We start from the raw sequence: 72089 nt of genomic DNA, 5'->3' as shown, positions 1-72089 counted from the left end.
TCAGAGATAAGGAATACAGTCTAGGAAATAGAGATTTGAGGTTGGCTCGACCAACCCATGTATCCTCCCAGAACCTAGCTTTGTCCCCAGCCCCTACTTTCCAAACAACTGCGTCCTGAAACCACCCAACTCCACCTTCCTCCCCACATACTTTCCTTAAATCTCTCCACCACCATGATTGATACTTCAGGGGTATTTGTACAGCGTCTTGCTCCGTTCCGTACTTTGAATCTAGGCACTCCTTCCATTTCCCTTTCTCACTTGATATGCACCGCCATTTCCACTTAGCCAGGAGAGCTACATTGAACTTGCGGATGTCTCTTATGCCTAGACCTCTTTCTTCCTTTGGTTTACATAAGTCTTTCCACCTAACCCAAGATATTGGTCTTGTCTCCTTGCCCCAGCCCCACAAAAATCTCCTTTGGACACTGATGATAATATTACATACCGAATCTGGCACTTTAAACAGGGATAGGTAGTAGAGAGGCAGCGTTGATATAACAGATTTTATTAAACATATTCTGCCTGCCATAGACAGGAATCTTCCTTTCCACATACTAAGCTTGGATTTCAGCTTGTTTATGACAGGTTCCCAAAACTTTTTCTTCCTTGGATTGCCCCCCACTTCTATACCCAAGTACAGGAACGGAATACCCATCTGTGCACAATTCAAAGTCTTTGTGTAGCACTCGATATTTCTGCTAAGGACATTAATACCAGCTAACTTTGACTTATTGAAGTTAATCTTCAAACCCGATGCTAGCTCAAAGCCCCCGAGGATAGCCTTCAGAGTAACCACATTGGCATAGGAATCCTCGCACAGGAACAGGGTATCATCGGCAAACTGGAGAAGGCTCACCTCGACCTCCTTCCTTCCTATTTTTAGTCCGCTTAACAGATGGGCTTTCACTGAATGCCTTACAAGCCCTGCCAGACCTTCAGCTACTACTAAAAGAGAAACGGTGCCAGAGGGTCACCCTGCCTTAGTCCCCTAGACGGAATAAACTCATCCGTAGGACTCCCATTAACTAACACTGAGACTGTAGCACTTTCAAGGCATCCTTTGACCCACATAATCCACCTACTATGAAACCCCAGCCTTTGCAACATATAATAGAGGAAATCCCATCTTACAGAATCGTATGCCTTTTCAAAGTCTACTTTTAGGCACAAACCTCTTCTCCCTTCCCTCCTTAGGTCCTCCACCATCTCATTAGCCGTGAGCACACTATCTAAAATACCTCTGCCTCTAAGGAAAGCCGACTGACTTTCATCTATAACAGACAATAACACTTTCTTGATCCTTTCCGCCAACACCTTTGCTATGATTTTGTACATGGCATCCACGAGGGAGATAGGTCTATATTGCTCTAGATATGCCGGATCCCTTACTTTTGGTACCAAGGCTATGAAGGAGGCATTACACCCTTTTGGAATATACCCCGTTTCCTGGAAGAGAAACACTGCTTCCACTATGTCAACCTTAAAGGTTTCCCAACAGCTCTTTAGGAAGTTAAAATTAAAGCCATCAGAACCTGGGCTCTTCGTGCCTTCACACTGCCACACCGCATTCCTTATTTCTTCCTCAGAGAACACAGCAATTAGACTCAAATTTTCTTCATCAGAGAGAGATTTGAATTCCACCCCATCAAGTCTGACTCCAAAATCCCTTGTCGCTTTGAACCTTTTTTCAAAAAGGTTTTTTGCTTCTAACCGAACTGTACCAGGCTCCTCACACCATAGACCCCCAACCTCCACCCCTTTTACTTCGTTCCTCAGCCTTCTCCATCTCAGGGTCGAATGATAAAACTTAGTACATGAATCCCCATTCTTAAGCCATTTAATTCTAGCTTTCTGACACATAAGAGAGTCGAGTTTCTTGTCAATTTCCCGCAGATCACAGATCAACTCATATCTCTTCACCTTATCGCAATCCGAAAGGCTACCAGCACAGTCTTGGTCGTCTAGATCCTTGATAGCCTCCAAAATATTCTTCTTCCTAGTGTGAATGTTACCAAACACATCCCTATTCCAGACTTTTAAATCACTCTTTAGCCTCTTAAGCTTCTCCTTAAGCCTGAAGAAACCACTACCTTCAATAGAATAAGCGAGCCATTTGTCTATCACCATCTCACAGAAGCCCTTCTCCGACAACCAGGCATCAATAGAACGAAAAGGCCTCGGACCCCAGTCTTTGACCACAGATTTCACTACAAGTGCACAATTGTCCGACACCTCCCTTTGTTGCACATATTGTTTACAACAAGGCTACTGAACCAGCCATTCCTCAGAAACAAGAACTCTATCCAGTCTACTCTTCGCCAAACCATTAGAATTAAACCAAGTGAACCTTTTCCCCACAGAAGGGATTTCAATCAACTTATTAGATTCGATGAAATTGTTGAACCCTTCAATCTCTTTTGACTGGTCACCCCGTACCATACTACCCTTCCTTTCACTTGGACTTCTGACAGCATTAAAGTCACCACACAAACACCACACAACATCTTGTGAAGCGGACATAATATTGGACAACTCCTCCCATAGAATCTTCTTCTCTTTCAAATTACATGTTGCATAGACATTCACCACTACACATCTAATATTAGCTTTGGAGTGAGACCCAAAGACGGCGATAAAACCCTTACTCATCAAGTGACTCTGATAAACAAAAGTCTCCTTATTCCACATCGAAAGTAAGCTACCACTACCATTATCACCTTCGTAATGTAACCATCCACTGTTATTATTCCCCCACAACGAGAAGCATTTAGCATCAGAGAACCGTTTAGCCTTTGTTTCTTGAATACACACAAAATCCACTCCTTCCCTCCCTATAAGATGTCTTAAATACCCTGCTTTGGTATTTCCTCCCATACCTCTTATATTGAAGTCAACAATCATCATAACCCACCGTGCTTGCTCCCCTCCTTAGGATTATTTAAAACCTTTGCATCCCTTACTTCCATAGAATCATATTCAAGGATAACCACAGCTTCATCCTTCCGGCACCTCAACCCAGCTTTTTTCCCAATTTCCCACAACGAAGGTGATTCGGCCATGGCAGGAGAGGTACACAACCGGGTGTTACAATTACTAATATCCTTATCAGATAGTGAGACAGGGGGCGTACCTTGTCTACAAGCTAAAGGTACATATGCATCCATCTTGGATAGTCTCGCACTTATCCTTGCAGACCGTCTCGGGTGGGACGAGGACTCCCCTAAATCAGCAAGCATTTTCTTCTTCCTTCTTCGTGGTGGAGAACTAGACACGCTTCTCCCTTTAATGCCTCCATCTTCTAGCCAATGGAAAGATTGCACTCCCTTCCTGGCACCGTGCCCAATCTTCCCCTCTTTCCCCTCCTTCAAGCTCTTTAGAGACGACCCTCTTTCTGCCCCACAACCTCCATAATTCGAGTCTTCGTAACGCAGCTTATGAGAAGAGATAGATTGACTCATTATTGAGCCTTCAGATGGGTTTACATTCGTCTTGCTAGAGGAACCCGTAGTGCCCCTAAGCCCAATCATCTCTTCAACACACCTCCCATTTTGCACCAGATTTAATTGGGCTGGAGTTGATTGGGCCTCCATTACACCGAAGCCCACATCCAAACCGTGCATGTTGTTGACATTTTCAATATCCATCACCAGTTTTGCCATCTCATCTAGAGGAGGTACAATGTGTAAAGCTGTGTCGCTCGCAATGTCAGAGGGGAGCAGGTCAACCCCTTCTGACGCCTTCTGCACTTTCATTTCTTCATTCGTGTTTGCTTCTGTACGTTTCCCTGGCCCGATTAGGTTGTACGAGACGCAACCTTCTTTGGACCATTTTGTCATTTTCAGGGACTGTTGAACTCCTCCCTCAGCCGCTTGATCGGCTATCTCCCCAGTCAACCACCGTTCCTCCCCTTCCCACATTCGGTCCTCCGCCACTCCAATATTATCTGAGAACTTTGTTTCTTCTACATAAGTTTCCGTAGAGGATACACTGCCAAAAGATTCAGAGGAAGCGTAGTTGATCTTGTAGCTTTCATCAATGGACACAGGCACCTCCTCCTCCACGAGTATATTGCATAGCTGCTCATTAACTTGCACACACTTAGCTAATCTGGCACTGTCTAGTTTCAGCATACGAACTTGGAGTCTTGCGTATTCCAAAGTCGCCCACGTTTCCGTCAGGCTATCAATGGACACCAACGCAGCCGACGGTGCCACCAGGCCAACAAGTTTAGAGAAGCACTCTCTATTCCATAATGATATGGGAAGGCCATAACATCTAACCCAGACAAGTCTATGACTGGATACGGTAGTGGCCGACCAAGGCTTCAAACTCGCGAAAACACTGTCGAACCATGCACCGTTTTGCTTGATAACCACCTCCATACTTTCCCCTTCCCTTGGGGTTAGCATTACCGTATTATCCCCCAAAGGTCTGACCCTGGACATGTCCATACCTCCTTTCACGATTTCTTCCTCTAGGCGAGCCTCATCTACATCCTCTCTAAGTTTCCCAATCGCACTACATTCCATCCATGGCATGATAGAGTATTGTGCTTCAATACTGAGACCCTTCCACTGTTCCTGAACTTCCCCTGTAACCACTTCAGCATAGGACCTCTTCCCTTTCTTCTCTACCCACATGTCCTTACAGCTCTGCTCCCTTATGGGCTTATAGTCCTTCTGGTTACGCGTTTTATGTACGGGTTGCTTCTCCATGCTTAACGACCTCTTCCTCCTATGTTTAGGCGCAACGAGCTTGTATTTAGGGACATTCACATACAACTTCCTGCTCCCTATATACATCTGATCCAACTCCCTCTCAAGGCGCCCAGCATTACTCACACCGAAGAAACTCACGAACCCGAACCTCCTCCCCCATTTATTGAGCCTTCGCGAGATAAAAACCTCTTTTACTCTAGCCCATTTCTGAAATATCTTGAGCATGTCCATTTCCCCTACACCACTTGGAAAGTTTGAGAAGAAGAATTTAGTGCAATCTTGTGCCCTATAGTCACCATGACGGGTTGATCTACCTCTACCCGGCCATTCTCTCCGCTCCCTTCCTCTCCTCTCCTCCATTGAGAGGGTTTTTTTTAGGTTGTATTGATGAAGTTTATCTGTGAGCTTCAATATTTTTTCAGTTTTGATTTTTGGCTATCGAAGTATTTCTTAAATATATTTTTTATTTAATTTATTTTTTTATGATAAAAAAATTTAAAATAATTGTTTGCAACTCAAACTTGTAATAACTAGAAGAGTTGTGATAAGAAAAAAACGAAGAAAAGTGACATTCAGGTTTGGATAAGATGAGAGATGATTTTGTAGTTGGTGAATTTTTACCTTCATTTTTTTGGCAACCTATTTTATTTACAGCCAATATCACTAAATATATATAGTAAGTCGTTGATAATTGCAATGTAGCATGAAAAAGGTAAGTTTTAGCCGTCTCTATATGTTCCTACTTTGTTCTTTTTCTGCATCAACTTTATGGCCATACTTGAACTTTCATCATATAAATGAAAGGAAATTCGCGTGTACAGCTTCTTACCTCACATTACTTGTATAAATCCTTTCTTACAACAATCAAGTACACCCAACAAAGTTTACAAAGTTTTCAAAGTTTTACGTAACACTTTGTTACACTAGTAGACAAGTAATAGCACAGTACAATCATGATACATTCATGTGTATGAGAACTTTCTCTTATAATAATTAATGTTCACATGGTTCGTAGTGTCTGTATCACAGCTTTGGAGGTGGGACAACCCACTTTCCTCCATGAATATACGCCATGCTCATGAAGGGCTTTGCTTCTTCATCAGACAGTATCTTCCGAAATTTTACACGTCCAGAGGAAACAGCTCCTGCTCCCGTGCACTTATATTCTCCATAGTAGATTGTGCTATAATAAGTAAAATACCTTTGTCAAAATATATAATTGAGAGAGTTCTTTCGCAAAAAAAATAAAAAATCATATGACTTCATACATGCCTGACTAGAGCTGTGATTTCTACATTCACTTTATAATTTATTATCATAAAATAGGCTTCTAAATTATAGTTATGAGAAGATGGATCTTTAACATGAGTGAAGAATATGTATTTATAGTTGTGATTGATATGGTGTAGGTAAAACGTACTTGTTGGATTTGGGTTGAGAAAGTTGATTGGTGAACCATCCCCGGGCTCTGATGAGGGAAGCCATGTAGGTGTAAGCAAATACCACTCTAGGGCTCTTCCTCCATGCACGTCCAAGGTAAGTGTTCCTGTTACCACTTCCCGTAATGTTGCAGTGCAGGAAAGTGAATCCAGTATCTTCTCCAATGCTTTCCCTACCTTGTGCTGTAATAACACTCAAACCCTTTGCCACCGATTCTATTCTACTTCTCTGTACACATATCATCATCATACACGTCAACCTATATAGTAGACACACTGACACAACATAGATAAATACTAAAAGTACGAAAAATATGTGGAATATCTAAAATGTAGAACATGTATCACCATCTATATATTATATTTTTACTAATTATATAAATTAACAATCAATATTTATATGAACAAGTTGAATTTTTCTTTGGTAGAGAAAAATACTTTTTATAACTAGTTCAAAATGATTTTTTTTTATTTTTTTAATTATAATAAAAAAATATATAATAAATTTAAATTTTTAGAGAATTACTGTTTTATTCTTTTCAAAATTTTATTGGAACCAGGTTAGAATTGTTACAAATCCAAAGATATTTATTAAATTAGATACTTTCACTACAAGAAAATCATGAAATAAAAGTCAATTTTTAGAGATCAAAAGAATTAGTTACAATATTAATAACTAAATTAGAGATCATTTTAGAAACTAAATAAAAAATTGGTTTCTAAATTAGTTTCTATTATTGTTAAATAGTTTCTAAATTGGTATCTAATTAACAAACAAGGTTTTAACTACCAATTATTTAGTTGCTAATTAGATACCAATTTAGAAACTATTTAACAATGATAGAAACTAATTTAGAAACCAAAATTTTTTTTTAGTTTCTAAAATGATCTCTAATTTAGTTACTATTGCAACAAATTATTTTGATCTCTAAAAATTAATTTTTATTTTATGATTTTCTTATAGTGTTTATGGATACATGTCATATTATATCAATGTCCGATATATAATTCGACAGAGATATTTTAGAGATGTCTCCGAATGTGAACTGACTTTCATCATAATGTATAATAAATGGAATTATATAACAGGTTAACATATACGAACCAAGTAGATGGATTTTCCATTTCCAAAGATGAAATCGTAGGAGCCTTGGATGTAACAGTCCTTGAAAAAATGCCTGCCTTTATCATCACATAAAGTGTCCTGAAAGCTCACGAACTTGCAGTTGTAGAATGCAGCCTTGTCCCCAGATATCCTCATGGCTAATGCTTGAGCTCCAACACTATTTTCATCCGGCCTTGGAGACGAGTTCTGCATGTATACGTACATCACACATACATTCATTTGGCAACATGTACAAGAAAATAAATTTAACTTAAACAACATTTAAACGTATAACAATTGTATTAGGCTTAACAGCTATTATTATGTTACTGTAATCATTAAATAGTTTTGGTTATAAAAGTTTTATTTCCTTTAATTGATTATCCGCATAATGAAAATGAAAAAGGAAAAACAGCTAAAAGAAGCAACCTTGCACATGTATTTGAACAAAAGCTAACCAAGGACGCTATGTCCATCACACACAATAATTTGTTGTTAGTAAGTAATGATATAAACTTGTGATATTATTCCGTAAAAGAATATGAATGATGATGAAAATGAAAGGAGGGGGAGAAAAACGCACCACAAAAGCGACGTTGACAGCGACGAAGTAGTCGGAGTCGACAGCGACGGTGGCGCTGTCGACTGTCCCATACTTTAAGGCGGTGGCGTGGTACGTTATGATGGGCATGGTGTGGGAGTCGCTCTCATTCCTCTCTCCATAAAACGTGACGAAAGGTTTGGACCTATCCACGGTCACCTTCTCGCGATACTCGCCCATGCCGATCCACACCACCACTCGCCGCTTGTTCCCTGACGGAATGCTGTTCACGGCCTCCGTCACCGTCCTGAAGTCCCCCGAGCCGTCCCCGCGAACCCTAATGACTTTATCGGCGACGTTTAAAGAAGAGTTGGGAGGAAAACTGGTGGTTGCTGTGACGAGGTGGAGTGCGAGTGTAACTGCAGCAAAAAATGTAGCGCCACTTTCAACGTGACCCATCATCTTATGCTGCGATGCAACCGTAGTAACTTCTATTTAAATATATGTTGAAAAACTAGAGTACGTGGACCTTAATTGGGCTAAATGCTTTAGGGCTATCAACTTTGGAGGCCCATCTCATGCTTCAATAGTTTTGTTCTAACTTAGTAGAGAGCTGGATGGAGAAAATTGGAGTTTGTGGAGGTATTATAAATATTAGTATTGCACAAGTTAATAATTTTTTTCATTATGAATATACTCACATTTATAAAGTACATAAATTCATTAGTTTATAAATATTTTTAAATTTTATATAACATTAGAGTTGGGTATTTGGTTTTGGATAATCTGTATGGATCTCCAACATTTGATTGTGAGTATTTTAGTTCCCTCTATTTAAGTGATAAATTAAAGAAATTGTATCCATTAACTCTCGTGACCTTTTTTTAATATAAGAAATACAATATTAATAAATAAGTGAAATATAAGTTAATATTAAAAAATGAATTTAAGTTTAATTTTTGTCATAAAATCAAATTATACATAAGGTTTGTCTTGCTCACATATATTACAAATTACTCTAATATTTAATTGTTGTGAGATTTCCACCACATTTCTCATCATGACGATATTTGTAAGATTTAACTATCCAATATTGGATAGTATGATAGGTTCAACGATAATACAACATTAGAAAGTGATTTTATGTATAACTCATTGTCACAAAATTGACTTGCAAAGAGAAATATGTCTTACTTATATACTATAAATTGGCCTAATCTATAAGGATATTGTAACATACCAAATATTGTAAAATTATATTTTACAATAAAATATTTAACATTTTATTAGTTGGATGTTTTAATACTTTAAAAATAAGCTAACATATGATAAAATTTATCTGAAGTATTAAGTCTAATTTAGTAAAGTAAACGTTTTATTTGTCAAACCCAAAAAATTAAATAAAATGAAATTTTGTTTGACAAAAAATATGTAAAAAGTCATCATCTAAACTAGGTAAATTATTTTATCTAAGTATCAGTAAGACTATCCAAAGTCTTAATGGATCATTTGAATCACTACAAGAAAAACGCGAATTATATACGGATTATTACATACGGATCAAAATCCGTATGTAAAATCAACATTACATACGGATTTTTGTCCGTATGTAATCCGTATATAAACCTGTTTTACATACGGATTTTGGGCTTTACATACGGATTTTGGCTGTATGTAATTCCAATTTTTCTTGTAGTGAATAAAAGTCAAATATCATCAAACGAATTGAAGAATCATCATATATAGTATAATTCAAAATCTTTTTACGAGACTCACTTATTAAGATAAGAACAAAATTTATTTTTCACTATATGACGATTTTAATGTATAAACTTACAACTCAAATTGGGACCTTATACAAAAACTAAAATTCAAATTGAGATAAGTGTAATAATTACAAATTACATTATAAATAAGAGCATGGTTGGAAGATGGGTACACACACTATTACAAGAATCGACAATATCAAAAGAGAGAATAATACCATAGTGATACATCAATCTTAAAAAATAATCAAGTAAGGAAAGGAGACCATCATTATATGTAACTATTATATTATTCTTGTCAAATGAGGTGTCCTTAACCTCAATACTCTGTTTGTCCCCATCTTTATGATGTTGGTGGATGTATAATTCATCTGGGTGGTAAACTTTCCATTTTTCCTTGAATGTGATACCAAATGAGGTGTTTTTAATCTTATTATTTTATTTGATTAATATTCCTTTAACTTAAAAAGGGTATTATGAGTTTATCTTACATTTGTATCTTGAGTATAAATTTAGATTAAATGTAGTTAGAGGTTGGACCTTGAGAATTTAAATGAATTGGATTTGATAAGTTCATTTATCCTAACTAGTCACTTAAATTCTTGCACAAGAATCAAATAGTGAGTTGGATTGTATATTTCACCTCATGGTTGAGTCTATTTGAGAAAAATGCAAAATATGTGCAATTGAAAGTTGGACTTGAGAGATTGAAATAAGTGGGATTTGATAAACTTGTGTATCCTATCTAGTTACTAAAAATATTTTTAATTAATGCATATGAATCAAATATAGTGACTCTGACTAATCATATGTGAGTTTGATATCATTTTTACTTGTATTAATAAGTCTAATTAATTGTATCTTCTAAGTCTAACTAATTGTTTCCTAACTGATTATATCATTTGAGTGTGACTAATAATATTATATTAGTAATTTTAACTAATTCTATCTTATTTACTTATACCAATGAGTCTCACTAATTGTATATACTTGTTTACAACCATTTCTTATTCTCTTCGTAGACTTATTACATACGGATCTCCTTCTCCTATTAAAAGAATTAAGTTGTCCCCCATATAATTCACAAAAATGAAACCCATACCTGTGAGAAAAACTTCTCCTTCAGTCTAGAGTTTTGTGATTGTGTAGCCTTCCAATATAGCTCTTGTTGTCTTCTTCCTTCACCCATTCCATCCTTCATTTATCTTGACATCACATTTACAAATCTTGACTTGAACACTGCTTGTGCGTACGTTAAACCTTGTTCCTTCCTCCTCCAAATATTGCTTGTTTCATTGCCTTCTAGGATTTTCATTTTTAACCCCAACCTCATCCCTCCTATATTTTGGCAAATTAGCATGAATCTTCATGCTTCCTATCTTGTCATATCATGTTGTTTCTTCATTTCCACTTCGTTTTTCACATCTACATCTAACTAAACCAAAGCGTTGTCACTTCCAATCTAGCTTTTGGGAGATAAAATCCTCTTGTGCCCTTCACATCTTTAAAAAGTTCACCACATATCATATTCTTCTTACTTCACAACAAAATGGGAAAAGAAAAAAGTATGTTTGTTCATCCATGTGTTTTGCCTCCCCTACCTTTGGCGATGATGATCTTCGTTCATCACTTTTACACGCAGCACCTAATAATTGAATAACACACCAAACTGCAACACTAACAATTCACTACAGTCTATTCAAATCTCAGCATAACATTAATTGTGAAAAATCTCTTAAGAACTAAGAATAACAATGACCCAACTGCGATTAACAAAGATCCAAACATAAACAGTAATAATTATAACTGAATATCAACTGTAAAGCTTAAATTTCTCACAATGATGTGTTCAATTAAAATTTTAATTAACCATGTCTCTTAATTTTAATGAAGTTATATTTTTTTTATACCATTGTTAATTGTTAATTCTGATAATTAATTATTTTATTGATGAAAATATATATTATATTTAATATTTAAAAAATAATAATTTACTTATAGAGTAGTAGGGTGACTAGTGGAATCGGCATATTTTGTTATTGTATTTGAAAAATACAAGTTATTATTTTAATTTATATATTATATATTATTATGTGTCAATCATAAAAATTGATAGTATTTATTACAAATTTAAAGAAAAATATAACATCTTTTGTGAAGTATTTTTATGTCACAAATTTTTAAATCGTTTTTTCTAAATATCATCCTAAATAAACCGCTTTTCGAAATAAATTATATATATATATATATATATATATATATATATATATTAAGAAATGATTTATAATGATATGCAAAAAAAGCGAGAAATATAATTTATAATTTTTTTTAAGATAATAGAATATAAAAAATTTATTAAAATTCTAAAATTATTTGTTATGAACACATGTCATGTGGAAAAAAAGTTATGTTTTTTTTATATATAGATTTTAAAGAAAAACTTAATGGTCAAAACCATTTACAAGTCAATTAGTAGGAACGAAACTCAAACACTATTAGTACACATTTACAAGTCAATTAGTAGGGAACTAAACTCAAACACTATTAGTACACATTGTCGGAGTGGAGATGGCGTTTAAGATGGAGAAGAGAAAGGTTTGAGTGGGAAGCATCACTAGAATCTGATCTTAGTTGTCACATTGCCAATGCTTATGTTATTAGGAATGTGAACGATGTGCAGGTTTGGAGAAGTGGCGAGTCAGGGTGCTACACAGTAAGGGCGGCGTATGAGTGCTTAGTGGAGGCGGAAAATACTCCTCAAGTAGAGGTGTTTAAGCTTCTATGGAAGGTAAAGGCACTCCCTAATGTGTTGATCACAGCATGGCGGGTGATTAGGGGCAGAACACCGACAAGATTAACAACCCTGAATGTGTCTTGTGTAAAACTGTGGATGAGTCAAATCAACATCTTTTTATAGAATGTAAACATGTGTGGCGTGTATGGACTTTGTGCTTCAAGTGGGTGGGACTTGAGTTCGTCCAACACAATGATGTTAAGATCCACTTCGAGAGTTTTAATCTGCTCCAAGTAAATCACAAGCAAAATTTAGTTTGGAAAGGGGTGTGGGCAGCCATAGTGTGGAGTTTGTGGGAGCATAGAAATTCTGTTATGTTCCACCAAGGAGTAGTGGACGAGGAAGAAGTGCTACACAAGGCTCAGCTTAAATCGTGGTCGTGGTTGAAACACAAAGGCAATAATTTTTCATACTCGTTAACAGATTGGGTGCTAAATCCAATCCCCTGTCTTACCAACTATAAATAGGAGATGTGTAGTGGCCAGCTGCAGTTGAGTGGGGGGAGATGGAAGGTCTGGCAGGTAGTATTGAAGGAGTTGGTTTAGTGGTGCTTTCTGCAGGTGCAGTACGGTGTAGGGTGGGTAAGGAGGATTTGTTATGGTTGGTTTTGCTGCAGAAGGTTTACTGACGGATAGTTAGAGAAGGATTATTTGGCGTTCTTCCTATGTATGTAGGTTTGAGCCCAAATGGCTTTAGCAAAACCAGGTATTCACTGATGAGTGCAGATTCAAATCCAGCAAGGTTTGTATGAGGCAACTTCCGCCATGTGCTAGGTTGTGTGATTCGCCGAAGTTATACAAAGTTAACATGATCGCCGGTCGATGAAACGGCGATCTCCATGCGGGTGTAGTCGCCGGTCGATGAAACGGCGATCTCCATGCGTGCGTAGTCGGTGGTCGTTGAATCGATGAACCGGCGATCTCCATGTGTGTAGTCGGTGGTCGCCGTAGGTATGCAAAGGTCAACATGATCGCCGGTTGTGTGAAGTCGGAGGTTGCTGAAGTTATACAAGGTCAACATGATCGTCGGTCGATGAACGGCGATCTCCATGTGTGTAGTCGGTGGTCGCCGTAGTCAACATGATCGCCGGTTGTGTGTAGTCGGAGGTTGCTGAAGTTATACAAGTCAAAATGATCGCCGATCGATGAACGGCGATCTCCATGTGGGTAGTCGGTGATCGCCGTAGGTATGCAAAGGTCAACATGATCACCGGTTGATGAAGTGACGTTCTGTCAACATGATCGCCGATCGATGAAACGGCACTCTCCATATGTGTAGTCGGTGGTCGCCGATGTTGGTTATTTTTAGGAAGTCCACTTCTGGTTACTGTTTATGGGTTGGGATACCCCTGAAGTATCCCCTTTAATTTTATTTATTCATTGCTGATAAAAAAAAAAGTACACACACAACTCACCACTGCACTAAAGAAACTTTTTTTATCATCTTATAATATTTATTATTCTTATTATGATATTATTATTATTATTAATATTATCACTTTTTATTATGATATAATTACTATTAATGATGTTAATAATGTTATTAATTTTTTTAATAATCTTAATAATATGAATAATTACAATATTAATTATAATTTTATTAATAATAAATTAATAATATTAATATTAATACTAACTATATTAATATTAACAATATTAATAATAATATTAATTTTAATAATAATAATAATAATAATGTTAATAATAAAAATAATTAATAATTGTATTAATAATTATTTTTTATTAATAATTAATAATATTATTAATAGTAATACTAATTAAATTATTTAATTAATATTTTATTTTAATCTATATTAATATAAAATAAAATAATTATTATCTTCATTATTATCACATCAAATTATTAAATTAATATTTTCATTTAAATATATACTAATATTTTAACAGCGTTTTTAAAAAAAAAAAACCAACAGAACCCTTGCTCCCGTCACGCACCATTCTTTTTCTTTCTTCTTTTTCCCTCCATCTCTCTCTTCTATCTTCTCTCTTAATTCCTCACTCCATACCTCTTCTATTTTAGAATCTGATCATACCACGCTATAGCTGAGGAGTTAAGAAACATTTTTACCTGATCCGAATTTCAAACAGAATAAGTTCATTTTTTCTCTAAAGATCCTTGTTCTCTGTTTTTCCTTAGGATTTAGTCATCAATCTTGGTGGAGTTAGTTGAGAAGATTAATCCTCTCAACTTATTCTACTATATACTGAATTTTTGTTTTGTTTGGATAACTTGCATTAGGCCCTTAAATTTTGAAGCTTATCTAGACTGGGAGGATAAAATTCTAGAGGTTGCTTGGAAAGCAAGCAATTAAGGTAAGGGAAGCTAGATGATCTGGATGTGGAGGGGACGTGGTCCCAATATTCAATCTCTCTTGCAGGGATGTTGTGTGTTTATATATTGGGTTGTTTGTTTATATATTATTTAAATTTGTGGAAATATTAGGTTTTGATGATTTAGTTTTAAAGTGTTTTTTTTTTTATGTCAAATAGACTTTTGAATGTTATGGATCACTTTTTGAATGATATTGTATGATGAAATGGTATGAAATTGAATTTATACATTTGGGATAATGTATGGACTGATGTTTGTTGTGTATTAAGTATTGATGCCTGGTAACAGAGATCTCTGAGCTTCACTGATGATCTAGGTTACATAGACTGGGGAGTTCATGCACATCGTGACATATGAGATGCATGGCTTGGGTTGTATTAAACTTACCCTTATCCTTTTTGTTAGATTTGCTGGTAATCTTTGGATCAGGTGTTAGTATCTGGTAGGACTTACTTAATACGGGTCTTCCGAAATACGTTGTTTATTGAATATTCTTGATGTATAGATCCATGTGAGATTTATGTGATTGTTTTATGTTGGAATTTGAAGAAGATTGAATAATTGAGAAATTGATCATGTAATTTGATTTTCTCTTTTAATTTAATTGCATACATTATAAAATTTTATTTTTACTAGCTTACCCTTGCTTTTTTTTATTGTGTTGTGAATTGCGATGACTGTACTATGTACACGAGCAGATGACCATACAGGTGCAGGAGAGCCTTAAAGGTTTTAGAGTTTTATTTTGAACTATGGATATGTAAATATTTGTATTTCTATAAGTCATAATCTTGTAATAGAAATATTTTGAAAAACTTTAAGTTTGTATAGAAATATGTGTAACATGTATTTAAATAGTTAGATATATTTTTGGGGTGTTACAAATATGAAATAAGATTATTAATATTATTATTATCATAAATTACTATTCGTAATAAGAGAAGGAGGATCACCAACCTCTATTTTCGGTGGTGTAACTCGGTTCAGGACGACACCTGTGACGAAGCCACTACAAAGCACGATATGGAGGTTAGCTTCTTCTTCTCTAAGTTTTCATCAGATCATGACGAAAGGGATATGTGGAAGATTTTTTATAGAAGAGGAGGGTAAAAGATGTGTTCAAAGTAGATTAAATGTAAAAAGGTAGAGGTTGTTGTTAGATTTCAAAAGGTGGTTGAAGAAGATGAGCTAGAAAGAAGGTTAAATCTTATTTGGATTGGGACATGGAAGCTAAGGGAAAATAAACCAAAATACCGGAGAGTTCAGGAGACTTGGAAGGAGTGGAATGAAACTAACAAGGCAACAACAGAAGGAATGGAGGCAGAAGGACCAACGCCAAACATACGCTCAGCTGTTGTGAAGGATAACAAAAGGAAAGTGCAAGGGGTCAAGGAACAAGGATGGGTTCATATTAAGGATTAGGAGGATAACGTAAAATGGCTAAGAAATTGTTTTGTAGGAAGAGAGTGAAGGAGGCGGAGAAGGTCCAGTCTGTGAAGGAGAGTTTCATAATGGAAGGATTCAAGTTTATCAGATTGACGTACTTATGAGGGAATTATGTGCTGTTGTCCGGGAACTAGGAAGGAGTGATTCAAAAATCGTTACTAGAGAATAAGGAATGGTTCACAAAGGCTTTTGAATCAGTATTCCCTTGGGATGAGAAGTTTGTTGTGGAGGACAAGCTTGTTTGGGTCAGATGTAGAAGAATACCTCTTAAGTTCTAAAACAATCAATGTTCCGAACAAGTAGCTGCTCTGGTAGGATCTTTGGTAGAAGTCGATGTGGCAACATTAGAACAAGAGGTCCTTGAGTATGCATGGATGCAGGTGAGGTTTCAGTTTTCGGAGAGGCACGCACGGTGAAGAACGTCAACTTTAATGAAACATCGTGTAAGGTTGTTATAGATGTTGAACCAAGTGGTGTTCAAGCTTTGAAAAATGCAAACCCTTTGAAGGATGTTGAAGCCTTGGCTGTGCTTGTTGTTGCTGTGCTGGTTTAGTCTAGTTCTGGGGTAGTTTGAGTGTTGTAATCCACCCCTTGATCGAATCTAAAGCATAGGCATTCTCAATCTTTTTGAAAGTAAAATGTTTTTCAAACTAAGTTAAAACAACTGATTGTTTTGTCGAAACAACCGATTGTTTATACTTAGATGTTTTGAGAAAAGATTGAAAACTGTTTTTCAAATGGTTGAACTGTTAAAACCAAAACAACCGATTGATTCGAGGAAACAACCGATTGTTTATTTTGGGAACATAACAGAAAAACTGTTTTATCTTTGGCTGAGCTTTAAATGATTTAACTGCTTACGCTCCAGTCATTAAATGCTTTGACCAATCTTTTAATGCAATTTAAGAGTTTGTTAAGATTTGATAACAAACTACATCTTTGAATATATTCAGAAAAACAGATTTGAGATCATATCTTTTACAAGTTTTTACTAAGAGTTTTTGAGTTTTTCAAAGAGCTGAGATTGCTGAAAGTTTGTGATTGATCAAAGTTTGTGGAATAGGATTCTGCTTGTATTGATTTCAGATTATCTTCTGTAACAAGTGTAATCCTTGTACTCTGTGAAACAAGTTTTCGTTTCTGTGTTTGCTGAGATTGGTTGTGTGTTCTTGAGGGGATCAAGATCAGCAATCTTAGTGCTGGTATAAACAACCGATTGTTTATGTGAAACAACCGATTGTTTTTCTGGTACTGTTGTTTTTTATTGCTGTTTTGGCAAACTGAATTTCTTATCAATTGTTTCTTGAGATAATTTCATTCTTGTTTTAAAAGTTTGCGAAAACCCTCTTTAAACAATTCACCCCCCCCCTCTAGTTTAAAGCCATCCATTCTAACAATAAAGGAGGAAAACTTTATCACGAACGTATGTGTTTGTGGTCCTCATCACGAGTGGAGGGCGATGCATGGAGGGAACTCGAATGCCGACTCAGAGGAGATGTTCAGAGAAGAGTTCTTTGAGAAAGAGGGTTCTGATTACGGTCACCAGAATGACGTAAGGATGGTCAATGGATAAGAGGTGTCCGTGAAGTTTCCAGTAGTGCGGGTTTCAAGTCAGGTGGGAGGAGCCTGGAATGGAAACTCGAGAGGTGGCAAGGAATCAAGGTGCGAAGGTGGTTACACTAATATGGAAGGGAACATTGTCTGCATGAGAAAAGAGGGCATAGAAAGTATGTCTAATGATGTGCCAATGCAGCAAGATAACACGCATAAATGGGGTGAAACAGTAGGTAGGAGTGTTAAGGAGGCTGACCTAATTGATATTTGGCATCTAAAGGCCCAAAAGGAGAGAAAGGAGTGTGTTTAGTGTTTTTATGGAATTGAGTTCAAGAGGTGGAAGACAAACAATCAGGGGGTGTTGCAAACCCAATGCCCCCGTGTTGTCCGCGAACCTAATAGTGGAAACATCCATGGTAGTGAGAGGAGGCACAGTTGATTGCTCACGTGGCGCGTGTGAGTTCAGTAGGAGCAGAAATGACCTTGACAGAGAGGAGAGGCACGATGAAGTTGGGGAGAAGAAAGAAGGAAGACAAGCATCGGTAAGATAAAGCTTCTTTCGAGGTTAGGCACACTTGGAGGCGAAGGCAACCAGGAAATGGCACAACCAACACGATGAAAGTTAGAGCAACGTCGCCTAACGTTGGCTCTCACAGGTTCTCCGTTGTATATCTCCGTCAAAGGCGAGGTAAGCCACTTCTTTGCATAGCAACGACAACGAGACGGTGGAGAAGGTGGACAGTAGTGCAAAGCAGGAGAAGGATGTTGGCGGTGCGGCTAGGGAGAAGGATGATGGCGACGCAAGTTCAAAGGATATGGGTGTTGTGGGCGTGGGTTTGGAGGAGATGGTTGTTCACGGTGCTGGCTCAGTGGAGAGTGAAGATGGAGGATACAGGGGGGGCGTGACTACGAAAGAGAAAGAAGATTGTGAAAAGTTGCCTTGTGGAAACGTATGTGATGGCAAGGGATTCGAAGAATTAACAAGAAGAAGAATGGGAACGAGAACCTTGTTAGAGGCCACACCAACAAACTTTTCTTTAGCAAATTAGCGGGAACTAAGGTTAGAATCTCAGAGCTTAAATAATTGCTTATCTAATAGTGCAGTTAGGAATTGTAATAGGTTGTTTTGGATGAAAAACGAGTATTCAGAAGCTTTTAAAGTTTGGAATATTGGAAAGGAGGTGGAGTTTTCCTTTTTGGGAGAGGATGAAGTTGTTATTGAAAATTTACAAGTTATGGAGATTAGAGACAAATTTGCAAATAGGAGGGAGAACACAAGTAGGGTGGAGTCTGATGATGGGAAATGGGGGGAAGCATCAAAACGAAATATATAGGCGAGTTGGTTAAGAAAGAACAAGCGGGTTGGGTTGAAAATCACTACAAGAAAATCACGAATTATATACAAATTCTATTTACATACGGATTTTTTCCGTATGTAATTTACATAGTGGACGGGATTCAAAACCAAATTCCTTCAGTGACCAAAGAAACTTTAAACTTTACACCAAACAAATTCTTTAGTATTATTATGATTTTTATTATACTTATTATTATTAATAATATTAATATTAATATAATATTAATATATTATTATTATTATTATTATTATTATTAAGTTTAATAAAAATCATAATATGACCAAAGAACTTGTCTAGTCTATGTTGAATCAAGTGTGTTCAAGCTTTGAAGAATCCAAATTCTTTGTGTTTGATGGAAGGTTGGATGTGCTTGCTGTTGCTGAGGTGCTTTAGAATAGGATCTGGGGTAGATTATATTTGTAATCCACTCTTTGTTGAATCTAAAGCTTAAGTGTTTTCAAATATTTTAAGAATAAAGTGTTTTTCAAACTAAGTGAAAAACAACCTGTTGTTTTATCGAAACAACCGATTGTTTTATACTTAGGTGTTTTTGAAAAAGTTTGAAAACTGTTTTGGATGGTTGACTTGCTGTCAAACTCAAACAACCGATTGATTCACTATTTCAACCGATTGTTTGTTTGGAATCCTAATAGAAAACAATTTTGTTTGTTAAAAGAGCTTTAATTGATTTCATAACTGAATACGCTCCTGCTTTAAATGTTTTGACCAAGATTTGAATACAATAAATAGTTTGTTAATGTTTTATAACAAACAACAAGACAAAAAAATAGATTTGAGTTTTTCAAAGAGTTTTGAAGCATTTGAGTTTGAACTTGAGTTTTGGTTATTCAAGAGAGAAGTGGAATAGGATTACTCTGTATTAATTTCAGTTGATTCTGTAACAGTGTAATTTGTTCTGTGATTTGTGTACTTTCTGGTGTTGTAAAGCTAAAAAGGGTTGTGTGCTCTTGAGGTTGTCAAGATCAACATTCTTGGTGGTGTATGTGCTGAGCCAAAGGAAGTGTGTGTCTTGAGGGGATCAATGTCACTTCTTTGGTGATGTGTGTATGTAATCTGGATTTGATTACCTAGTGGATTCCCCAGTGGTTTCTGCGAAACTGGATGTAGCTCTTGGGTTAAGCGTGAACTAGTATAAACTGTTTGTGCAATTCTCTCTTCCTTAAACTCTTTAATTTTAGTTGTTGTTATATTACTGGTATAAACAACCGATTGTTTCTGCGAAACAACCGATTGTTTTTCTGTAGTTTTTCTGTTTTGAGCTTTGTTCTTGGCAAACTGAATTCCTAAGTCTAGTTTCTTGCAAAGAATTTCATTCTATCCTAAAAAGTTTGCAAAAACCCTCTTTAAACCATTCACCCCCCTCTAGTTTAAAGCCATACATTCTAACAGTCTAGTGGTTAATGCTTGGTCACTGGAAGGACTTGGCTTCAAGTCCTGCCTACTGTAGTTTGCTTCCAATATTAATAAGGGACTTGGGTCCAAAACCTTTTAGGTCCTTAGACATAGAAGGGAGGGAGAACAGAAAGTGGTTTTTATTAGAACAAAGAAGAAATAATCACAGTTTAGACTAATATCTCTGGTCAGTTGTATGTACAAAAATGTGTACATACAACTTTCTAGAGGGCAGGGGGTTATCTGGATGAAGTGAAGAGGAGAAAGACCAACTATGTTGTCTTCAAAGTGGACTATGAAAAGGCATACGCCTCTATCATGTGGGATTTTCTTTATTACATCCTGGAAAGGCTAGGTTTTTGTGGAAAGTGGATTGGATGGGAGTCCTACTTAAGAACTCAAACCACTGAAGGGATTGAGACAAGGTAATCCTCTAGCACCTTTTCTTTTCCTCATTGTGGCAGAAGGGTTAGCTGGGATAGTAAGGAAGGCAGCTGAGAAAGAGCTGCTAGAAAGCCTGAAGATTAGAGACAGGTTCATTAAGGTTAATATGCTACAGTACGCATATGATATGTTGTTCTTCTGCAAAGTGAAAGTGAAAAGCAAGTTTGTCATCAAAACAATTCTAAATTGTTTTGAATTAGCTTCAGGTTCAAAGGTGAATTTTTAGAAGAGTAGTATAGGGGGTGGGAAGTATCTTAAATATGCTACAACGATGTGCGACTATCTTGAATTGTGATACGATGAAGATGTTGTTTAAGTATTTGGGCATGCTTGTAAGGGGTTGTCACAAAAAAAAAAGTTTTCAGAAGGGATGGTGGATAGAGTGAGGAATAAATTAGGAAGATAGAAAAGCAAGTTTATTTTAATGGTAGGAAGAATTTGTTTGATAAAATTTGTGCTATCCTCTCTTTCCCTGTTCTATTTGTCTTTGTATAAAATGTCGGCTATGGTGGCAAAGGAAGTAGTGAAGTTACAGAGGAACTTCCTGTGGAGGTGGGACTCGGATGGGAGGAAAATAGCGTGGGCTTCGTGGAAAAATGTATGTGAGTTGAAGGAAGTGGGAGGGTTAGGAATGATAGAGATTAGGTGGTTCAACATTGCTTTGTTAGGAAAGTGGATATGGCGGTTGGGGTATGAGAAGAAGGGCCTGTGGAAAGAAGTGTTGGGTTCAAAATATGGAGGTTGGCGGGACCTTAGGAATCAAAAAAAAGTAACTTAGATTCGCTTTGGTAGAGGAATTTGAAGGATGTGTGGGCGATTGAGGGTTGGAAAGGCAAGTTTGAGGATAATTGCATTTGAGAGATCGAGAATGGGAGGGAGATAAGGTTGTGGGAGGATAAGTGGGTTGGAAATACGAATCTCAATACCAAATTTTCGAGGCTTTTTTCAATTTGTTTGGATAAGGAATCTTTTCTTTGGCAAGGAGGGGAATTGAATGAAAATCTAGAGTGGCTTTGGAAGATTGATTGGAGGAGGAATTTGTTTGAATGGGAGAAGAATCAGGAACAAGAGTTGATGTATCTTTTGGGAGAGAAAAGTGTAAATGTGGATAAGGAGGATACCTAGTATGGAAAGATGGTGAGACAATGGTGTTCACAGTCAAATCTGCATATAAAATCCTTAAAGAAAGTGCCCAGGGGGAAGAGGGGGATTTATACGTGGGTTTTTGGAAGGTTAAAGCTCAATCATCAGCTCTTGTTACAGCTTGGAGGGTTCTGGAGGACAAAATTTTGTCTAGAGGGAATTTGGCAAGAAGAGGGATCAAGATGGATAGTTGCATTTGTTATCTGTGTGGGGAGGAAGAGGAAACTACGTCTCACCTCTTTTGCACGTGTAGAGTTGCATGGTTAGTATGGTTTAAGTGTTATGAGAGGATTGGGATGACTTCGACTGATCCTTGGGAGCCAAAAATGCATTTTCTAAATTTTAAGAGTAGTGGGGCGAATAAAAGTGTTAACCAGATTTGGGGTTGTGTGTGGGTTGTTGTGGTAGCTGAGTTGTGGAATCATAGGAATAGGAAGATTTTAAAAAGCGGCACGATAAACCACATTGAAATTTTCACAATGGTGTAGTTTAAGGTATGGTCATGGGTGTTATCCAAAATACACGAAGTAAGTTTTTCGTATTTCAATTGTCTTGAGCCTCTCGTATGTATGAGATATGTCAGAAATTGCTAGGTGGTTTTTTGCGGGGTAAGGTTTTATAGAGGTTATGTTAGGGTGCCAATTCTGTTTATATGGTTTATATGTTTCTGTTGGGCATTAAACGTAAGATGTTTTTATAAGAGTTGAGGTATCCCTAAAATATCTTTATTTTATTCATTCGTTTTTTGTTGATAAAATAAACTATTCATAATAAGAAAATTATTAATATCAATTATTAGTATCATAATAATAATAATAATAATAATAATAATAATATTATTACAAAATTATTAAATTAATATTTTCATTTTAATATATATTAGTATACAAAATTATTAGTAGTTCAATTATCATAAATTATTAATAATAATTATTATTATTATTATAATTATTTTTAATACAATAATAATTATTATTATTATTATTATTACTACTACGTGAGATTATTAAATCAATATTTTCATTTTATTATGTATCTATATAAAAGAAAATTATAAATATTATAATTATATTTTTTTTATTAAAATTTAGAAAATTATTATTATTATTATCATAACTATTTTTATTTTTATTATCATTATTATTACTATTATTATCTTAATTGATTTTTAATTAGCAATTTATCTTAATTAATATTATTAGTATCATGAATATTGATTGACACCAAATTACTGACAATATGGGTGGACTCCAAATTACCGATGAATATTATCAATAAATATTGATTGTCGTTTAGTTATCAACAAATATTACCAATAAAATTTCAACAAATATTACCAACAAAATTTTATGTGTACATATTCATCAATAAAATCTTTCGATAAAATCAAATTACCAACTGATTGAGTAATTTTTTGTAGGTAAATTCAAAATATCTTGTTGTACGAACCATCTATAAATATATAGTTCAACGTATAAGATGTACATACCTCAATGTGAGAACTGTGTATTAAAAATCTCACACCGATTAAACATAAAACAAATTTATAATATATTTGATGCATAGGATAACATTTAAATGCAAGGACGCTAATAAAAAAAAATGCAACAACAATTATACAAAGAATGTGAGGATTAGTCTTAGAAATAAGATTATGCAAATGCAATACCTACGGGCAATTATAATGTTTTGTTTGCTTTAATTTAATTGGCACCTTAGATGTGGTAAGCACTTTCTTAGAAAGTAAATTAATAGTACTTGATAAAAAAAACACTGTCTTTCCCCTAATTAATGAAATTACTTTATTATTGGGATGTGAATGAGTTAAAGTATCACATTTTATTTAAAAAATTAGTTGAAAGGGATATCAGATTGTTTTACGTGATTATTCGTAATTTATAGCTAAATATCTTTCTAACCTATAATAAATAAACAAACAAGTTGAGGTTGAGTAACACATAAGAAAAACTTTGAAGTATATAATAAAAGGAAACCTGAGCTTCAATTTGACGGTTTGTACAAGGTAACAACTATATTTAATTAATATACTCAAATAAGGAATTAGTCAAAAAAAAAAATTGAATTACCTACAAATTTATCTAAACATTATCAAATTTTAATATGAGTGTAATTAGGTGGAGAGAAATACTTTTCTCAACTGATCCTATCAAGATTGATGACTAAATTATAAAAAAAATAAAGAATAAAGAATTTTTAAAATAAAAATAAACTTACTCTTTTTAAAAATCTGATTTGATAGAAATGTAGCATGATTGCAGAGTTTATCAAATCTTGGAATAGACGTGGTATGTGAGAGAAAATAAAAATAGAAAAGAGAGAAGAGAAGTTGGGAGAAAAAGAAAGAAATTTGCGTGTAGGGGGCTTTTATGTTTTTTTTTTCATGTTATTACACTTTCTCCTTTTCATACTTAAAACACTTAGATTATATTTTTAATTCTTAAAACTTTTAATAAATAAATTCGTTTTACTCAAATAGGAAAAAAAAAGTTGTTATCCAAATTTAAAACATTTATATTTGTAGTTTATAAATATATTTCTATTACTAACTTTCTTTTTTTTAATGGTGATTACTCTTTAGAAGCATAGGGCCTCATGGATATGATAGGCAAAACGACAAACACCATTCACGATATTATTATCTCTTTTAAGTATTATAATTGTAGTTTTTACTAAGGGTGGCAAAAAATTCAAATTACAAAATCCAATTCATAATTATCTAAATCCATATTAATTTTGATCCATTTAAATGGATTTATTTCAAATCCAAATCCATATTTTTGGATTTTAAATCCAATCCATTTAATTGGATATGGATTAGATATGCATTGGATTATCCAAATTGTATTTTGGGTTGGATTTTGACTTGACCCGATCCAGGTTGAGCCAAGACAATTCAGGCGCAGGTTGAGCAAAGTTGACCCAAGTCCACGTCGAGCCGAATGAGCTCGGGCCAATGTCAAGTCGAGCGGGCCCTGACTGATGACGAGCCAAGCGGGTCCAAGCTGATGTCGAGCCGAGGAGGCCAGGGCCGATATCTAGTCATTCGATCTTGGGCCAATGTTGAGTTGTGCGGGCCGAGGCCGATGTCGAGTCGTGTGGGCCCGGGCCGATGTCTAGTCGTGCAGGCTCGGGCCGATTTTGAATCGTTCAGGCTCGGGCTGGTGTTGAGCCGAGCGAATCCAAATCGATGTCAAAGCGAGCGGGTCTGGTCGATGTCGAGATGGTTGGGCCCGGACCAATGTCGAGGCAAGCGGGTCCGGGCCGATGTCGAGCAAACTAGGCTCAGGCACATGTCGAGTCGAGCGGGCCCGGGCAGATGTCAATGAGACCGGGCTTGGGTCGTTGTCGAGTCGAGCGGGCGTGGGCTGATTTCGAGGTGAGCGGGCCTGGGTCGATGTCGAGCCAAGCGGGCCCGAGCCGATGTCGAGCCGAGCGGGCCCGGCCGATATCGAGCCGAGCGTGCCCAAGCCGATGACGAGCCGAGCGGGCCTGGGCCAATGTCGAGTCTGGCGGGCCCGGGCCGATGTCGAGTCTGGCGAGCCCGGGCCGATGTCGAAGCGAGCGGGCCCGGTCGATGTCGAGACGATCGGGCCCCAACCCGATGTCGAGGCGAGCGGGCTCAAGTTGATGTCGAGTCGAACTGGCCCGAGCCGATGTCGAGTCGAACGGGCCCGAGCCGATGTCGAGTCGAACGGGCTCGGGCAGATGTCGATGCGACTGGGCCTGAGCCGTTGTCGAGTCGAGCGGGCCTGGGCCGATTTCGAGCCGAGCGAGCCCGGGCCGATGTCAAGTCGAGCGGGCTCAAGCTGATGTCGAGTCGAGCGGGCTCAAGCTGATGTCGAGTCGAGCGGGCCTGGGCCGATTTCGAGGCGAGCGGGCCCGGGCCGATGTCGAGCCGAGCGGGCTCAAGCTGATGTCGAGTCGAACGGGCCCGAGCCAATGTCGAGTCGAGCAGGCCCAGGCCGATGTCGAGCCGAGCGGGCCCGGGCCGATGTCGAGCCGAGCGGGCCAGGGCCGATGTCGAACCGAGCGCGCCCGGGCCGATGTCGAGTCGAGCGGGCCCAGGCCGATGACGAGTCGAGCGGGCCCAGGCCGATGTCGAGTCGAGTGGGCCCGGGCCGATGTCTTGTTTGGCGGGCCCGGGCCGATGTCGAGTCGTTCGGCCCAGGCTGATGTTGAGTCGTTTGGGCCCAGGCCGATCTCGAGCCAAGCGAACCCAAATCGATGTCGAAGCAAGCGGGCCCGGTCGATGTTGAGACGATCGGGCCCCAACCGATGTCGAGGCGAGCGGGCCCGGGCCGATGTCAAGCCGAGTGGGCTCAAGCTGATGTTGAGCCGAACAGGCCCGGGCCGATGTCGACGAGCCCGAGCCAATGTCGAGTCGTTCGGGCCAAGGCCGATGTCGAGTCGTTTGGGCCCGAGCCGATGTATAGTCGTTCGGGCCGAGGCCGATGTCGAGTCGTCTGGGTTGGGGCCGATGTAGAGCCGAGTTGTTCTGCATCCAGGTTGAGTCAGCTTAGGCCCAATTCGAGCCAAGTTAGTCTCTGTCCATATCAAAATGGATTTAATGTAATTGACAAAATGGATTTAATATAATTAATAAAGTGGATTTATTCTGGATTCAATCCACTTTAAATGGATTTTAAAAAAATCCAAATATATTTGATCTAGTTAAAGTGGATATGGATTTTAAATCCAATCCATTTATTTGGATTTGGATTGGATCTAGATTGGATTTTGGAAAATCCAATCCATGCCCACCCCTAGTTTTTAGGGCTCACATTGTAAAATGTAAGTGTGCAATTGGTTAAGGATGATATTTTGATAGTCTAACTCAACCTCATAAAATCTTCATGGGGTGATGTTTATATACAATGAAATACTCTAATCTCTAGTTGATGTGGGATCTTTAACACACCCCCTCACGCTGAGCATGACAGCTCGTGTGTGAAATAACATATTATAGGTGGTCCGATAACGACCCGTTAGCGGGTGGCCTAATAAGCCCAACAAATATGTTCACTGAGATTTCTAGGTAATGGTGTTGGAGATCCCACATCGACTAAAGATTAGAGCCTTTCATTGTATATAAGTGGGTGCAAACCTCAACCTCATGAGCCGGTTTTATGGGGTTGAGTTAGGCTTAAAGTTCACTTCATAACATGGTATCAAAGCCATCTCGAGCCTATCCTATCGAGTATTTATTGGGTTTATCAGGTCACCTCCTATTGGGCCGCTATCGGACCACCCATAATATATAGTCTCACGCATGAGTTGGCAGTCTCGGCGTGAGGGGATGTGTTGGAGATCCCACATCGACTAGAGATTAAAGCCTTTCATTGTATAATGAGCCGATTTTATGGGGTTGAGTTAGGCGTAAAGTCCAATTCATAACAAATGGTATAATATAATATAGATTTGGAAGAGAATCGAGGGTTATCCGGGGATATGGTAAATAAATATTAAAAATTTAATTATATATACATTTTTATTTTTATAGGTTGATGTATTGTGATGGCTGAAAGTCAGGTTTTGGTTTTCAGGTTTTTTAAGGATTTATCTTTACAAATTTTGATAGTTGTGAGATTTTTTTGGACATTATGTATGTACATAATCTCTTATTTATTTCATTATTTACTATGTGAGATTTATGTATGTATATAACTATCAATAAAATAATGTTATAATGAAAGATTTTTCTTATTTAGTTCCTTAATGTGCTTTGTTAATACTTATTATATATATTTTTTTATTTTGAAGTTCGGTCAATGCTTTGCTTTTGTTTATGATATGTAGAGGCACAAAGCAGTTTGTGATCGATAGTAACAAAAGGAGAAAAAAATCAATATATTGTTCTAAATATAGAATTTGAAATTTCACAGTTGTTTTTATTTTATTTGTTATCCTTGACATTTTAATTCTGTACTAATATGTTGGTGTATAAGGATATTAGAATTTGGAACTTAAGTTTTGTTTGAAAACTATATATTAATTTATCAGTTACTACATAATTCTATATGTGTAATCATTTTAAAAATATATACATCATTTTTCAATTTCATTTATTCAGTCCATTATTTTCTATATATTAGTGACAGAAAGATATTTGATTTGGGATAGATTCTGTCTGTCACTAAATATGATTTTTTTAAATATTTATATTGAAGATGTGTTTGTTTTAAACAGTTATGTACTTGTTTTAAGTAAGGAGAACTATTCAACAATATTTGAATTGAAATAAATTGGTATTAAAATTGTTTTAAAAAATAATTGTTCTTGAATAAGTTACACTAAAATATTATATTAATTTATTTTTTTAAAACTAAATCAATCCTAAATAAAATTACTTAAGTTATAGCTTACAAGATTGAGAAATATATTTTAAAAAATAAGTTATTCACTGTGAACAATTCAAATAATTAATATAATTTAGAATAATTTCATCTAATTAAATTTACTCAATATAGTTCAATCTTTTTTATCAGTAAATAATTAAATAAATAAAATATTTTAGAGGTATCTCAATTTTTATAAAAAAAAATATATTATTCAGTTATCTTGCTTACAAGTCCGTAAACATAGACAACGTTGTTCAGTCTAATTTATTTAAATTATTATATAGTTTAATAATATTAAATTATTTAATTATTTAATTCAATTTTATAATAATTCAATTTGATTATACATTTTGTCGCACAATGATTATGTTATCACAACTTCATTTAATTTGTGATGAAAAAGAAATTAGAAGAAATTACCATGGAAGGTAGATTTAGAATGAGATAAAAAATGATTTGTGATGTAATAATAATAAGATAAAAAAAAAGGATTGTCACAAAACTTCTGTGACTCTTATTTATGTGAAAAATTATAATCCATAAAAAAAGATGTCAATAATATTTTTGTGAGGAATTTCTTCTGTCACTATTTTTTTTTTTTTTTGGTCACATCTATATTCTGATTTACCTCACACTTCCCCTTATTATATATATTTGTTTCTATAAAATAGTTAGAAAAAGAGAATTTGTACAAATATATTACAGCACATATATCTTTGTAAGTATGCATGCATGTCGGCAATATTCTGATCAAAACATTAACGTCAGTATGGTCCCGTCTCATAAGTTCACATGCTCTCTTGGCTCTTTTTCTTCTTCTTTTTCTCACTTTATCCTTTAATTTTACGATCTTCCCACTTCAATTCCTACATATCATAACTCCCACAAGATAATTAACAAATACATCTTCTTTTTGGATGGTGAAAATGTACTTCAATCCCACTCTGCACATGGAATTGTCTATTGCTTTGAACGTCCTTTGGAATTTAGTGCCTACAACGTTTGGGAATGAGATCCTGTTAGATTTTCCTTTTTCTTTTAGGGGGGGTCTCTGCAATGTCCTTAGATCAAACCAACAAACCATTTTCTTCTCTTTTTTCTTCATAACTGCTTCATTATACCTCTATTAATCCACTCACTAATAATTACACCCACCCTACTATGCATTTAATAATTATTGCATATTAAAAAAAATATTTCAGATTAATTAATAGTTTTCTTATTACAAATATTTAAGAGATCTAAAATTTAGATTAAAGAAAAAAAACATATTTAATTCAATAGATTTTTATTTTAATTATATTACAAGAACAGTTTTGTATAATTCATTTTCTAATATATTCTTTAGTACGACATTTACAATATATAAGCTATGTTAATGAATGGCTATTCTTTTCATTGTTCTCATATTTTCCTCTCACTTATAAATTTATTGCGCGTACCATCGCCCATGTGTGTTTGAGTAAGAAAGAATTAATGTGAAGGGATAGATTTTATTGTTTTTGTTCATCAGAGATAAATAAATTTAAATAAACAGGGAATATACAAAAATACAAAGTAATAAAAAGAGAGAAAGGACATAGACAAAATTTTATCTTACAAATCTCTATATTTTATTGGTATAATGTAATGAAAGCAATAGGTAATTAATTATACTCTCATTTACTCTTTTATTAATTTTTATATGTAAATTTAGCAACAAACATCAACATTATTAATTATATATATAAGAGTTCTATAAATTTCTTAAATAATTTTTAAAGTATGTACTTATTTTAATTTTCAAATATGTAATACACGAATTCTAATTCATCTAGTTAAAATGTTTTTTAAAATAATATTTTTTAAATATTAAATTTTCTATTACGGTATATTTTTTCTATAAAACTTTCCGTTTTGCATATCTTTTGTGAAAGCATTTCATGAAAGTCTTGTGTTTATAATTGTTGATATTTGATAAAAGTCTATTGTTATTGGTGTGTGATAGAAGTCTTCTGTCTGTCAAAACATTTGCATTTATCAGAATAATTGTTAAGTTTTGTTAGTTTGGGCATTTTCTATTGAAGTGTTAGTAATTTATTTCTCAAATGGAGTTTTATTCCTTTCATAAGTATAAAATTATTTTCTTATAAGAAAATATTGTTTTCTCAAGACATTTCTTCTTTTGTTTTTTTTTTTTTGGTCCTTGGGCCTTCCCAATGATGTTGTGTTTTCCATTTTTAACCTCAAAAGTGACATTAAACAAAATATATAATTTGATGAAAATTTAATACTGAAAGAATATTATTGATTGGGTAGGCTAAAATAAATATAATTGTAGTTTTAGTTTTCATATTTCTCTTTGTTGAATGCAGTCTTTAATAGTAAAGGAATCTTTGGTATTATTAGGATGTATTGTTAGGATGTGTTATATAAGGGTTGAGATATTCTTAAAATACTCTTTATTATTTTATTTTTCTTATATTGATAAAAATAATTATAAATTGCAAAATTTAACATTAAGAAATGAATATTAAGTATAATTTAATTTTATAAAATTGGTTCATGGTGACATCCACTTATATACTATGAATTTTTTTTTATCTCTACATGCATGACACTATATATCTATGGATGGTACGATAACGAAAGGTATAATGATAAAATCAATAAATTCTTGCAAGATCTTTATCTTTAATCTTCAAATTCAAATCAATTTTTATCAAAATCAAATTTATACTATCAAAAATTGAGAACACAACGTGTACTAGACCTTGGCCTTTCGGCCAAAACCAAATTCACCCTAATTCAAAAATTAAATAGATAAAACATAATTAAATATTATAAACGTGATTAAAAAATCATTGAATCTGCACTAATTCTAATAAAAAGAAAATTGAATAGAAAAGTATAAATAAGAGAACTCGATGGTATGTTTAGTTATAAAGTTGCAAACTAAAACATCACTTCAAGTGACTTTGCAGGTGAAAATAATTAAAGGAGCTTGATATCATTTATATGAATTGTAAGAGACAACAATCGATGATGCATGCAGCCATATTATGTTATGTACGGTCAGCTTGCATGTCAATTCTTACTTTAATTCACAGTGCACAACTCAAACTTATCTGTTCACTCTTTGCTAAATTTCAATAAGAAAATGACTTTCGTATGTTCTTTTACCATTCAAGTTAGTGATTTTTATTCTCGTTTCTTTTTTATGGAATCATTTCTATTTATGTTGGACACTTCAAATCATTCACCACGTACCTTTATTATTCCCTTTCCACACTTCATTCATCAATTCATCATATTCTCTTGTTTTGCACTTTCCTTCCATCACTTTTTCAAATCTCACATAGACCTAACACACGTTCGTAATTTTTTCTTGCCCTCATCATTTCCTTTTTTTTTTTCTTCATCTCATACTCATAGCTATTATTTTCTACATTCCTATAAACCCTAAACCCTATAACACACTAATGCATTAAGCTATTATTTCCACCAAGAGTGCTGTATGTTAATACAGTGAAAACACACATCTCACATTTCAATAATTAGTATTATATTTATTTTGTTTTATTTTTTAATTTAAAATATTATTATATTAATATAAGTGTTTATTAAATATATGTTTTTTTATTGTGTAAATGGTGTTAAAATGATGTTAAAAGAAACTTTTCTCTTCCACCAATTGTGGTCCTACTAATAGTGAGTTCGTTATGCAACACCAACGTACATAAAAAAAACACCTTGGTGCTTGTTATTTAATTATGTTAGTAGTCATCGTATATGTCATGGATATTTAACTTAGTTGATTGTTAAACACGTGATGAATGTGACAATATTGAACTCTTTTATTTTTTTCAACTAGGTATCTAAATTTGGATTTATATTCTTTTAAAGGTTTACTTTGTGACAATAATGGTAGAAAGTCATTTTCAGTTTGCCTTTCATAAATCAACAGGTGTTAGATTCTAATAAGTGTTAAGTTTAAATTATTATATGATATGTGAGTAGAAAAATATAGTTAGTTTGTATTAGTTTGACCAAACTACACTTACAATGCAGGGTTGTTGAGTTAATTTAAAAATTGATCATACAAAATTGAAATGACGGTTATTACCAATTTGATGCTTAAGTTAAAGTGTTTGAATAATTTTAATATATATATATATATATATATATACGTGTGTAATGTATTACTATAGAGTGATTATTATTTTAATTATATTTTAAAAATAATTATTTTCTACAAAATTCAAATAAAATTAAGCTTTGAGATAAAAGTTTCAGTTATAGTTTTTGGAAGATCTCTTGTGGTAAGAGAATGAATTTGGAAAATTTGGTACTTCTATATATTTACACTGATATTTTTATTCTTATAACTAGTGGAAAAACAGGTAAGACATCTGCTTTAAAGACAAGAGAATATTTCATTCGCAATCCGTCCAAAAAAAGAGACGGTATCCGGAATACTAGCATCATCAGACAAATAGATCAGGATTTGTAAACCATTCTAAAGCTTATATTTTGGTTTAAGGACTCTAACTTTCAAGAGAAGAGACCAAGGCTTATTACTATAAGCAAAATTTCAAGCAAGATACACATTATTTTCATGATGGAGATTAATAATCTTCAAACCTGTAGCTATGCCTTTTTTTAGAATATCACCTGTCCAAATAAAATTTCTACACCACTACTCCACTTGCTTAAGAATTGAAACAAGTCATTTATACATATTAAAACTATAAGCTAGAAATCCAGTAATGATCGTATTAACCAACCGAATTTGACTCATCATGCTAGGAGATTTTCCTTTCCAAGATGTTAACTTCAATTTGACTTTATTAGCCACCAAAGGTTGTAGAAAACACACTTTGGTGCACCAACAAAGATAGACACCCCTAAATACTCAAGGAAAGTACTCAAATTTCTAAAATGTCATTAACATATAAAATATGAGAGAGAGTGATATAAACTAGCGGACTAGCCATATGTAGAATCTTGTTATCATCCACAAGCTTAGAAATACGTACCTCTACTTAGAACCTCCTTTGTGAGGCATAAAAGTAAAGGAGATAAGGGAACCTTGTCTCACACTTCCCAAACTACCCATTACCCTGATAGAAAACATGGTTGAATAAAGAATTGTACTAATCCATCTGACAAATGATGGATGAAAATCAAAGCATGTCAAAACTAATAGTAAAAGCTTCCAACTCAAACTGTCAAAAACTTTATGAATATCAACTTTGTAAGTCTCATTACCTCCCTTAACCTTTTTAGTAAGCATGTTAATAGCTTCAAAAGCAACACAAATACAATCCTGAATTTTTCCTCTGCACAAACCCATACTAATTAGGAGAAATGATTCCAGCAGCCACAATTGCAAGCCTATTCGCCAATATTTTGAAATTAGTTACAACAATTAGCCTGTAATATTTAAGGGAATCATCACCTTTAATCTTAGCAATAAGAGAGATCACATTGTTGTTCTTTTCATAAAGAACCCAGTTTTGTTTAAATAAGTTTACGTAAATAGTTAGAGAAAGATAATTGAGGATTTTTTTATTAAAAAAAGTGACTCATGACCAACTTTTTTTTTATATTTGTTTTTATAAATTTTGTAATTATTTTGTTTTCATACATGCTTTTGGTTTGGAATTTATCAATTTTGGAATCTATCAAAATTTTCACCATTTTCAACTTCTGGAAGTCGTGTTGGACAACATTCTTATATATAATTATGAGTAGTTAATGAATAATTACTTACATTAAAAATAATATTTAAAAATTTGGAAATTTAATCTTAATCAGTCAGTTATCCTATCATACTTCAACACCACTCCCACCAACCTCTTTTTCAACCAGTTGGTTCTCCTTTCTTCTTCCAACTCAACTCGCTCTACCGAAATCAAAAACATAACAAAAGAAGAAGAAAAAAAAGTAAGAGCACGAGTGAACAACGTCAAGAAAACCAAATATAACTATTAAATACCTCTGAGAATTTAATGAGCATGAAACTGTAATTTGTAAATTTAAAAAACGTTCAACACTTTCTAAAAGTCATTCAATACCTATTCAAAACTGTATTTTTTCGTTTGTGTGTCTGTCTTGTTTTAAAAACAAAACGATTTTCAAAATAAAATTGTCCACTACCCTTTCATTCTTAAAGAGGGCACCACATAATAAAAACCGCTCTACATAGTTCAACAATAATTATCAAATATCTAAAATGAAATAAATGAAAAAGAAATTGTGGACACAAATTATTTCAAAAATTAAAGAAAAAACTAATCCTTACCAGAGTAATGATCAAATGACCAAATATTAATAAAATAATAAAATAAAATATATTAAATAAAATGAGAAAAGAATTGTGTACACCAAATTGTTGAGGAGGAATTCTCTATATATAGATGTAGATGTACAATAGACAAAAGTAGGGAAATAAGAACAAATACCATATAAATGGATTAAATAATACAAAATAAAACAACATACAAATATAATTTCTTTATTTTAGAAAAACAAGTGTAAATAATTTTTGTAATGGCTAGTCGAAACGAGATAAATAAAATATACAAAATTATTTCATCTTCTTCAATTTATTTTTCTCATTAAATCTTCAAAATTAAATTTTCAACTATAAATTAATTTAAATTTGAGTAAATAAATTCATTGAATAAATATACATTTATAGGAAATTTGAGTTTCATAATATATATATATATATAATAATTATGTGTATATATAGACATATAATTTAAAAATATAAATATTAGTAATTTAAATTTTTTAATATTATATTCACATTTTTCAAATAGATTATATTAAATCATTATAGTCATAAAAAGTATATAACTTAATAAGATTATGACAATGACTCCTTACTCAATAAAATAGTATAAAAAAAATAATATTAAAATGGTAAATGTCTTTTCCATTTTACAAAAGTGATAATTATATTTTTTTTATATAAATGTTTTCATGTTAGTCATCAATATACAATTTGACATATCAGAATACTCAAATAACAACTCATCTATCATCACATAATTATATTTTGATGTACTGAAACTTTTTCTCTCTATATCCACTTTTTTTAAAATTTTATTTTATTATAATTATTTTTTTTTTGACTTTTTAAAATTAAGTAGTTGGTTATGTGATATTAAAAACAATAAAAGATTTAACAATTTAAAAATAATATAATTGAAAGCATTGTATTTAGAAAATATTGCATTAAAATTTTGAGATGTACGTTAATATTTTAAATTAAAACAAAAAATATAAAAATAAATATAACAATAAATATCGCTATCATGAAAATTATTATTATTTATTAAGTTTTTTAAAATATTTAATTATGTATTATTTATAGTTATGTTTTTATCGTCATTACTATTAAATCTATTATTAGTCCTTGAATTATTATTATTTTATTTCTGTAAAATTTAAATTGTATATTTAATCTCTACATTTAAAATTAAACAATTTCAGACCATTATTATATTATTCAATTGATTAGAATTTGTAATATATGTGTGACGATAATATATTAGTTAATTGATTAAAAATGTTATCACATATATGCGGCGATAAGATGTTAAAAAGTATTGTTAACATTCTCCGCGAAGAAATAATTTACATTATTATTAACCAATATGTAATATTTTATGTTAATCTGACATACAGTAAATGGAAATAAATTTAAAGTTTATGGACTAAATCACAATTAAAATTTTATAAAACTAAAATTACGTATTTACAAAAAACTATAAACGCTAAAAGTAATTTTAAACATATTATTTGACTTTGATATGTGGTTTTTAGTGTAATATTTATATATATGTATGAATATAATTTAATATCAATGTCATAAATGTTTGTAAGGGGATTTTTTCATAGCATTTCAAATTGTGTCATGCTTACTATATGCTGACAAGCAAGTGGAAGTAAGAAAAATTTTGTTTAATGGTACTGACATGATTTACGTGATTAACCAATCAGAACTCATTATAACTTGACTTTTTAAGTAATTTTTATAAAATTTATTATATATAATAATTTTTCATTGGATGAAAAGTCTAAACCAAATCCACGTGTAGTCTACGCTCTAGTCAAGCTTCTTTTAGTTTGAAAAGGGCATATTTATTAACTGTACTTGCAACTCATCAATACATTCTATAAATGAGAATTTGATTTTCTCAAACATCAAACAGAACACTCCCCAAACAAGACTCTTAATTAATATGCACCTTTGATCAAAGTTCAACACTTCATTTTCTGACACCCAACAATTTTTTTTGTCTATTTTGGACATTGAATAAGGATCCAACTTCAAAAGACTCTTAAAATTCTTCTTAAAACTCCCACAAATTCCATCTATTTCGGAACCCTGGTCCAGTATAACCTTCCCCTTAACCTTTAACCTCCAAAATCTAATGATTAATGATTTTGAAACCATTAAGCACGTTTGGTAGCATTTACCTCTTGAACTTAATTGTCATATCTTTCAAAAGTTACCCGTCATCATGCTATGTAGAAAAATTCATTGATTTTTTTTATCAATAAAATAAATAAATAAATATGAATTAATTTTTTAATGATTCAACTCTATTACAAATCAAATAAAAAATAATCAATTATTCTACTCAGTCAAACTTTAAGTTACTAACACCACACAACCACTCAAATTAAAAGTCTATAATTTTTTTTTAATTATAAACAAATATGTTAATAAGTCTAAACACCAATCCAACTAGATATAATCCAATATCACACCAAAGAAAAAAATTCTCCATGATAAAGTCATACTTTGAAACAGTATCTTCTCCAATTACGTACCCTGTCCACTCATGCCATAATTGACTTCAACACTGGATGTGTCCTCTGAACTCACCCTTTAACTCCAAGGCCATTCACCTCAATATCGTAAAGTCTGACCAACGGTTTAGATTCTTGGTATAACAAAAGTTTCCATAATGTTTGTCTGGTCCATATTTATGGTCAGTTAGGACACAAATCATGATTATATAAAAGTCCTTTACTTCTCTCTGGGGGTCGCACATAAGCTATGAATTCAAAGGCCAAATTGAAAAAAAAACACATTATGATACAATATTATTACATATACTATTTGTTGGCATCAAATTGAGTGGTTGAGAAGGATAGGACTTGGAGCTTTTAATATTCCTTTTCATTGCAACATATAAATATTTTTTTTTTCAATTTAGGCAATGATAGCATATGGGTTGAGAAACCCCATGTATGAGATTGGTAAAGCTTCCTTTTAATAGCCAGGGCAATAATTAAGCAAGTATTGGACAAGATATCGAACGCGATCAAACTGAAAATCCCAGTCCTCAATAACAAGTCAAGATCATTCACCAAATCTTATGAGTCTGGGGAAATAAACCAATTATTGCGAAACGAGAAAACAATATCTGAAGACATGCATGTTGAAGGAATCTAATTTCATGGATCATAATAATTAGGTTTAATAATGAAGTAATAGGCATTTGTTGCATGATGAGTCTATTCATGTTGATAAGTGAATTTAATTTTTGTGATGCAAGTAGACACTTAACATGAATATGATATAGGCATACCGTGTGGTGTTTGTAGCTAAAAATTTAGGGACAAAAATTCCTGCGCTAACATGGGGTCATCACTCGTGCGAAAGGGGGGCAAGGGCCCTCCACGAGGATGAGGGTGAATCCGATGACCCATGTGGCCTGGTTTTGGCACAGGACAGAACTCTGAAAATACGAGATTACCCTTGTGGTGATGACAAAAAGTAAAACAAAGGGTCACTGAATATAGTGTGTGGTATATAGTGATCGGTAGGGAGCATCTCCACCAAACCCCGTAAAACGCGCCTCTCACTCACCATTTTCGTCGTTTTATCTTCTCACCAGTCTCCATCTCTCATCCCTACCACCAACGTACTATTATTGTCTTCTCATTTCTACTATCCATTCCAATTTCCATACTTATATGCTTCTGCTACAAACAAACTAATATTTTCTGTTTCACTCCACAAAATTTCACTTCCTTTTCCTTATTCTTCTTTAAGACAAATTTTCTGCATCACAAAACCATAGTTTAAGGGAAACACTTCTTCACAGCACAATCGAGCTGTGCCTGTGGTGTATATATGCACGAGGGAAGCTACAAGACAAAAACTTTTCTTATCTATCTATCTATATATATCTTTGTTTTTTAATATAGCAAACATTTAACGGGGCTTGGCAACTGTGACTTCAGCATATCCACCATATGTTATGGAATATGTTGCGACCTAAAATACAGGATAAGGATCCAGCTCAATGAAATGTCTCACAAACCACAATCTCAAAGAAACTCTGCGGGCAATGTGGAAGGAAAAACCTATTTTCTAAATTATAGTACTGTTCGAAGGGTTGAGGTTTGGTTAGAATAAGGCAAATGTAACTAACAGGATTGTTTAGTTTACATTAGAAAGTTGGCATTGGTGTGAACAATATGGAGAATTAGTGATCATGCATACTCATATGATGCTGATAACCTTTTTCAATGCTGAGTCTGCCAAGAACGCGTCAAAATAAGCCAGGAATGAATGTTATTCTTTTTATATATTTATATAATAGGTTTGGTAGAAAGAAAACTAATTTCTTTATCGGTGTATGACATTCACCTCCATTGATTAAGTGCATGATTGATGTGCCGTTTGATAAGTATATTTTAAATATGGAAAATGAAAACTACGAATACAAATCAAAGATTTATATTTGGATTAATATAACGTATAATGAAACATATATTAGCAATTTTCAAAATTCGTGAGTCAAGTTTGGTGGATCTCTTTTCTCTTTGGGATGAGTATATGTCGTTCTCTAATAGGTTTCAGATAGTTTTTTTAAGATTAGTTCTCATATGTTATGTTACTCTTTGGACTTTAGATACATACGATAGGTTAATTATAATAGTTTTTTTTATTACCAATAAAAAATAAAATAAAATAAAATAAGAAGATTAAGGTACTTTAATCTATATATAAAAGTAACACAGAAGATATATAAAAATATCACAAAAGATATAAATGTTAATATCACATCATAGAACAAACTGGTACCCAGTCAAAAAAAATTATGCAAAAAATGTTGTAATCACTTTCTTTAGATTTAGAATACTTCTCAAAGTGTTTCATATTAATTTAAAAGAAAATACTACTTTAACAACTGCAAATTAAAAAAACATCAGTTTAAAATTGTAATTTGATCAATACAAGTTCAAAATTATTTAATTAAACAAAAAATTATTTATTTATACAGTTATAATCTGGTGCATGATTGTTAATCTATCAGTATTGTAATTTAATTAATTCTTTACTTATAAAATGCATCTAATACACTCTTTTTAAATGATTGAAATTTAATAGAAAAATATATATTGTTTTTTTATATAATAAAATTTCCTTATTCGTATTTTCCAATAGGAAGGGTTTAGTTGTATTATTTTGGTTTCACAATCAACTACAGAATGTGAGAAGTGACACCTCGATCCCAAGATGGTGTTCGTCGTTTTCATTCTACATGGGTTGTTTGGAAATAATCTAAAGATAAAAGATTTTTTCTAAACATTTTGTTATGCTTTTTCTTGCCGAAATACTTGACAGCGAAAATGGAAAGATGGGCACAGTATAAAAGATGCTATTTCCCACTTTATTTACCTAATTAAGTGATGTAAGAGTTGCACGTCCTTCTTCCCAATAAAATAAAGTACTTTTTTTAATTATATTGTATTTAAATTAAATTAAAATTTCTAAATGACTGATAATTGAAGATTTAAAAGTGGATGAAAGTTAAAATGTTTAAGTTTTGAATTTTGTTTAGTGAATATGTGTTTGATTTCCCTGGATTAAGAAGTGTGCATGGATTCCATTTGAGGTATATTTTGTGAAGCAAGATGGTAGATAATAGGAGACAAAAGTGGAGAAGTGTTAACAGAAATTCTTTGGCATGATTTCCGTGAAATGGTTTCTTTGTTATTTGTAATACATGAATTAACCAATGAAATTGAAACACTTGGATTCTTGCTTTATGGCCAAGACTTAGCAATGTTCTTTTTTGGTTTAACTTTTAGTGGTTCCTTCCAATCATTATTGTTGCATATATAGTTCACGAAAGTAAGACATGCAGCAGCAATGATCCAGCACTAGCGTTGGTCAAAACACGAGTGCTTTTGTCAACATTGTGTGAGTTGTCCTTGATGGATATATAATCAGATTGGATGCCAGAACAAAAAGTTCAAATTGCATTCTCAAATCTTTAAGCACCTAGGATCTTTCATTCTACTGTATATATATTACTTTTCACTATATACTATTAATAGAATCATTTTTTTTTTAATTTAAAACTTGTTACGACATTTGGGAAAGAAGCTATCTAATCAATTCTTTTTTCAGAAAGAAATGTTTCATCTTATTATTATAAATAATAACTATTTTGTTCCTTTTAAAGTTTGATTGTAAGTTTAATCTATAAAAGTGATTTAGTAGGTTGGTTTAAAGAAAAAAAATATTTATAAACTTTTTTAAATTTCGACTCAATAATTTAAATTTTTTGTGTATCACATTATTTTTATGTGAAAGTAATAATATAAGAGAAATAAATTATTTCTTAATATACTTTCTCTTCCCTTAAAGAAGTTATATGTTACTTTTTTTTTTCTTCCTCTAAGTATTAGTGATTAAATATTTTTTTATCAACAATATATAAATAAAATTTTTAGAGAAATGTTAAAAAAAAAGATTAAAACAAGAGTATCTCATAAGTACGAAGTATTTATTGTGATCTTTAATACAAAACATTATCACCAAACCATTATCATCGAAAAATAAAAAACAAAACAAATTAGAGTTGAGTTTGGGATCCTTAACATAAAAGGTACATATCTGTTATCCTTAAAGTCTCATTTAATTTATTTTTTTTTAAAAAAATCATACATTTTTTTTATCAGCAAAAATTAAAAATAATTAAAATAGAGTATTTTATGGATGCTCTTATTATAAATCTTACAAACCAAAGGTAGACCATTTAACTAAAGACAAAGTGCTACAAAACAAATTACGATTACCTTGTTTTATTTCTAGCTAGATATAAGTAAAAACATATCTAAACATTCATACTGCCTATTACCTAGTCATTTATGTGTAAAATAGCATCAAAAGTGGTCTAAACAACTCATCTAATACTTATTTTTGTGCCAATTTGCTACACTTCAATGAATTAATTATTTCCTTCTCTTTGAGAGATTTGTGCATAATGAACCACATAACCAAAAAAGATCCATGTTGTGCTTAAACCTACCTAATAGATCCTTACCTTGCTGCAAGACTTTATTCCTCTTAGGGTGTGTTTGGATTGGGGAGTGGATTTGGAGTGATTTGAGAGGAAAGTGTAAAGAAAGTGAGATTGTTTGGATTAAGGTATGATAGAGTGGATTTGTGAGGAAAGTTTATTGAAATTTGTGAGTGATGGGATGGTTGAAAGTTTTTTTTTTAATTTTTTTAAATGTATAAAATATAAATTTACAAATTTACCCTTTTTCAATAAATATTTAAATAATAAAGTATGAGATATTTTTTTTTGTAAATTTTAGTGAATTTAAATTTTACAAATACATATAAAAAATATTTTCATAAAATCAAATCAAAATTAAAACTAATTTTTATTATTGTTAATATTATTATTTAATAAATTTATTTTAATTATTATTAAATATGTAATTTATTTTTATTATTATTGTTTATAATTTATTATTATTATTATTGTACCGACCGGTCCTCGGCCTCAGGCATTGACCAAAGTCAACATGGTGGGACCCGAAGGTGGGTTCCACTAGAAAGTACAGCAGGATAGGAAGAAGTCTCGTTAGGCTCACGAGTAAGGTGGGCGAGGAGGGGGCGATACCAAGGCAGGGCGTGGAGTCCTCGGGCCTCGGCACCCCAACAATAAAGATAGATGAATAAGGTGACTTTTAAGCCACATCCCAGCTACCAGTAGGGAGAGACCCAGATCATGAGGGATCCGTGCATGGGGTGTATGGAACGTGGTAGTACGCACCACCGTTAAAGAGCCATTGGGAAAGAGACGACTCGTAAGGGTCACGTCCCAGGGGTGATTTGCATGCATGGCACGCGAGTAGGGCAGGGAACTCTCAGGGCGAATGACTTAGAGATTGGGTGCATGAGTTGGCATCCAAGTAGTCATCCCGCGCCGGTAGCACTTCGGCAGAGTAGTCTTACACACTAGATGACCCTAAGTCTGGGTGTTAGTGTCATTAAGGCGCGCCTACAGAATGCTTAAGTCACAGTTAAACAGAAGGGCAGAAACACTGAAAGGTATATAAGGGTAACAACAGATATAACCAGGTACGTTTTTGGAACACTTTACGCTTCACTATTACGCATTTTATGAGGGAAGTAACACAAAGTGAGAGAGAACACACACATACACACACACACACACACACTGTACTCTCAGAGTTAGAATTTGGTGTTCATTGCCCAGTAGTTTGACTTGAGCGTCGGAGTGCAAACGGCCGCGAGGACACCCTTTGTCTCTTTGTTTTAGGTGTTTCACCGGAGGAAAGGGACGTTTGAGCAAAGGTTTCTTGGACGCGAAGTTCATAGAGACGCACAAAGACACTTTGGTCAATCGGCGGGAACAATTATTATTATTTTAAAAAATTATTTTAGTTACTAGTATTATTTATGATTTTATTACTTTTTTTTTATATATTTTTCCTATTTTAAATTTTAAATACATTACTATTATTTCATAGTTTTTATATTTATATCACTAATTTTTGTATTACTTTATAAATACATTTATATTATTATTATATAAATTTATCTTTAAAAAATTGTTATATTTTAAAAGTTAAAAAATGAATTCATTGATAAACCATGAAAATACCGACTTGCACTTTGTCTTTTTGTTAAGGACAAAAATGAAAATTGGTCATGCTTACATGACTTTCTTTGATGATCTTTGCATACATGAATGAAAACTATTTTACAAATACAGTGTCTTTCCACGCCCTCAAATCAGTTTAAATTGATAGAAACAAACATAATTTATCCCGCATTTCTTTCTTCGATAACCGTAAAAGCTCTAAAACAAACACAACGTTAGTCTCCTTACTCGCATGAGAGAAATCTTACGCTCAACATGATTCATATCTGGTTATTCAAATTAAAGCCCAAACAACATCCATTTCCTCTAAAGCCTCCTCCAATGATCCTAGTATCCTGCAACACAACCTCAAGTGACATATGTCTGCAATAATATAACAAGAACCTTTCCCTTCCTTAACTAAGGAGTAAATCAACTCTTTTAAACTTAACCTTATCAATTTCCACCTAAACTAAACAAAATTATGCAAAACAACCACACACATTATGCAAAACAACCACACACACAAAAATTTAAACTTTTAAGCCATGAAAAAGTTTCTACTAACCTATAGAATATATACAGTTTAGAGGATAAAAAACTCAATCACAAAAACAATACATTTTCAATCGAGCATCCTCTCATTCGTGTTTGAATGTGGTTGGTTATCCCAATAAAACACTTGGTCAAGGTAGAGAAAATTGAGAGTTTTATTGGATCAATTAGAAATAAAGAAAAATATCTCAACAAATTCAATTGAATTTCTGAGAAAATTGTACTGTTATACTGATTTTAAAACCTCAAAACTAAAATTAACCGAGCTAGTTATTCTAAGTACTTTTTTTTTTCAACTATGGATAAAGAACGAGTTTACTTTAGAAATATAATAAAAAGGATTTTAAAAATCTGAGATCCAGTTTGGATATATATGCAAGTGAAAACTTTATACTTGCATATAATTATGTGTTACTACGTTTTAATGGGTTATTAAATTAGTTAAAATAATTATCGAATGATATGATAATATGTACATCATTAAAACTAGGTTAATTTTTTTTATACTAAATAATAATTCAAATTAAACTAGTCATCTTTAATTGTATCATTTCCTATTTTTCATAATACAAATCGAATGTAGTAATTGAAAATTTGTACCGTACTTATTAGAGTTGAAAGTTTTCTTATTTGAGAAATATTTATTCTTAATATTTATTTTAAAGACTATTTTTTTACTTAAGGCAAAAATATTAAATGTTTTAAGACTAAGAAAGTATGTTTTTTAGATCAACTAAGAAAATGAAAGCATCATCTAATACTGAAAAACTTTTATTAAAAAAAAAACATTACTCTTTGAATATACAAAGTACGTAATGAATATTTAACATTTATTGTTCTTAGATGTTTAACATGGTTTATTTTTAACTATTTCCAAAATTAAGGTTATTTAATAACTTGTATATAATTTTAACTTCATTTTCAGTTATTTTATAGTATCTTAATTTTATTTTGATGGAATAATTCATTGTGAAACATTAATTTTAAGATTTTGTGTGTGTAACTTTTATTCTAAAATTTTATATAAAACTCACATTTTCTTTTTATTTGGTTGTTTGATGGAAATATATATTTTTAAAATATCAAATCAATTTATTTTAATTTTTATAACACATGATCTTACTCTCGTTTTTTATGTCATGGCAGCAAACTTAAAAAAATGTCTCTAACTCATAAACATAAGTATTCTTAGTAATTTTTTAAATTTGCAATACATACAGGAGAGACAAAAAAAGAAAAAAAAACTACCACATAACTTATCAAAAAAGTTATTTTCAATTAATAAATTTTTATTTTTTTGTTGAAAGACTTTGTACTCAACTTTCTAAAAAGAAAAAAAAAGGGCAATATCTCTCTCCCTTATAGCACTATTAAATTGCGACATATTAGTTGTTTAGTCGTTACCATTAATATGAAGAAGAAGAAAAAAAATTCTTTTTTAGCGTAGGTTAATTGGATTAATTTAATTTACATCCCATTGGTTTTGTGTAAAAGCAGAAAATGTATTTTTAGACAAAACCTAGTTTACCATTTTGAAAAAAAAATTATTTTACTACAAGAAAATCATGAAATAGAAACCAATTTCTAGAAACCAATAATAATTAGTTGTTATAGTGACTAAATTAGAGACTAAAAAAAGTTTGGTTTCTAAATTAGTTTCTATTATTGTTAAATGGTTTCTAAATTGGTATCTAATTAGCAACCAAGGTTTTTCCTACCGAATTTAGAATCTAAATAATTGGTAGTTAAAACCTTGATAGCTAATTAGATACCAATTTAGCAACTATTTAACAATAATATAAACTAATTTAGAAACCATTTTTTTTAGTCTCTAATTTAGTCACTATAACAACTAATTATTTTTTTTCTTCTAAAAATTGGTTTATATTTCATGATTTTCTTGTAGTGTTTATACGTTGGTTATCATAATAAATGTAAAAATAGTATATTTTATATCCATTAATGTCAAATTAACATAATATATATATATTTTTTTAAAATACATTGTCTGTTTGGAGATAAACCATAAAAAACATGTTTAAGAAAAAAAAATTAAAGAAATATATTATTTTAAACAATTTTAACTACTAAAATATTTATTTTAATTTAAAGTACATAATCTTTCAAACTAAAATAATTTAAAAACCTAACTACCAACATTAAAAAGTATATGTCATTCATTGATATGGTATATGTATAGTGCATAGTATCTTATTCAATACATGATGACTACATTTATTCATTACATAATCTAATAGTCATATTCAAACAAACATAAATATGATTATGCTCTCTTGAGATATCTAGAGAGTAATATTGTTTCCTTAATTGCTTAATCAAACAACTTATGATACCATAGAAGATGTTGTTGAGAATGAAACATGAATTCTACCTTTTCATCAAACTCTTTCTTCTAAGTCTGACAAGGGACTAAGATACACATCTATATCATTTTTCTAGATTTTTTTTTGTCGTCATTTTTTCTTGATGCATAATGAAAGAGAAAGTTTGTACATGACCAATAAATTCACTTATGAGTCGTGCCTACTACTTAAGTTATCATAAGGATTCATCCAATTTGTAGCTTGTCTAATTCTCAAAGTTTCTTGACTAAATTCTGATACATTTTATCTATCACCTTCCATTAAAGAGAATCAAATAGATGTAAGAAAAGTCTATCACATTTTCTATCATTGACATGTCATTTTAGGGTTTTTTACATCCTCTATAATGATAAACCATTTTTTAAATATGTATTATCAGCAAGTAGCATAACATTGTAATAAAAGGTCCTTCTATTTCTTCATCGTCATTTCTTTCACTAGATTTCTTTTTGAAGTGTGACAACTCCACCTAATATACACATTCCATGCTGCAAATATATTTCTTTATAATACATTATCATTATTACATGCATGTGTCTTCTTATAAGTCGTGTCCTTTGACAAAATATCACATTGAACTCATTTATGATTAGGTAAAAACATCTCTTTGAACAACTATATTCTCTATAAGTTTTACCTCTACCGATTTCGTTCTTTTAAATTGAATTATCTCAAAATCACTCACAATCTTGTAAAGTTATTCAATCACACTTTAACTAATCACATAGATGTGTTATTTCAAAATGTCTTTCTCCAACATTACATATTGTTTCATCATTCAACCTTTTATTAATATTTTTTGTTTGCAACATATGTTATTCGAGATCCCACATCAACATTTCATAATATATAAATGGGTGCAAACCTCATCTTATAAACCAATTTTATGAGAGTGAGTTAGGCTTAAAGTCCACTTTTTAATATAGTATCAGAGTCATTTTGAGTCACTAGTACAAAATGAAGAAAAAAATGCTCTTTATTTAGTGCAACTTTGCGCTTAAACGCATTCGTAAAAAACGCGGTTACATTTTTTTAAATTAATTTGATTTACAAATACGGTTACATTTGTAAATCAAGCGCTTTGATTTACAAATGCGGTTTTTACGTTTAGCCGCATTTGTAAATCCTTTTTACCCTAAATTGTTTTAGCGCGCCTCACCACTTTCGTAGTTTCTTTCTGTTCTTGCCTCTCGTTTGCACTATTCAACCTTTTTACTTTGCCTCTCGTTTGCGCTGGCGTAAGAAGTTAATCTCTTTCGTAGTCTTGATCATGGTTGTCAAACTCGCGAGTCTACGTAGACTCGTGGGAGCTCCGTAGACTCGACTCGTAGACTCGTAAGAGTCTACTTTCATATTAAAAAAAAAAAATAGTGTAAATAACTACATTTAGTCCTGAATGAGAATTAATAATATACCAAATCATCTAACTTCAAAGTCTCAAATAAAGAAGGTCATACAAATACTACAAAAGTTAAATTGTTCAATTCAAGTCATAGAAATTAAATAATTAGAAATTCAAATTTCCATGTCCAATCCTCTAATGATATCCTCTCCTCCATCATCTCCATCATCATCTCCATCATCATCTCCATCATCATCTCCATCTTCATCTTCATCTTCATCCACATTAACATCAAAAGTCAAATTTTCAAGATCAAATGCATCTAGAGTTGGAACTGTTATTGCCGGATTTAAGTGAACATTTGCATCTTGAACTTGATCAATCTCATTAATATTATCTCCCTCTTCAGTTATCCATTCATCATCTGATTGAATATCATCAAAGGGAAGAGCAACTGTTTTTCTAATTTGCTTATTACTCAACTTCAAGTTGTACATGACATACACCAAATCATTCATCTTTTTCTGATGCAAACGGTTTCTTCTCTTTGTATGAACCTATATTAAATAGGAAATTTAGTAACTAACCATATAAAACTAAATAAAGAAATTATAAATAACTTCAATTACCATTTCAAATGAGCTCCAATTTCGCTCACATCCAGAAGAGCTACAAGTCAAGCTTAGAATTCGGATAGCAAACCTCTTCAACTCAGGAGTTCTATACCCAAACATCTCCCACCATTCTCCAAGAAGTATTGTTTTTCTACTTTCCTTTGCGTCATCCATTGCAAAGGCTCCTCTACCAAAATGATACTAAAAAAGTTGCACATTAATTATCCTTCTTTCAGCAGCATCCTTAACCAATCTTCTCATGGATGTATACAAGCCTTCTTTCACCTCAGGATCATCAGATCTAAACTCAGGTTCATAATGGAATTGTGGATTAAGATAGTATGCAGCTGCATGCAGAGGTCTATGAAGTTGATTATCCCATCTTGCATCAATTATTTTCCAAACCTCTTCATAGCTACATACATTCATTCAATAGTAATCAATACCAACCAACCAACTATCATATAAGTAATAGAAGAAGAAGGAGTAATTAAATTTTTAAAGAGAAAAGCTATAAAATTTTTACCTTTTCTTAATATGATTAAAATTGTTCTTAATCTTCTCCTTTGCACGATCCATCTCTTCATATATGAAACCCATTGCAGGTTTTGCATCTGAATCCACCAATCTTAGGACCACCATAAGAGGGGCAGCAACCTTGAGGCACGTGGAGATATTCTTCCAAAATCGGTTGTCTAATATCATATTTTCAACCTTTTTCCCCTCTTGTGAAGTTCCAAATTTACTTGTTTTCCATTCTTCAGAATTGAACATGGTCAATAATGAGGCTTTCAGTTCATGAAGACAACCTAGAGTTAAATAAGCGGTGGCAAATCTAGTTACACCTGGTCTTATCAAGTCTCTTTCTTTTGTGAACTTCTTCAACATGCTGATTAGCATTGATTTGCCATAAATATAAGTGGTGATCTTTCTTCCTTTCTTGATAGTAAGCTCATGGACCTTCAACTTCTTTTGAAAATCTTCAAAAATCAAATCAATGCAGTGGGCAGCACATGGGGTCCAATACAAATGCTCCCTGTTTTGCATCAACAACTCTCCAGCTGCCTTGAAATTTGCAGCATTATCAGTCACCACTTGTACCACATTTTCTTCTCCAACTAATTCAACAACATCATCCAGCATCTTAAAAACTTTATCTGCAGTTTTTGGTATGTCCGAGGTGTCCAATGAATACATAAAAACAGTCCCTTTAGGACTATTTACCAAGAAGTTGCAAATAAAACGCCTCTTTTTATCTGTCCACCCATCAGACATGATTGTGCAACCTGTTTTCTTCCACTCTTCCTTGTATTCTTGAAGCACTAAATCAGTTTTTTCAATTGCTTGCTTCAATAGTTTTTCTCTAATATCATGATAAGATGGAGGTTTATAGCCAGCTCCATATTTTCCAATCATTTCACACATCTTTGTAAAAGCTGGATTTTTAATTACATTAAACGGAATGGCACTTGTGTAAAAAAATTCAGCAACTTGAGCATCCACTTCTTCTTTATAACCTTTCTTCATCATTTGATTTATGGTAGCTTGAACTGCCCCCCTACTACCAACTTTTTCTTTTCCTTTAAAACCAAATATATGTTGTCTTTCTTCAAGCCCCTCACATCCTTGGTCTTCATCAATTATATTTAACTTTCTTTTTTTCAAAGAGGCTTGCTTAGCTTCTGCAACAATTTTTATCATCAAATCTCTTATTTCTTCTGGAACAGAACAACAAGGTTCAGAGTCCTCCCTAGTTTCAGCAAGATGATGCTTGAACCTGAATATTCCTCCACTCATAGTCTTTGAACAATAACTACACTTCACTTTTTTACCATTGCCATTAATATCTATCCCATGCTTCCATCCAACATCAGTTCTATTTCCTGGAGCATTTTTACTTCTATTAGAAGATGCAAATGCAGTTCTATTGAGCTCACTTGAATTTGATCCACTCCCAGACATTTCTTAACAAAAATACTGCTCCTCCAAATTCAATTTCTGTCAAAAAAACAAAAGTGCAGGGCAACCAGCAACTATTCTCAATTAAAAAACAGTCCATTCTGCAGCCAATTAAAAAAAACAGAACCCTAATAATCCCTTCCCTTTCCTACACTAATTTCACACCACTCAACTCTAACCTTATATGATGAGCAGCAACAACCCACAAGTCCGACGAAATCTCCGACGCGACGCACCACCGCAACGCGCCACCGCGACGCCCCACCGCGACGCACCACTGCAACGCACCACCGCGACGCCCCACCTGCAACAACCCACGAGTCGCGAACACTCCGACGCGACCTCCGCAAAACGCCCCACCTGCAGCAACGCGACGCCACCACTGCACCACCTACAGCAACCTGCAGCAACTCGCGACGCCACCACCACCACTGCAACTTGCGACGCGACCACCACCACTGCAACTCACAACTCAATCTATCGCTGCTACACTCCACAGAACAGAACGGAAACACAAAACGAAACGCAAAAACCTAAGTTTTTTTATTTCATTCAGGCCCCCATTCAAAACAACACAGTTTTGTTTTTAAAAAAAAAACCCAGCTGGACTCGCCAACTCGGACCAGAGTCGCGAGTCCACACCGAGTCTACCGATTCCACACCGAGTCCACCGAGTTTACCTCAAAACCGAGTCTGCTACCGAGTTAACTCGGTAAGGCAAAGTAGAAACGTGAACTCGGACTGAGTTTGACAACCATGGTCTTGATTATAAGTTTGTAAGTTTTTGAATCGCTTTCTTCCTCTCCATCTTCACAAATGTCCGTTTTATAAATTGTTTTCATTTCCTTGCATTGGTGGTCGAAGGTATTGTTCCATTGGTTGCTCCACCACCGCTTTCACTGCCGCCGCTGGTACTCGCGCTCCCCTGCCACTCTTCACCACCAACGTTGGTTCACACACAAGGTTGGTGTGCTGTTTTAAATTTTTGAATTTATTTTTTGATGTATTATAATTTGTATATTTTAAATTTTATATTATTTAGTATTTATTATATTTTGAATTTGTATGTTTTTTAATGTATTATAATTTGTATTTTTTAAAATTTATATTATTTAGTATTAGTACTTATTATATTTTGAATTTGTTCTTTTTTATGTATTATGTAATTTATATTAAAATTTATATTATTTAGTAGTTAGTTGTTACTTTATATGTTATCTTCGACAATAATACATTCTGGTATTGAGTCCGGGGGTGTTCGACCCTCGACAAACGCGTGAGATAGAACACTGATTGAAAAATCCTAACGATTCCAGAATATATAATGGATCAAAATTGGATGAATTTTGTTTGTATAAGTGATGAGTACGAAAGAGGAGTAGAAGAATTTATACAATTTGCACAACGTAACGCGATTAATAGTGGTCATGATGGAGCAAAGATCAGGTGTCCACACGTTCACTCTTTGAATGGAAGGATACTGGATGTTAATATAATGAGGGAGCACCTGCTATGTGATGGGTTTCTTCGATCTTATACAACTTGGACATGGCATGGTGAGTTATTAAATTTATCACGTGTTTTCGTAACTGAAGAATACGTGGGGTCCACCATGGATGAAGCAGTACACGATGATGTAGATGATGATCGATTGGAGGACATGAATCGTGATGTAGGAGCTGAGTCTTTTGCAAAAGCGCATGGATATGGAAGCATGTCAAGCGATGCAGAGACTTCATTGTATCCTAGATCAACTAACTTCACACAGTTGTCGGCGGTGTTAAGATTGATGAATTTGAAGGCAATAAATAGATGGACTGATAAAAGCTTCACGGAATTGCTTTAGTTGTTGAAGGATATGCTTCCAGAGGGAAATACTCTACTTAATTGTAATTATGAGGCTAAAAAGATTCTTTGTCCAATGGTTATGGAGTATAAAAAGATACATGCATGTCTTAATGATTGTATATTATACCGGAAAGATTTTGAATTGTTGAAAAGTTGTCCGAGGTGTGGGTTATCACGTTATAAGTTGAAACAAAAAGATGATGATACAATTTAAGATATAGAAAAGCATGGACCCCCAATGAAAGGTTATGTGGTATCTTCCCATCATTCCAAGGATGAAGTGTTTGTTTGCAAACCCAAACGATGCTAAGAATCTTAGATGGCATGTAGATGAGAGGAAATGTGATGGCATGTACCGACATCCAACTGATTCTATTCAGTGGAAGAAATTTGATGATGAGTTTCCAGAGTTTGGTAAAGAATCAAGAAAAATCTAACTTGGTTTAACTACAGACGGAATGAATACGTTTGGTAATATGAGTACAAATCACAGTTCATGGCCTGTTTTACTAGTTATTTACAACTTACCTCTTGGATTGTGCATGAAGCGAAAATACATGATGTTGCCTATGATGATATCCGGTCTGAAACAGCCAGGGAATGGTATTGATGTTTATCTAAGTCCCCTAATTGAAGATTTGAAGTTAATGTGGGACCAGGGTGTTGAAGTATTTGACGGATTTGCTAATGAAACTTTCAAGCTTCATGCCATGTTATTTTGCACCATCAATGACTTTGCGACATATGGTAACTTATCAGGTTATAATGTTAAGGGTCATAAAGCATGTCCAATATGCGAAGAAGACACTGCTTCTCAACAATTGAAACATGGAAGGAAGACAACATATCTTCGACATCGGAGGTTTCTTAGAAGTCATCATCCTTACTGGAGGTTGAAAAAAGCCTTTAATGGACACCAAGAGGCTAGTGGTCCACCAACTCCATTAACTGGTGTTGAGATTTACGAAAAGGTAAATAACATAGACCATACCTTCGGTAAGTAAAAAAAAAAGTCATTTGTGACAAACATTTGTAAGAAGAAATCAATCTTCTTTGATCTTCCATACTGGTCGAGGTTAGAAGTCAGACATTGTATAGATGTAATGCATGTTGAGAAGAATGTGTGTGATAGCTTAATTGATACACTTCTTAACATTAACGGGAAGATGAATGATGGTCCAAATGCTCGTTTAGATTTGATTGAGATGAACATACGAGGCGAGTTGGCACCCATAGAAATGGGTAAGCATACATATTTGCCCCCAGCCTGTTACACAATGTCAAAAGATGAAAAAAATTAGTTTTTGTAAATGTCTAAAGGGTGTGAAAGTGCTACAAGGACATTCCTCAAATGTGAAGAGCCTAGTGTCAATGCAAGATTTGAAGTTAATTGGGTTGAAGTTTCATGATTGCCACATCTTGATGCAACAATTGTTGCCGGTAGCTATTCGTGGGATCTTACCAAAAAATGTTAGACATACCATAACCCATTTGTGCTCATTCTTCTCTTCCATCTGTTGTAAAGTCATTGATCCATCAAAACTAGATGAACTTTAAAATGAAATTGTTGTTATCTTGTGTGAATTGGAGATGTTTTTTCCTTCTTTTTTTGACATCATGGTTCATCTAGTGGTGCATATGGTAAGAGAGGTTAGATTCTGTGGACCAGTGTACTTAAGATGGATGTATCCTGTTGAGCGATATATGAAAATTTTGAAAGGTTATCTGAAAAATCATTATCGTCCAGAGACTTCAATGATTGAAAGGTACATAGCTGAAGAAAGTATTGAATTTTGTTCAGAGTACATGTCAAAAGCAAATCCAATAGGTCTTCCAGTTAATTCATGGCACCACAGGCGTTCTACAAGTAAATGTTTACGTGGTGTGAATATTGTAAGCAAATCTAGATCAGAAGTCTTGCAAGCACATTTGTACATATTGAATAACACAAATGAAGTTATACCTTACATAAAAGCTCATAAAGTCATTGTGAAGGCAAATAACCCAAAACAAGCAGAGAAATGGGTCTTGATGGAACATAATAGAACTTTCATGCCTTGGTTTAAAGATGGGGTGTTCAAGGATTCAACAACATCAAAGACCTTGACCTAGTTGGCTGCTGGATTGAAGTTTGATGTCATCTCATGTAAAGCGTACGAAGTGAATAATTGTATATTTTACACGAAGTCCATGGATGAAAAGAATACAGTACAAAATTCTGGTGTTACTCTTAAAGCCGAGTCAATGCAGTTTTCGACTTCGAAAGATGCGACCCATTAATAAGCATTTAGAATTTTATGTATTACTTTTATATGATTTTAATTCGATGCAAAATAACTAATGTTTGTTACCTAATTTTTTTAACAGAGACATGGATGACGATCAGACTCCAATCAGACCTCGATCCGGACGAGGCAGCAGAGGACCTACTAGATTGAAGCGTCAAACATTTAAACGTGCTACTGGTGAGAAGACACATGCTGACATTGACGTTAACACTAGAGTGGCTTTTGGTTCTAAAGCAGATGAGTTTATGAGTTATCTTGGAGTTGTTTCTCGTGAGAGGCTCTCCATTTTGATTAATTCATGGGATGAGGTGTCATAGGTCAATCGGAACATGATCTGGGAGGATGTTCTAGTAAGTTTTACATTATTATTGTTACCATATAATGCTTTTTAATATTCATTGATTAATTTTAATTTGGTGATGTTATTTTTCCAGTCAAACTTTGAAATTCCTGATGTGGAATTGCTTCGATCAAAGATTATATCCAATATCGGACTTAAAGTTCGTACCTTTAAGTCAAGACTGACTTTGAGATATGTTTTTGGTGACCTTAAAGAAGAAAATTCATGTCTAAAACAAACATATTGATGAAGAGACATGGCGTCTTTTTAAAGAAAGTCGTGAAAATGAGGCTTGGATGGTAAGTGAAGTAACTTAACTATTTTTATTTATATAACATTAATAAGTTTATCTTATTTACTTCACTTTGTTTATTTCAATTATGGCAGGATCGTCGAAAGAAAGCTCAAGAGATAACTTTGAAGAATGTTACCCCGCACGTACTCTCGCATTCGGGGTATCGAAAACTTGAGCAATCACTGATGGTAGAAAAGGAGTAATCTAGACAGGGGACGTCGTCTGAGAATGTGGAAACAGGGGTCACTTCTCCTCCATCACCACCTTTTCGCCATGTAAAATGGAAAAAGGGTCTGAATTAAAAAGTCGGGTGCACCAAGTTTTGAGCAATCCAGGGTTATCATCGAAAAAATTGTAAGTTATTTTTAGTTATTTTCATTTATATTAAAGCACGAATTATATTAAAAACTGATATAACTTTTGTCTCTTGCAGGATTCCTTGGAATCCCAAGGTAATTTTGTTCCTGAAGGTCGTCACGATATTCTGGTTAAAGCAATTGGACGACCTGAGCACCGTGGTCGTGTTCGTGCAGCTGGACAAGGGGTTGGAATTAAACTATATTTTGGAGTTTCACAATGACAGTCATCCTCCTCCTCCAAAGAGAGTGAAACTCAAATGAAAACTAAGATATGTGAAGAATTAATGGAGGAGATGAGAAAAGAGACTGATCGGATGCGGCTAGAGATAAGAAAGGAGAATGATCGAATGCGACAAGAGTTTCTATCGCAACAACTTTGTGCTGAGCCGATTCAACCCCTTGTTAGTCCCACTCCCAAGAGCACAAAGGGGAGTTGTGCGACTCCTACAACATTAGGGGATGATATCATTGAGCAGACGAGGGAATGTGAGCTACTGGTAGCGGCCGACAAGCTTCCTCAGGTGGTGACCCTTGGAAAAGTCTATGAAGAGGCCACCACCTTACATAACGTTCCTCTCTCCCCAGATGTGGCGAAGGTAACAGTTGAAAAAGTACGAGTACCTGATGCTTGTGTTCCACTACCTTCAGATGAGGTAACCACTGTAGTCGATGCATTTCAAACATTCGTTGCCTGGCCCAGACACCTCATTCGATTTATGCCACAACCTCATGTAATAATTTCATTTAATTATATTAATTTATATTTATATTTATATATTACATATAATTTAATACAAATATTCTTTATTTTGTAGAAACCTCTTCGGAAACCAAGTCTGGAGAGGAAGCATGAGGTTCCAGTTGACGATCCTATAGCTTCCTTAGGTCTAGTTGCTAGTCAGATTGGTTATATGATTCATTTTTTCAAATAAAAACTGAACTATTAGTTTTGATGTACAACACAGATTTATTAGAATTTGTAGTTGGAAATAAGGAGCTCAATATAAATATAATTCAATTTTTTATGATGCAAGTATCTTTACCTATATTTCAATTTACTTTATGTTAAATTATCATTGGTTATGCTGTAACTAATAACTTGTAGGTTTTTGCATGGAGTCTGTCTCACTGAGGAGAATGAAAATGTGTATGGATTCTTAGATCCTACATATACTAATCCCGTTGGACCAAGGTCATATGAGACCCAAACATACATCACTAACACCCTAGAAAAAAAGGGAAAACAAATTTATTTATGCCCTTAATGAGTAAGTTTAATTATATGTCGTCAATTATTACTATTTCATGTTTTAAATATTTACTAACTCTTTTCATGGATGATATAGACATCATTGACAGTTACTTGTCTTATCAATGGTTGATAAGACTGTTGTGTGGTTTTGTTCCCTACACAAGAAGATACCCACAAATCTTAAGAATATCATTGATATGTAAGTACACTATAAACTTAACTCTGTATGTTACTAATTAACCATCTACTAACGAGGTATTTTGTATTAACCAGTTCATGGCGTGGATATAACATCCTAAAAGGTCGATCCAGTTCAAATAATTTGAACCGCATAAGAATAAAAGTTTGTAATTTTTTCTTTCTCTTTTCATTGTTTATCAATATACTAACTTTTACTTTTTATTCAATTATAGTGTAATAAACAACCAAGAAACTATGAGTGTGGCTATTACTATTGTAAGACTAGGTGTTAAAACTGGTTGAAAAGAGGTAACTTGAAATGTTAAATCATTTTTATAATTCTTGAACATATATGTATTTTAAAACTAATTTATGTCAACTATATTTTGAAATGTAGTTATTCGTGGAAGAAATACCAATGAGTTCGGAAGCCATATCATATGTGAGACATTCTTGGTCCACATATTTCATAAATTTTTATAACTCTAGGATAGTTGATCAATAGTGTAGGGATTATATGTAATTTGATTAGTGTTTGTAATGTACATTTTGATCAATATATATTTGATTATCTGAATTTATGTATTTGTCTGGCTGAGTATATATAATTGAACAAGTTAATTTATATGGGATTAACACTAAAAAAAAACCACTATTTACAAGTGCGACTATTTACCAAAGTCGCATTTGTAAATCCAGCGCATGATTTACAAATGCGACTATTACCAAAGCTGCATTTGTAAATGCTATACCCCTAAACCCTGTCACCTGATTAAGAAGCATATACAAATGCGACTACCAGAAATAGCCGCCCTTATAAATAGTATTTACAAATGCGGTTATATAGCTGCATTTGTATCTCTTTGATTTATGAATGCGTGTTGATCAAATACGGCTTTATAGCCGCCATTGTAAATGTAAAATAGCCGCCATTGTTTAGCATTTTTACGCTAGTGAGTCTATCTTAGCAAGAGTTTGTTGGTCTTGTTTAGACCACCCGCTATCGGACCATTAATAATATATAAGTTGATGCAAATCTCACCTTATAAGTCGATTTTATGAAATTGAATTAGGCTTAAAGTCAACGTCTCAATATATGTTTAATATTTTTACATATCATATTTATATATATAATTTTTGACAATCCTCAAAAATAAAGAGGTGATGACATATCTTCTCAAATTTATGATAAATCTGATGGAAATTATTGAAACAACAAATACATAAATTATAAATTACGTAGAATATAATTTATTTTTATTTTTTTATCAGCAAATAACAATAAAATTAAATGGGTCCAATTCTTAATGATCCAACCCTTAAAAAAAATAGGTCCACTTCACGAAGAATATAATTTATAATATATTAATAAAAGTTTAGAACATATAAATAAAAATCTGTAGTATATAAATAAAACGAACATCAATTATACTAATATTAATTTAAATAAGTCTTAAAAGAATATCAGTGTTAGATTGATCAACACATAAATTAATATATTTAATTTTATCAATTTTTTTTTAATTCTAATGTCGGTTTCAAATATGTTGACCATCTAATTAACACTATTATTTAGCAGCTAACTCAAACATGTTCGTAGTTTACCACTTTTCTCTTTTCTTCCAACTCTGTTTTCCCCCTTTGTTTTATGCCCATCTTCTCCCCTTTTTGTTTTTCCTTGTAGAGTATTCTAATGGTGTATTTTTAATTCTAAAGTTTCTAGACAAAAGATACAATATAGCTGGCAGGTTGCTAACTACTTCATCTTCAAACTTGTAATTGGCAAAGTTCAAACCCCACCCTTTCCCCAACCCAAAAAAGAAATAAACCTTTCAAGACAAAAACAATGACTGTGCCAAATGCCAACTATTAATTATATTGCAGTATATACTGTCATATAAAAACTGTAATTTATTTGTACAACCAGAATTATAAGATAAATTCTAAATAGTTGATAATATAAGATAACTAGAGTTTATTTAAAATGCTGATAAACAAAATTAAAATGATTTTTTCTTTAAAACAAGTAAATTAGAGTATATACTCATGATATATAGTTTATAGTAGACATGTTGGAATCCTAAAGGTCAAATCTGTTTCATCAATATCCAAGTTGTCTTGCTTAACTCCTCATGATAAGGTATAGTTAAAAATTTATAAGTTCATATAAATATGTGATAAATTTAAAATAAATAAATTGATAGTTTTCAAAAGTATATTTCTTTTTAAAAGTTAAAACTTTTGATGATAGATGAACCGGTGATTTTATAATTAATCAATTTGTCATTTTATCTTTTGGTAAGTTAGTTCATTGATCTATTTCTACGGGAGCATTATTTGTCTATAGTTTCAACCATTTTTTTTATGTAACATAATTAAGTATTATAAATGTGAGTTGGAGATTGGTTAAAAGCATAAACCATTAGGGGGATAACCACCTAACAATTTCTGATGTATAGATCAGTCAAATCAAATTACATTTCTCAGTCTATTCTTTTACTAATGGGTCACAATCGCTTGAGGGTTGATCACTTTGTCACCCTAATGGGATTACTTGATTATCAATAATATATATGAAAAAATATATTTTTTTTTTAAGTATGAATGGTTGAAGGTTAACAATGCATAAAGGTTCAACAACTTTGATTACTAAGCTCACTATAAACTATTTGAATTTGAATCTAGAGAATAATAGATGTAATTTCTTCAACTGAGTTAGAAATCTACTGATTGTAACTTGGAAAATATTTTTCTGTTTCTGTTTTTTTGCAATTATACAAGAATCATAATTTATATATAGACGGTAATATAGTTCACAACCCTTGCTTCTTATTCGTTGTTTGCTGATAAAAAAAAACATTTTCACCCTTAAAACTGTGTATTAGATCTTCATCCACAAAACTTAGAAGTGCGTACTTGGGCAACAACTTTTACATGATTATGGTATGCAATTCCTAAGAAGTGGATTTAGGATGGTTTTCCAGACACAGTATTTGTCATCTTAATTCCTTATTTTACAAGTACAAAAACACACATTTATAAGATTTTTGGTGAAACACCATACAAATATTGTTATGGTGGGGCTGTAATTGAAGAGGGGCTTTTATGGGGTGGCAATGGCAGCTTGGCAACGCGTTTCACCCATCTTAATTACAGACACTGATGCGTGCACTACTATAAATAAACGACTAAATTTCGTGTCATCCACTTAATGTCCAATTTAAAGTCCTCAATCAGGATAACCAAAAGCTACGTTTCTTTTTCTTTTTTGGTTCACTAAGGTCAGCAATTGCCCACAGGGAGCGTGTGAGAGCGTAATGTGAAAAAACAAAGGCATCTCTAACAACCCAATCATTTGTATGCAAAAGTATGCATATCTCTGCCAGACACTAATATATCTCTTCCTTACAACCCTTAATTTAACAACATTTTTCAGACCCTCTCCTTTATTTATATATTAAGCTCATCCACTTTTTGAATGCAAAACCTTTGAATTCTGCTGTTTGCATTCTTAAAAACGGTTGACTTCACTGCTGTCTCAGAATATGAACTTTTTTTCTGCAGCTGCCTCTGCCTGCAGATTTCCTATATTTTATGTGCAATACATTTTTTGGAATTATTATATATATTTATGTGGGTGTGGCTTAGATGCACCACCATGTTCTCTACCCCAGCTAACAACCAAGATACAGAAATTTATTTCCTTGACCAACCCATGAATGTTTTGGTACAGTGACTTGTAATTAATGCAAAATTTCAGATTTTTCAGCAGAAGGGGACGTAGGTTCTTCAATGTCAAATAGAAATGATGACGCAAGGCTAAAGTCACTCATGTCTGGTTGGGTAACATTTTAATTAATTGAGGGACCCACCCCAGAGGCAGTATATAGTATATAGTAATTCTTTAACTAGTATATATATCTTGAGGAATATTCATGTATTATTTTTTAACAAGGAAGCTACTATTAAATTATTACCAACAGGAACTGGGTTGAGTTGTGAAAAGATATACAACTTTTAATTGTGGGGTTCAGTTTTGAAAAGTTAGAACATGGTAAATTTAAGCCACAGCAGAAACCATTGAAGTTTTAGTTACAATAATTTATGATTTGTTGAGACATTATTATTCTTATTTGTATGAAAAATTATACAAAATGAAGGTATAAATATATCCTTTCTCATAAATTCTTGTTGGAACTGTTTGTACTTTGTGCACAACGCATGTTACCTTGTCCCAGATAACTGTAGATGATGTAACTAGTGAATGATCAGGGTTTCTGCAATGAATTTTCAACTGCATAGATGATAGCCATAAAAAAAAATTGATACATTAAATCTAGAAACATAAAAAAGTTTGCATCGTTATTGAACGGACAGTCCAGTGATGAATATATGAAGGAAAGTAAAGTGTGAGACCATACATGAGGGGCCAATGAATCAGTCTCATGGCATCTTGATGAAGTAGGAGAGTAGTCACCATGTCAGCTTCCATTTTCTTTAATTAGCAAAATAAGTCTCTCTCGACCAATTTGTAAGCAGTTCCAATAATGCTCTTTTGTTATAACCAAACACCCACTTCGGGAATCTGATGAAGAGCTTCCAAAATTGAAGCTTTCAATGCGACATATGATGATTCGTGGACAAAAAAAGTTTCGGTGTCGTCCCAGTCACATTCTACTCTGACAGCACCACTCACATAACATAACATAACATTTATCTAACTAAAAAACAAGCTCATCCAAGGTAAAACAAGACACATTTTCCCTTGAAGAAGAAATGAACAATTAATTAACCATTTCACTTACACTTACACTTACATTGATTGGAGCCTTCATCAACTCAACCAAACCACTACAACCAACTCAACTCAACATCCATCCCCCACCACATCGCCAAAATCTAAATTATATGATAAAACCGATATTTACTAATGCATCGACCTTACTTAAATTATTGACCACATTTATGGATGAATGTTAGTTATTACAGCTATCAAATTACAGTCACAAATAGAGACGGAAGTATTATATGTATACATATAAATATAACATTATACGTTGTTTTCTTTTTTCGATTTTCTTAATGTGGCATTAGCATTTGGCTTAGCAGGCATAGAAGTCCACGAGTTCGTTGAGAGACTCGGGTTGTGGGTCGGCGTTATCGAGCATCCAGAGCAAGTGTTCGAAGAGGACAACCTCGCACGCGACATTGATGGTGTCGTCTTGGTGGTCGGAGTCGTCGCGGGACCTCTCCACGAGTTCCCGGAACACGGGGTTGTCGAGGACACCGGATGAGACCCGGTAGAGGCGCCGGGACTTGCCGACGTAGACGGCGTGGAGGTCCGATCTGGAGGAGGACTCATCGTCCGCGACGGCGCTGGTGCTGTGGCGGCTCTGCTTGCCGTTACCGAATGAGTTCCATTTCTTCAGCACTGATTTCAGCTTCATTAGTTTTCCACCTTTCGCCATTATGTCAAATCGTGAAGATTGAAAATAAGAAGAGAGAATGAGAGAGAATAAGAGAGAATGAAAGAGAGTGCATGTGGGAAAAGGAAGGAAGGAGGAAGGCGCGAATATAAAGGGGGTGGGGAGGGGTAAAACGGTCAGACAAATGCGATATAAGTGGGGCCACTGGTGTGGGACCCACTATTCAAAATGGGAGAATTCTCCCCTGTGTGTGTAAGATAATGATGGATCTTAATTTTGGCACTGAACTCAACATTGGCTTCATTTTCGTTTACTTCTTTTTCTGTATTTTTGTGATGTCTTTCAATTTTCATTTATCCTCATCAATAATTTAATTCGTAAAATTACATAAATGATGTAAATTTTTCTTTAAATTATTAAAATAAGCTAGAAAATATTTTTTTTATATAAATAGATACATAATCACAACTTTGAAAAAGAAATTATAAAAAAATCATATTTGAAAAAATGTTATCAAGAAGTTAAAATATTCTTGAGTGACTGTTGTTTTTTTTTATCAGCATCTTGAGTGACTGTTATCATATTTTTTACAGACTTGAGTTCTAGACTTGAGTTGTATGAATTTATAACCACTACCTTAACTTAATGCTTAATTCAACAAAATTTTCATTCTTCAGATCCATTTTTTCATATTTTTAAAAATAAATCAGATTAACCTTTTTTATTTAAAAATTTATTATATTAAAGAAAATCACTCATTAAAAAGATTAATGATACTCTAATTTCTTTGAGAAAAATCTCATTTTAAAATATTAAATATATTACTACAAACTTAAATTAATAATAAAAAAATTCCATCAGATTATACATGCAATAGAAATCATGTATACCACAAAAATAAAAACGAAGGACAAAATTTGAAGAGAAAAGAAAAAATTGTCTCTATTAAAATCTAAATAAGGTGAGATTGATAAAATCCTTTCTACCTTTTAGACCGCGTACACTAAAAGAGGAAAACATAGTTTAAAAACTTGAAAACAATAAAAAATTTATTATTTGAAAGAGATTTTGAATTTTATAAATTAATAATAATTTTTTCTATTTATAACTTAAAATAAATAAACTATTCATTTAATAATCGTAAGTTCTCTCATTATATTCATAAAAGTAATTCTTTATATATATATATCCATACCTACTTTAAACATAAAGTTAATATCTATTATTTTCTTCTTTTTAACTTATTACATTTATCATATTTTTATTATTTTCTCCTTTTCTCATTAAAATTTATTTAGAATTTAATTTCTATCAACTTTTTTCTCATACACATATTATTTATTTACCTTAAAATAAACAATAATAACCAAAAAATTGGAGAGAGAGATGCAAAATAATTATTTTTTTATAGCTAATAAAACTAAAAAAATAGAAATAAAAAGTTAGAGATTTTATATTTTAAAGACTGAAAGCTAAATAAAAATTTAGCTGAAACTAAAATAAAAGTTTATACATTTTCTAAAACTTAACATCATATTTAAAATATGATAACTTTTATGAAGGGCTTCCAAAAGTCGTTGTCCTTTTAGCCAACAGTGTAGTCATTGGTGCTGAAAATTAAATGCTTGTATAATTTATCGGCTTCAATAACACACCTGTAAAAACTTTAGTTACTCAATTCCAAGTTTAAATTTCTTCTTTAAAAATATTCTTAATTAAATTTTAAGCACTTTATAAATTTATCTATTTTCAATTTTTAATAAAAAATGTTCTATCAAGTATTTAAAATAATTTTTATTTTATCTAAGTATCTTATTATTTGATTTTTACTATCAAGTATAATATAACTGTTATCTTTGTCTTTTTGTTTCTAACTTATTAGAATAACTTGTATCTTTAGTCTCCAATTATCTCTAACTTGTCACTTTCTTACTTTCTTCTTCAAGAGTGAATTAACCAACTAGTTGAAGAAAATTGGAGAAAGAATGTGTGAATTGACCAATGAATTAGATATGAGAAAAGGGCAAATCTTTTAAGGGACAATGCCTTCCCAAACTTTTTTCTCTAAATTATATATATATATATATATATATATATATATATATATCATCCACAAACATTAAATTATTTTTGACTCCTCAAAAATTAATTTCAAACTTTTGTTTATCCTAAAATTATTTTAATATTTTGGTTACTCCAAAATTTTCAATCAAGTTATTGTAAAAATATTGAAAATAATCTTAGAGTATGAGTGATATAATTTAAATGACACATGAATATTTTATTATTCAAATAAAATGAGTTATAAATAGAAAATCCAGTTATTTAGGTTTCATTTTAAAAGAATCACCATCTCTCTTAAAACTTCTCTTTTCCCTTTTTATCTCTTTTGTCTAAGATTCTAACCTCTCCACTCATCAGCTTAACTATCACAGTTCACCATTAAACTCCTAACAATAAATACTACAAGACTGCTCGATCAAAATCTTTGATAAAGTAAGTTCATTTTTTGTATTCTCTTTGAGTCAAATTTTGAACTTGTTAGGTTTATCTCTATCTAGGCTTTGCATGTGACTCTTTTAGCTTCAAGGTTAATCTTTGTTAGCTTAAGGTCCTAGTGATAGTTAGATTTTTATCAAGACTGTGTGATGCAGGTTAATCTACCCTTAACCTTTTGATAGATTGGGAGCTCTTAGTGAGCATCTGCTCAAGTTCAGGTAATGGAAGCTAGTTTTAAATTTTCTATAGAACCCTAAGCTAGAATATCTGGATGTGGGGTTGACATGGTCATTAGTCTCAAAATTTCTTGCAGGATTGTTTGTTTTGAGTACATTAGAATTTGATTGAAATTAGAATGTGAAATTTTAGATATGGTAAATCTTATAAAATTATATTGTTTTTTATTTGAATAAGTAAATGAAGGTAATTAAATAGTTTGAAGAATCACTTAAAGGATAATGTTGCTGAGTATTGGTTGTTTTGATGTTGATATAGGGTAATTATCCAACTCTAGTAGGGAAATTGTTACTTTGGTTTAGAATATTTGATAAAATGACAATTTGAATGAAAATATGAGGTACTCTCGAGTTCATTTTTGCTCAAACAAGATGAGATCTCGTTCAAGCAAAACTGGGGTGATTTTTTAGGTACTTTCTAGTTATTTTCACTCAAACCAAATTTTTTTCGTTCAAGCAAAAAATTATAGGTGCCCATTGGTTCATTTTCGCTCAAACCAAATTTGTTTCATTCAAGCCAAAAAAATTTGGTGCACGTTAGTTCATTTTTGCCCAAACCAATTTTTTTTCACTCAAGCCAAAAATCTTGGGTAGACGCTGGTTCATTTTCACCCAAACTAAATTTTTTCGCTCAAGCCATATTTAAAAAAAATGAATAAATAAAATTTAAAAATCATATTTTATTATTTCTTATTGTTGTTAAGTGAATTTTGAGATATATTTGGAGTGTTTAAAAAGTTTAAAATATAATGTGTTTGAATGGTATTGATGTGTTAAATGAAGTAAGCACTGAGGTGAAAGTGTGATCAATACATAATATTTTTAGGAAAGAAAATACCGTATTGAGATTTTATTAATGTGTGTTGATTTGTGAGTATCTTGTGAATGAGACGGTCTTGACTCTACTGATATAACAAAATCATATAGATGAAGTTAATCAGTTGGTGAGAGTCGAAGGAGATTCATTTGACTGAGTCTGAGGTTTGAAAAAACTGATGAGAGCAGATCATACGGATTTATCCTATTATATGAGATTATGAGATATTGAGATGATTATGTGCATGAATGTGTGGGTTCACAGTGAGTAGTATGACAAACATAGGTCTTTGGATGCTAATTTCAATAGCCGAGTCTTCCAAAAGTAGAGTCAAGTGTCTGAGTACGTAAGTCAGTACAAATCTGACAGGAGTAATGTTGATGTGAGTTGATTTTAGGATTGCACATTTTATGAGTTACTCTTTTGTTTATGAGTTTTTGTTTTAAGAATAATATGGTGAGAAACCCAAAGAAGATTCCCATTGGACACGAACTTAACCAAGTGGTTAAGTAAGTGTGAAGGTTCAATTCTAGAGGCCAAAGAGAAAAACACAATATGGTGATTATGGAAATGAAAGGAACATAAGATGAAGAAAGACAAGTGATAACTATATTTAAAAGACAAGCATGATATCCTAAAGAGGAATGGAATGGATGGCGCAAAAATAAAGATAAAAAGAGGAAGGGATGAGGAAAACTTATGGAAGAAGATGTTAGAAAGTATGGCTTTAAACTAGAGGGGGGTGAATGGTTTAAAGAGGGTTTTCGCAAACTTTTAAGTCAAGAATGAAATTACTTCGCGAAACACTTGAATCAGAATTCAGTTTGCCAAAACACAAAGCAAATAAGCACAGCACCAGAAAAACAATCGGTTGTTTCGCAGAAACAATCAGTTGTTTATACCAGTTCACAAATATAAAAACTGAATTTAAAGAGATTAATGATAGAGAGAATGCACACAGAGGTTTATACTGGTTCACTCTAAACCCAGAGCTACATCCAGTCTTACCAAAAACCACTGGGGAATCCACTAAGCAATCAACCCTAGATCACTTACAACACAACCAAAGAAGTGACCTTGATCCCCTCAAGACACACACTTCCTTTGGTCCAGCACAACACCACTAAGAATGCTGATCTTGATCCCCTCAAGAACACACAACACTTCTCAGCAATACACATAGAGTTTCTTTCAACAGTACAAAGGATTACACTTGTTACAGAATAAATTTGAAATCAATACAAGATGAAAATCCTATCTCACACTCTTTGATCAATGCAATCTCTAAGCAATTCTCAACTTTTCAAAAACTCATTCTGTATAAACTCAAATATGTTTTTATGTATAAAAACAAAGTTGTTTGTTGCATAATCTTAACAAACTATTAATTGCATTTAAAGATTGGTCAAAACATTAAAAACTGGAGCGTAAATAGTTAGAAAATCATTCAATGCTCAGTCAAAGCACAAAACAATTTTCTGCTATGGTCCCAAAACAAATAATCGGTTGTTTCCACGAATCAATCGGTTGTTTTGGTTTGACAACAAGTCAACCATCAAAAATAGTTTTCAACCTTTCTAAAAACACATAAGTATAAAACAATCGGTTGTTTCGACAAAACAACAGGTTGTTTTTCACTTAGTTTAAAAAACACTTTTCAATTAAAAGGTTTGAGAATGCTTATGCTTTGGATTCAATCAAGAGTGGATTTACATATAAATTCTACCCTAGATCCTATCTAAAGACAGCTAAGCAACAACAAGCACATTCAGCCTTTCATCAACCTTCAAAGTGTTTGGATTCTTCAAAGCTTGAACACACTTGGTTCAACAGAAGAAGGGTTGTCACACCACTTGGAGAAAGAAGGCACTCCAAGATGAGTGGTGAAATAGCCGCAACTTGAAGTGCTCACACTCTTAAGGTAATACCCACAAAGGAGAGCACTCAAGTTTCACTAAACAATCCCGTAGAGTTTCTTTACTATATCAAAATTCAATGTGTCAATACATGAGCTAAGGAACCCTTGATATAGGAAGGAGTGACTTGGAGAGCAAGATGAGTGAAGGGTAAAATGGGGAGTGGAGAGGGGCGACCTAGGATGTTGACCAAGGTCAATGCCACCCCTAGTCCTAGCTTCTAGAAGCTAGGGCTACCATCCTAATCTAATGGACTTGGCACAAGCCTAATTTGATAAGTACACCCCTCTTTTATGCTATATGAACCCTACTTTACTGAAATTAAAAACAAAGAGACTAGGTGGTGCTAAGCTCCCATTGCTTGGGCTTTGCTCTTGGTGATATTCAAAGGAATGATGGGCTCTGAGGCACTGGCTAGTGGTTGGTCCTGACCTAGCCCTAGATCCTGTGTCATACTTTGGGTCATCCTTCTGGAAGGTTGAGCTTGGTCAAGAGATGCTCTATCTCTTAGGTCTTCATCATGCTCTTCGGGTGGGAGAGAATTCGTCCACGAATTTGCAACACCCGCTGAGAAAGGAGTTAGATCACTAACATTAAAAGAATGACTCCCTAGATATGTGTTAGGTAAATCTAACTCATAAGCATTATCATTGATCCTTTTGATGATCTGGAAGGGGCCATCACCACAAAGTAGGAGTTTGGACTTCCTTTGAGTAGGGAACCAATCCTTCCTCAAGTGAAGCCAAACTCAGTCCCCAGGTTCAAAGATCAATGTTTTGTGTCCCTTATTGGCATGTTGCGCATACTTGCCTGCCTTCCTTTCGATTTGGCGTTTGATGTGTTGGTGCAAATTTTAATAAAAGATGCTTTTTCAAAACCATCCTTGCAAAAAACCTCATCAAGTACAGGAATAGGAAGTAAGTTAAAGGGTGTGAAGGGATTAAACCCATACACAACCTCAAAAGGGGTGAAGTAGTAGAGTTAACTACTCGGTTATAAGCAAACTCAATATGAGAAAGTAATTCCTCCCACACCTTAGGGTTCCTAGAAATAAGGCATCTTAACATTTGGGTCAAAGTTCTATTTACCACTTTTGTTTGACTGTCAGTTTGGGGATGGAAAGTAGTAGAAAATAAAAGTTTAGTGCCATGTTTTCCTCATAATGTTTTCCAGAAATGACTCAAGAACTTAGAGTCTCTATTAGATACTATACTTCTAGGAAGCCCATACAATAGAATAACTTCCTTAAAGAAGAGATTTGCAATATAACAAACATCACCTACTTTGTGGCATGGAATAAAATGGGCCATTTTGGAAAAGCGATCCAATACACAAAGATAGAATCCATACCCTTAGATGTCTTGGGAAAACCTAAAATGAATTCCATAGAAATGTCTACCAAGGCATGTCTGGGATGGGAATAAGGATATATAAACCATGAGGTTTCACCTTAGACTTAGCCTTCTTACATGCTATGCACTTAACACAAAAGCTATATATGGATTTGTGCATGTGGGGCCAAAAGAAATGTTCATGCAATGTATCTAAGGTTTTTGCTACCCTAAAGTGTCCCATTAAACCACCCTCATGTGCCTCCTTTACAAGAGATTGTCTCAAAGACCCTTGAGGCACACAAAGTCTTTTCCCTTTAAAGAGAAAGCCATCATGTATGAAAAAGTCCTTGTGGCCACCCTTTGAGCACTCTTGAAAGATGAGAGAAAAGTCAAGGTCATCTTTGTAAATTTCCTTGATGTGATTGAATGTCCAAGACATTAAGCAAGGTATGCCTTTTAGAAAGAGCGTCCACCACCACATTAGACTTGCCTTGCTTATGTTTGATCACACAGGGAAATTTCTCAATAAAATCTATCCATTTGGCATGTCTCTTGTTAAGTTTGCTTTGCCTTTTCAAATATTTAAGAGATTCATGATCATTATGTATCACAAGATCTTTTGGAAAAAAAGTAGTGTTGTCAATTTTGCAAAGCCCTAACAAGAGCATAAAATTATTTATCATAGGTGGAGTAATTGAGATGACTCCCTTTAAGTTTCTCACTAAAATAAGCTATGGGTGGCCCTCTTGAAGGAGGATACCTCCAATGCCTATGTTAGAGGCATCACACTCAATCTCAAATGTTTTAGCAAAGTTGGGGAGTGTTAAAATGAGTGACTTGGTTAATTTATCTTTCAAGGTTTCAAAAGCATTTGCTTGTTCTTGGCCCCATTTGAACACTACATCCTTCTTTACTATCTCATTGAGAGGTGTAACAATAGTACTAAAGTCTTTCACAAATCTTCTATAAAAACTAGCTAATCTATGAAAGCTTCGTATTTCACTAATATTGGTGGGTGTAGGCCAGTTTCTAATTACTGCCACCTTTTGCTCATCAACATGCACCCCTTTGGAACTCACTACAAACCCTAGGAATTCTATATGGTCTATGGCAAAGACACATTTTTCCGGATTGGCATACAACTCATCTTTCCTAAGAGTTTCTAGAACTTGCCTAACATGCACTTTATGGTCTTCTATGTTCAAGTTGTAGATAACGATGTCATCAAAGTAGACTACTACAAACTTTCCTATAAAAGGTCTTAAGACAAGATGCATCAGCCGCATGAAGGTGCTCGGAGCATTGGTTAAGCCAAAGGGCATGACTAACCACTCATACAATCCAAACTTGGTCTTAAAAACGGTTTTCCATTCATCTCCCAGTTTAATCTGGATTTGATTGTATCCACTTTTAAGATCAATTTTGGTGAAGACTTGAGACCCATGTAACTCATATAACAAGTCATCTAATCCAGGGATATGATGCTTACACTTGATGGTTATGTTATTTATGGCGCGATAATTCGTACACATCCTCCAACTCTTATCCTTTTTAGGGACAAGAATGACAGGCATAAAACAAGGACTCATGCTATCTTGGACCCACCCCTTGGCTATTATTAACTCCCCGACTTGTTGTTGAATTTCTTTGGCCTCAATTGGATTGGTTCTATATGCAGGTCTATTTGGTAAAGAAGCCCTAGGAATGAAATCAATTTGATGTCCAATGCCTCTTAAAGGAGGTAATCCTTTAGGAGGCTCTTGGAACACATTTTGAAAATCCTTTATCAAAGGATCCAAACATTTATAACTATTTACTATCGACTCAATCTTTAGGTTTTTCTTAGGATAGGTTATAAAGATAGCCTTGCGAGCCAACATTACCTTTTTGACCTCTTTGGAGGAGATGAGAAGACTTTTCTTAACACTTTTTCTTTTTCATTTTCTCTTTTCTCTTTCATTTTAACTTGGTCTTCATTAACCTCTTTTGGAGAGAGAGACTTTAATATGACCTTATGCCCTTGGAAGGTAAAAGATATTTTATTAGCAAGGCCATCATGTAAATTTCTTTTATCAAATTATCATGGCCTTCCTAATAGAATGTGGGTCGGTTCCATTGGCACAACATCACACAAAACCTCATCTTTATATTTTTCAATGGAGAAAGCTATGAGGACTTGTTTATTGACAATTATTTCTCCCTCTTCACTAAGCCATTGTAATTTGTAGGGTTTTGTATGAGAGATGGTGGTTAATCAAAGTTTATCCATCACTCTTGTACTTGCCACATTTGTGCAACTACCCTCATCTACAATTAGTGAACATAATTTGTTATTGATAAGGCATCTTGTATGAAAATATTTTCCCTTTGACTTTCATCAAATGGTTTTTGAGTTTGCCCAAACATGCACATTACTATTACAAATCACCTTCACAAGGTAAATCATAATTATCTTCACTTTGGCTTTTTGAAGAGGTAGGGGACCTAGACCTTGAGGATTGGGAACTATGGTCACTCACTACAACCCCCTTTTTACCATCATTATTCTTTTGGTTGGACAATTTGTAGTTATGTGCCCAAAACCTAAACATTTAAAACATTTTATACTTGAGGTTTGGGTGGGTGACTTAGGGTTAAAGGTGGAAGGTTTGTCTTTAGAAACTCTTTGGTTAGAAGCGGTTTCTTTTGAAAAATTGGAAGGAATTTTTTTGTAGAAATTTTGTTTTTTATCCTTCCATGAAGATTTGTAGAAGCCATATTTTTTAAATTTGTTTTCTTCAAAAGTTGTGATTCCACCTTGATGGCTAGGTGAACCAATTTCTCTAAAGAATAGTACTCATATAACTCTACAATATCTTGAATTTCTCTCCTTAAACCACTCACAAACCTAGATATCTTTGACTCTTCACTATCATGCATATTAATTTTGGTCAAAGTAGTTTCTAAGTCCTTAAAATATTCATCTACCGTCCTAGGTTCTTGATGAAGCCGTTGGAGCTTCAACAAGAGTTCCTTCCTATAATGAGGAGGTACAAACCGTGCGCGCATGCATAACTTCAAATCGTTCCAAGAGACCACGTCTG

At 33.4% G+C, this 72089-nt stretch overlaps 5 protein-coding genes across 5 annotated transcripts; all 5 read right to left on the bottom strand.

Moving 5' to 3' along the window:
* Positions 1-2268: 2268 nt before the first annotated feature.
* On the bottom strand, positions 2269-2877 carry LOC137805550 (uncharacterized). Its single transcript, XM_068605495.2, has one exon. It carries the CDS (start codon positions 2875-2877, stop codon positions 2269-2271), a length of 609 nt encoding a protein of 202 aa, XP_068461596.2.
* A 2722-nt stretch (positions 2878-5599) lies between these two features.
* LOC137805869 (putative pectinesterase 63) lies at positions 5600-8345 on the bottom strand. The gene is made up of 4 exons (XM_068605765.2): positions 7849-8345; positions 7266-7472; positions 6142-6389; positions 5600-5904 (listed from the first exon to the last, which is right to left on the bottom strand). The coding sequence occupies exons 1-4, from the start codon at positions 8266-8268 to the stop codon at positions 5745-5747; spliced, it is 1035 nt and encodes a 344-aa protein (XP_068461866.1). The 5' UTR covers positions 8269-8345; the 3' UTR covers positions 5600-5744.
* Positions 8346-47559: 39214 nt separating this feature from the next.
* Positions 47560-50467, bottom strand: LOC137807141 (uncharacterized). The gene is made up of 3 exons (XM_068607615.2): positions 48784-50467; positions 48273-48672; positions 47560-48200 (listed from the first exon to the last, which is right to left on the bottom strand). Exons 1-2 carry the CDS (start codon positions 50217-50219, stop codon positions 48459-48461), a joined length of 1650 nt encoding a protein of 549 aa, XP_068463716.2. The 5' UTR covers positions 50220-50467; the 3' UTR covers positions 47560-48200; positions 48273-48458.
* Positions 47699-48379, bottom strand: LOC150028806 (uncharacterized). The gene is made up of 2 exons (XM_090300384.1): positions 48273-48379; positions 47699-48200 (listed from the first exon to the last, which is right to left on the bottom strand). Exons 1-2 carry the CDS (start codon positions 48375-48377, stop codon positions 47817-47819), a joined length of 489 nt encoding a protein of 162 aa, XP_090156510.1. The 5' UTR covers positions 48378-48379; the 3' UTR covers positions 47699-47816.
* An 11076-nt stretch (positions 50468-61543) lies between the features above and the next one.
* Positions 61544-62320, bottom strand: LOC137807140 (auxin-responsive protein SAUR78). Its single transcript, XM_068607613.2, has one exon. It carries the CDS (start codon positions 62244-62246, stop codon positions 61881-61883), a length of 366 nt encoding a protein of 121 aa, XP_068463714.1. The 5' UTR covers positions 62247-62320; the 3' UTR covers positions 61544-61880.
* Between the last annotated feature and the right edge of the window lie 9769 nt (positions 62321-72089).

This window comes from Phaseolus vulgaris, chromosome 3 (genome assembly GCF_051622355.1).
Source record: "Phaseolus vulgaris cultivar YP4 chromosome 3, ASM5162235v1, whole genome shotgun sequence".
In the NCBI taxonomy this organism is placed as follows: domain Eukaryota; kingdom Viridiplantae; phylum Streptophyta; class Magnoliopsida; order Fabales; family Fabaceae; genus Phaseolus; species Phaseolus vulgaris.
Note: the sequence above shows the minus strand (reverse complement) of the source record. Positions and strands in the feature narration are given on the sequence as shown.

Coding starts and splice junctions, on each gene's coding strand:
- LOC137805550 (XM_068605495.2), bottom strand. CDS start 2,877: ATGGGAGGAAATACCAAAGCAGGGTATTTAAGACATCTTATAGGGAGG.
- LOC137805869 (XM_068605765.2), bottom strand. CDS start 8,268: ATGATGGGTCACGTTGAAAGTGGCGCTACATTTTTTGCTGCAGTTACA. Junction 7,473..7,848: donor CTGTCAACGTCGCTTTTGTG/GTGCGTTTTTCT, acceptor GTATACATGCAG/AACTCGTCTCCAAGGCCGGA. Junction 5,905..6,141: donor TCTCAACCCAAATCCAACAA/GTACGTTTTACC, acceptor TACTTATTATAG/CACAATCTACTATGGAGAAT.
- LOC150028806 (XM_090300384.1), bottom strand. CDS start 48,377: ATGTTTGGGTATAGAACTCCTGAGTTGAAGAGGTTTGCTATCCGAATT. Junction 48,201..48,272: donor ATTGGAGCTCATTTGAAATG/GTAATTGAAGTT, acceptor TATTTAATATAG/GTTCATACAAAGAGAAGAAA.
- LOC137807141 (XM_068607615.2), bottom strand. CDS start 50,219: ATGTCTGGGAGTGGATCAAATTCAAGTGAGCTCAATAGAACTGCATTT. Junction 48,673..48,783: donor TTTAATCATATTAAGAAAAG/GTAAAAATTTTA, acceptor GAATGTATGTAG/CTATGAAGAGGTTTGGAAAA.
- LOC137807140 (XM_068607613.2), bottom strand. CDS start 62,246: ATGGCGAAAGGTGGAAAACTAATGAAGCTGAAATCAGTGCTGAAGAAA.